General features: G+C 40.3%; 2 protein-coding genes across 4 annotated transcripts in view; both read left to right on the top strand.

Moving 5' to 3' along the window:
• Positions 1-14,467: 14,467 nt before the first annotated feature.
• Positions 14,468-66,826, top strand: ercc6 (excision repair cross-complementation group 6). 3 transcript variants are annotated; one of them, XM_041176180.1, is made up of 21 exons: positions 14,468-14,602; positions 17,603-18,040; positions 19,090-19,210; positions 19,658-19,763; positions 23,018-23,714; positions 39,123-39,257; positions 40,528-40,686; positions 41,456-41,591; positions 43,263-43,433; positions 47,434-47,610; positions 49,602-49,718; positions 52,799-52,894; positions 53,323-53,541; positions 54,245-54,355; positions 54,514-54,633; positions 55,405-55,499; positions 57,056-57,201; positions 58,146-58,961; positions 59,409-59,607; positions 60,822-60,900; positions 62,681-66,826. In XM_041176180.1, the coding sequence occupies exons 2-21, from the start codon at positions 17,613-17,615 to the stop codon at positions 63,098-63,100; spliced, it is 4,548 nt and encodes a 1,515-aa protein (XP_041032114.1). In that variant the 5' UTR covers positions 14,468-14,602; positions 17,603-17,612; the 3' UTR covers positions 63,101-66,826. The 3 variants fall into 3 exon arrangements, with proteins under 3 accessions (XP_041032114.1, XP_041032113.1, XP_041032112.1); XM_041176179.1 differs by lacking the exon at positions 14,468-14,602 and adding an exon at positions 14,617-14,781; XM_041176178.1 differs by lacking the exon at positions 14,468-14,602 and having other exon boundaries at positions 14,617-18,040.
• A 4,583-nt stretch (positions 66,827-71,409) lies between these two features.
• LOC121270738 (bone morphogenetic protein 7-like) overlaps positions 71,410-72,089 on the top strand; it is a 2,950-nt gene continuing 2,270 nt past the window's right edge. The window contains exon 1 of the mRNA XM_041176119.1: positions 71,410-71,707. Coding sequence (XP_041032053.1) covers positions 71,410-71,707 — 298 coding nt within the window. The remainder of the gene's footprint in view (positions 71,708-72,089) is intronic.

Below are 72,089 nucleotides of genomic sequence, written 5' to 3'. Positions count from 1 at the left end.
TTTGACTGATTGGCAATCAGAAGCAATATGGCCTAATGACACCCATAAGGTGAAATGAGATCAATGATCTGATTGCTGCAATGTTATCAGTTACAAATAACACTCAATTACAGGACGATAAAGCAAAGTGTGTGGGTGTTAACCTTTGTTGTCAAGTTTGCAGGCTCTTTTGTAATTCACAAACCTAACTATTTACAAACTGGCAATCTGATTTTGTTTTATGCCAATTTTCTCATCTCCTTGCCCCTAGATTGCAGTAATCCTCTCAGATCAACTTTATTTTATAGCCTCATTTTAATACATTTCACTACCCAGTTTTCATTACTTCTCACAGCTCAGTTTTATTTTATTTTACAGCCTAATTTTACAACATTTCAATGACTGATTTAATTACATTCCATGGCCCGATTTATATATTTCATAACCCAATTTTATTACTTCGCGCACATTCAGTTTCTAGTTGCATCAAATTCATATGAATTATTCCAAGTGCTGGATGACCCAAAATTACTAAAGTAAAAACTCACTCGTCATGAGGTAAAGCACTTTGGTGCACTAACCCTTTTTTTTATTTATTCATTTGTGGCCTGCGGGCATCAATGGCAAGGCTGGCATTTAATGCTTATTCCTTAATGCCCTCAAGAAATAAAAATCTGGAAGTAAAAGTCTGATGACGACCACAAAACCATTGCTGATTGTTGTAAAAACCCAACTGGTTCACTATTGCCCTTTAGGGAAGGAAATCTGCCATCCTTACCTGGTCTGGCCTACATATAACTCCAGTGCCACAACAATGTGGTTGACTCTTAAATGCTCTTCGAACAAGGGCAATTAGGGATGGGCAATAAATGCCCACATCTCAGAAACGAATAAAAAACACACATTGAAGCACATAGGACTCTGAAAGGGCTCGGTAGGGTAGATGCTGAGAGGTTATTTACCCCTGACTGGAGATTCTAAAACTAGGGTTCATAGTCTCAGGATAAGGGGGGCAGCCAATTTGGACTGAGATGAGGAGGAATTTCTTCACCTGGAGGATTGTGAATCTGTGGAGCTCCCAACAATGGAAGGTTGTAGATGAGAATATTCAAAATGGAGGTGGATAAATTTTTGGCCACAGGAATCAAGGAACATTGGGATTGGGCAGGAGAGCAGAATTAAGGCCTGAGGTCATCCATAATTTAATTAAAAGGTGGGGCAGCCTCAAAGGGCCATGTGGCTTACTCCTGATCTGATCCCTGATGCTCTTATGAGCATGCAATGGCAAGCCACCTCCGTGAACCACTGAAGTCTGTGTGGTACAGGGACAACTGTAATGCTGTTAGATGGGGAGTTCCAAGAATCTGACCCAACACCAATGAATGGCAATAAATTTCCAAGTCAGGATGGAGAGTGACTTTGAGGGGAACTTGCAGGTGGTGATGTTCGCATGCGCCTGTTGTCCTTGTCGTCCCAGGTGATAGAGTTTGCGAGATGAGAAGGTGCTGTCGAAGTAGCTATGGCAAGTTGCAAAACTGCATCCTGTAGATGATACACGCTGCAGGCACGTCACACCAGTGGCAGGGAGAATGAATGTTTAAGGTGGTGAATGGGGTGCTTATCAACCTTTTCAGATATTTTTGGAAACTGGCTTATGTGCTGATTACAATTCGACATCAAAACAGTTTAACTGGTCACATCTTATTTGCTTCCTGTGAGTCCTTGCTGTGTACAAATTGCCTGCTGCAGTTGCATACATAACAATAGCAACTACATCACAAAGTAATTTGAAGGCTCTGAGGTGCTTTGTGATGTCCAGAGGAGGAATGGGGTCACTTTTACAATCTTTACAATCTTGCAGAAGGCAAGGGTTCAAGGCTCAATTCAGAGGCTTGAGCACAAATTTAGTCTGCCACTCCAGTGCAGCGCTGAAGGAGTGCTGCACTGTTGGAGCTGCCATCTTTCGAATGAGGTGTAAAACCAAAGCTTCGCTTGCCCTCTCAGGTGGATGTAAAAGATCCCAATAGCACTGTTTTGAAGAAGTATTCCCAATGTCCTGGCCAGTAATTATTGCTTAGCCAGTCTTGCCTTTTACCCTGACATGCTGGCACCCCCATCAAGGAGGTTGGGGAATTTTCTGCAGCCTGCTCCTCCTCCTGTTAGTTGTTTAATTGTCCACCATCATTCACGACTGGATGTGGCAGGGCTGCAGAGCTTAGATCTGATCCGGTGATTGTGGGGTCACTTAGGTCTGTCTAATGCATGCTTCTTCCACTGTTTGCCATGCAAGTAGTCCTGTGTTGTAGCTTCACTAGGTTGACACCTCATTTTTCTGTATGCCTGGTGCTGTTGCTGGCATGTCCTCCTGCACTCTTCATTGAACCAGGATTGATCCCCTAGCTTGATGGTACTGATAGAATGGGGAATATGCTGTTATAATTTACTGCTCATTTGCTGAGCAAAGGAGGAATCTGGAGCCAGTCTTTCCTTAACATAGGTTTATTCACTGAATCCAGAGAACACAGACACAGACACAGACTTCCTTTTCCTTCCCCCAGCACCTCAGCTGCAAACCGGTTCTTATATATACTTAAGAATAATGCCCTAACCTTCCCTCAATTAGTAACAGCTGCTCTCACTTACAGTTAGAGCAAGCACTTCACTGTGACAGGATCACAACATTAACATATACCAGGCCGTGAGGTTACAGATTGTGATTGAACACAATTCTGCTGCTGCTGATGGCCCACAGTGCCTCCTGGAAGCCCAGTTTGAGTTGCTATATCTGTTTGAAATCCATCCCATTTAACATGATGGTAGTGCCACACAACACGATGGAGGGTATCCTCAATGTGAAGTCTCCATAGAACCATAGAAAAGTTACAGCACAGAAGGAGGCCATTTGGCCCATCTTGTCCTGGCCAGCCCAAGGACACCCAGGTGCCCTTTCTAATCCCACCTTCCCGCACCTGGCCCATAGCCCTGCAGCTTACAGCACTTAAGGTGCAGATCCAGGTACTTTTTAAAAGAGTTTAGAGTTTCTGCCTCTACCACCAACTTGGCCAGTGAATTCCAGACACCCACTACCCTCTGCGTAAAAATGTTCTTCCTCATGTCCCCCCTACACCTTCTGCCACTTATCTTGAATCTAAGTCCCCTGGTTCTAGAATTCTCCATCAAGGGAAACAATTTTATCCTGTTCACTCTATCTATTCCCCTCATAATTTTGTACAACTCAATCAAGTCACCTCTCAGCCTTCTTTGTTCTAAGGAAAATAACCCCAACCTATCCAATCTCTCCTCATGGCTACACTTTTCTAACCCTGGCAACATTCTTGTAAACCTCATCTGCACTCTCTACAGAGCTATTACATCCTTCCTGTAATGTGGTGACCAGAATTGCACACAATACTCCAGTTGTGGCCTTACCAATATTTGAAACAATTCCAACATTATATTTTTATACATCCTTACTTTTATATTCTATACCTCTGCCAGTGAAGGAGAACATTCCATATGCCTTCTTTACAACCTTGTCTACTTGAACTGCTGCCTTCAGGGACCTGTGTACCTGTACGCCAAGATCTCTCACTTCATCTACCCCTCTTAGTATATTCCCATTTATTGTGTAATCCCTGTAACTGTTTGACCTCCCTAAAATGAGGACTGTACAGTGGACACTTCTACTAGTGCTGTTGTGGACAGATGCATTTGCTACATTGCAATGGCAATTATACTTTAAAAGTACTTAATTGATAATAAAGTGCTTTGGAACATCCTGCACTTATGAAAGACATTATATAAATGCAAGTCTTTCTTTCCGGAGCACCACTGGTCTACATATCTCAGTATCACACTGTGCTTTACAGTTACCCACTGAGACTTTGTGGAGCTTGTGTTTTGTATCTCTAAGTTGTGAAGAAAAAGAAGAAGAGAACTTGGTAAATGTCAGTAAAAAAAATATAGAATTACACTATAATCGCTCCAATACAGAAATCTATTGTTCGGAAACACCAATTGCCCAGAAAATTTTTAAGCAGACTCAAGCTACTCAGCATCATTTTAGTGCAGTACTTTGGAAGCAGAAACATGGAATATGGTATTTGAATAAGTAAAACAATATTTATTACTGCATTATAATGTTTTACCACTGTTTTGTGCTTCAGGTAATTATTTATATTTCTAGTGTTTTCCAGTTCATACACTTGTGGTTAGGCATCCTTACATCATTCTATAATTGGGAAAATTCTGAACTACAGAAATGACCTGGTCCCAAATATTCCAGACTGGAGAGATTACAGTTATAGAGAAAAAAAATCAGAGTCCTTATCGAGCCTGTACTGCTCTGTAAACTTCCAGGAATCAACTCAGTTCTCCTAGGTACAGCTTCCACTATTAATTTCCTTGCATTTTCATTTAATGGGTTATAAATATATTTCAAAATTGAGATAAAAATTGTTCCTTGATGTTTCTGCATTACAATGTTAATCCTTCTCTTCTAATATACCAGTTGAAGCATTAGTCATCAAGATTACAGACACTTGGTCATTGATTATGGCAATGGGTGACTAGTGGAAGCCAGGTAGTTTCTAAAAAATAGGTAAAATATTCCCTCCCGAATGACCACCTCCAAATTGTCCAAAATGTCTGGTTTGCAATCAACAGAAAGGGGGTCATGCCATATAAAACTTGATCACTGGAAAGGGTGTAAATGTCAACAAGTAACACTAGAGGGAAGCAGAATGCAAACTATTTGCAATTGACACAATTGTGCAAAGATTATTTTCCTGTGATAGCACAATGTGTTCCCGAAACTGAGTAGGCTGAGTAAGTTAGGTGGCAGGTTAAAAAAAATACAACAAATAGAGTTTTCCATTTTCCATTCAGATAGATTAAGAGTAATCGGGACAGATGAAACTGAGGTGAAATAAATTCCTTATATGGCCTTTAGTGTTTGTAGCATATCGCTCGCTTGTGCATTAATGTTTCACAAGAATAGTGGTGAAAACTCCCTTACTGACTTCCTTCAATCAAGAGCTGGACCCGTTTCTGACTGGGTTGGGGATCACCTTCCACAAAAGGCATATTTCCTGCCATGTAAAGCAGGTGCAACATGGTCCCCAGGGCTAGTTTCAATCACATAAAGTGGAGACGGCAATGCGGATGGGGACAGAGGTGGGGACAAGGGCTGGGATGGGGTGGGAGGGGATCAAGATTGATTTTTCCAGTTTTCTCACCCCTCTAATTAGCCTGAACTTTTATAACCTATTCTTTAGTCACTTCTGTTTTCATCGTTGTGGGTCTTAGATGGGGTTGTTCATGATCTTGACCTGTAGACACTGCCGGAGGCAAGGCTGTTGGTAAACTTTACCTCTTACTGAACATACTAACTATGTACAATACTGACTTAGCATGAGCCTCTACATAGAATTCTCTCTCTGTGTGCTCTGTTGTCATGTGATCTTATGTAACTGATGATGTAAGTTATATAATTACATATTTAATATTAACTCTTTATCTCCCCCACAACTCTCTGATTCCCATAAATACATTATTTACGTTATCCTAAATCACCCCCAAAGTCTCTGTCATGGTCACGGGTTCACAGAGATAAACATTGTGGTGGTGTCATCAATCTCCCCTACCTTGTCAGTTCTGTCGGAAGTTGCATAGGATTCAAGTTCTCTATGTTCTCTTTCAAACTCTGTAGAGTAGTGTGTGAATCATCAGAAACTATTGGTTTTCTATTCAGGTTGTCTTCCTGATCGTATGGGTAGTTGGTCCATTCCATTGACAATCTTCGTCTTGTTGTTATATGTGTGCTTCAGTTTCTTCTCACTATCCCATTTTCAGTCTCTACAAGATAAGACCTTGGATTTTGTGTCTTTTCCAGTATTTGGTCTTCTTGGTTCTGGTCTCTAATCTAGTCTCACTCACCTAGCTAGAGTTTTGGTAAATTATGCACTCTATGGTGTTGATATACTTTCTGGTTTGATTTGCACAATACTTATCCTCCTTCCCCCAACTTCTTCTTTATCAGTTGCTTTTAGACATGGCATGAGGGTATGAGGAACTTGAGTCTGTAGTCTTCTTCCCATCAAAAGTTCCGATGGAGCTAAGCCATTCGAAGTGGTGTAGAATGTTAGCTCAACTACAGTTGATATCATCATTCTTTTTCAACAAGGTTTTTAGCCTTCTTATGCCTCTTTGGCCTCTCCATTTTGTTTGTGAACTAGTTGTGTGGACAAATCCATAGTTTTCCTTAAATTTCTTGAACCATTCATTCTCAAACTCTGACAAAACCTGGCATGCCACGTGTGACAAAAATTTCTTTTAGGGAATTAATGACTATCTCTGAGGTAGCACCATGAAGACGTTTAACTACAATCCATCTGGAGTGATAATCAACAACCATGAGGAATGTCCTCACCTTGAGCTTGAAATGAGCCATTTTGAGATGTTCCTACAGTCTGGATGGGAATGAGAAATGGATCTTAGCAATGGACCTCACAGAAGATGCAGCTTAAAATCATTTCCTCTAGTGCTTTTGAGATCCATGCCCAACAAACTGAATTTCATGCTCTAGCAATGACTCTTTGTAATTTCTAGGTGTCCCTGATATATCTTCTGAAGGATCTTAAGTCTGAGGACTCTTGGTAAGACTAAAATCTGATCATGAACCTCTCACTTTCCAAACCTTTGAACTCTACCAACAAGGGCAGCAGACACTTGGAAACACCACCAGCTGGAAGTTCCCCTCCAAGTCACACACCATCCTGACTTAGAACTATATCCCTCTTCCTTCACTGTTGCTGGCTCAAAATCCCGGAACTCCCGCCCTAACAGCACTGCGGGTGTACCTACACCACATGGACCGCAGCAGTTCAAGAAGGCAGCTTACCACCACCTTCTCAAGGGCAATTAGGGATGGGCAATAAATGCTGGCCTAGCCAGTGATGCCCACGAACAAATTTAAATAAATAAATAAATTAGCAAGACATCCACGACACTGAGATGCCTTCCAATGCTCAAAATATTCTTTCATGATGAGATTGTTTGGAACATATTCTGGCCATCCATTTTTGCAGTAATCTCTAATTTTAGCACATCTTTCATCTACTTTTTGTGCTTGTTGGATTTCCTTCAGCCTATGTGCTGTTTCTGGTAGGAATTCTGTACATTCTCAATGAAGTAGATGACCTCCTGTTCAGGCTTCTCAAAGGGAATGTGTGACAGTGTGCCTGCTGTTGTTTGCTGTCTGTCTTGGACATAATTGTCTATCAGTTTCTTGCTTGATCCTAGCTGCTCTTCCCTGTAATGGACTTGTGGTTCCTTCACCTGCTGTTTCAGGGAAATCTTCTGCCTGGCTTGCTCAATGTTTTCCAATTCATCAATTTTATCGATGAGTTGTAGACCTGTGCAAGCTTTTCAACTTAACAGTGAAGATGGTTGTAGATCACATATAATGTTTCTGTGAGTTCTCTACCTTTGTACTGAAGCATAGCAGCTAACTGTTCCCTGACCTTTAGCTGAATACCTCCTGGACTGTGGAGGCTTATTGTCGATGGCTGGAGGAAATCTTGCTTTGGCCATTGTTCTGTGTCTGAAAGAATTGAAACTCCTGCTCCAGTGACTCAATTGGAGCTTGTTTTATGTCCATTGACTATAATACCTAAACTCCAATTGTTCCCATTTGATCCTGTAATTTCTCCCAAGAATGGTGCTTCATAATCCTCTTCATCTTCAACTTCTTGAATGGTAGATGATCTTCGTTGTTCTTCCTTTAATGTTTGTGTTGGGAGCTTTTTGCCATGGTGTACAGATTTAAAATATCCTCTCCTGTTGTAGGAGCGGCGCTCTGTATTTTTGGTGGAGCATTCTTCACACCAATGCAGCCTTTTCCCCACCACAGCGAGAACACTGAAAAATGGTGGCTACTGTACCCTCTACACGTTTTCTTTGTTTTGGATTAGGTGCGCTGCTACTTCTTTGTGCTAAAAACTGCACTGTCTCAGCCATTTTTCACCAGCAGATTTATTTTTCTCACTTCTTCCGTCTTGTTATCAGCTCAGCCTTCGATAGGGTCAAATCTTCCCTCGATTGCAACAATCTGATAAAGTCTCTTCTAAGATTCCTACAACGTGATCCTGAATTAATTCATTTTTCAGGGCTCCATACTCTCAATTCTCTGCTAGTCAATATAAATCATTAATGAAGGAATCTGCATACTCTCCCGGTGTTTGGGTGCACCTATTGAGCTTCGCCCTCTCTATAATGATGTTTTTTCAAAGAATAAAATAAGTATTAAAGGCTTTGATACTTTTTTCATAAGTCGGTATCCCTTCTTCAATGCCTTGTATGACCAGAATGTCGTCTGCACTACTGCCTATGGCATAGAGTAAGGTACTGGCCTTAACATTCTGTGATCTGTTCCTTATTAGTCTTCTCTGCTAGTCCTGAAGCTGTTCTGTGTCTGGTAAACCTACAATGCCAGTTTTACCATTTCTTGGCTTGATCCAGGCCTTCCATGTGATTGAAGCGCTCTGAGAAAGGTAGAATTTTCTCCATGCCTTCCCTTCACTGAAGCTTTTTCTGGAGCACGGTTGAAAATTTACCTGCACTGCCCTCTCCTGCAATCGTTTTTCTTGCTGCTTCTTTCAGCCACTGGTGTCTTCCTTTGTTGCTTCTTTCGATGTGTTTTCTGCTGTCATCATCTGTTACCATTGTTGTGGCTCTTAGATGGGGTTGTTCATGATCTTGACTTATAGATTTTGCTGGAGGCAAGGCTGTTGTTAAACTCTAGCTTCTATTGAATATTAAATGAGCTGTGTACAATATGGATTTCACATGAGGGTCTACAAAGAGCTATCTCGCTACAAGCTCAGTTGTCATGTGATTGCACCACACTGATGATGTAGACTACATATTTACATATCTAACATTAACCCTTTATGCTATATCACTCATGAGAGACTAGACGGCTTTAGGCAGTTGGAAGGTGCACAAGGCATCACAACTGTCTAAGACAGGCTGGACAGACAACTAGATCATCTTTGTCTGCAATATTTGTACATTTATATGTACAAGATGTAATCGACTGTGAAATTATGCCAATTTCAGATTGTGAAGAGCATTATTTTAATGATGGCTGCTTTGGTTACAAACGTGACAGGAATCATAGGGAGACAAGAAAATTAAGGATGAAAAACAATAATATAAAATTACACAGAATTTACAGCACAGAAACAGGCCATTCTGCCCAACTAGCCTGTGCTGGTGTTTACGCCCCATACAATTGTCCTCCCACCCTACTTTGTCTAATCCTATCTCCATATTCTTATATTCCTTTCTCCCTCCTGTGCTTACCTGACTTCCTCTTCGAGGTAACTCTGCTGCGAGTGGTTGAGTGCAGGGCCAACAAATAGCCGCTCCTGAGAAAAGTGGAAATCAGGAATGCACAACACCATGAATAATTAAAAGCCTAGAAAAGTTTATCCTAGGGTAAGCATGTTAACATTTAGATAGACATATTTAGCGAAGTTTAATGTTCCCTCTATGCTGAGTGAGTGCACAGTTGTGGAGCAGTTTGATTGTAGCGCACAGTGCATTGAACAGGCTGTACATATTAAGAAAAATTAGAGGGAATAAATTGAGACTACGTCAGAACATTAGGGGAATTGGAAAAGTGTCAACAAAGAGCGGGCAGATAATACTTAAAATAATATTTAAATTGCCTCAGGGAGATCTGCAGCCAATAATTAAGAGGAGCAGATAGGAGGTCAAAGTGTTAGAGTACAAACAGGAGGTGTTGGTGGAAAGGCAGTAGATACTGACAGTAAAAGAGGATAATCAACTGTGAAAGGGGACCAGTCATCGTTGGCAGCAAGGATAAGTGTTGACGATCACGGTGATTTAGCAACCCAACAACCCCAGAGGAGGGCAATGCTCCTAGGGACTGCTCCTCAGGAAATGGATACTGCATTATTGGTTGCGTGCCTGTGATTTCCTAAGATGCAAGCACTGCTTTCAGCCTACAACATGGGATGCACTGTTAACCCTAACAATAATAACAAACTGGACAAAGACTGCACTGTTTTTAGCTGCATGGAAGCAACACCACAAATATGACAATTTTTTATTCTTTCATGAGATGTGGGTGTTGCTGGCTAGGCCAGCATTTATTGCCTATCCCTAATTGTCCCTGAGGAGGCAGTGGTGAGCTGCCTTCTTGAACTGCTGCAGTCCCTGTAGTGCAGTTACACCCAGAGTGCTGTTAGGGAGGAGTTCCAGGATTTTGACCTAGCGACAGTGAAGGAACGGCGATATATTTCCAAGTCAGGATGGTGAGTAGCTTGGAGGGGAACTTCCAGGTGGTGGTGTTCAAGTGTGTTTGCTGCCCTTCTCCTTCTAGATAGTAGCAGTCATGGGTTTGGAAGGTGCTGTCTAAGGAGCCTTGTTGAGTTCCTGCAGTGCGTCTTGTAGATGGTACACACTGCTGCCAATGTGAGTCAGTGGTTTGTCAGTTTGTGGATGGGGTACCAACCAAGTGAATTGCTTTGTCCTGGACGGTGTCAAGCTTCTTGAGTGTTGTTGGAGCTGACCAGGCAAGTGGAGAGTATTCCATCAAACTCCTGACTTGTGCCTTGTAGATCGTGGACAGGCTTTGGGGAGTCAGGAGGTGAGTTACTCACTGCAGGATTCCCAGTCCCTTGCCTAATCTTGTAGCCTCAGTATTTATATGGCTGGTCCAGCTCAGGTTCTGGTCAATGGTAACCCCCAGGATGTTGATTGTGCCAAGGTCAATAATTTGGTAGAGCTGATATGAGCTGAGCTGATATATCACAGAGATAATAAACATTCTTATTTATTTGAATTTTTGGTGATTTATTTTATTTTCACATTCATCAGGAAGAATCATGTCAGTGCCATGAAAAATCACTCCGTTACATTTTGTATATCGAAAGGCAGGATCCAGCATCGAGTAAGTCAAATCCAAAGTAACCTCACTCACATTTCCTTTTATAATAAGCCTAATGACTCCCCTGCCTATAGCACCAGGTGGAATTTTTCCACTTACCCTGGTAGCCATATTCATCAAATGGAGAATACAGGTTGGTTGACAATTCCAATTGGCTTATGAGCAGTTTTGTGGTGTGAGTTTATGAGCTGCATTTATTTTCCTCACACTCAGCGCACAGGCAAACTTCACAGTGATTGTAGAGGGGGAGGCTTTTCATCCACAGGAAGAGGGGGGGGGGGGGCTAGGAACTTGTAGGTAGGTCATTTGCTGTGTTACGTTCCACACTTCTCTGCCACATGCTTCCAAAAGAAATGGATGCAGCATTGGGAATTGGTTACTTGCTTCCCCAATCCTGAGCACTGGAAGTCTATGACCTAGGGTTGCCAATTCAAGTTGGATACATTCCTGGGGGTTTCATTGCATCACTTCCTGCCTCCAACTGTCTGACTCCCACTTATCCACCCAACATGTCCGCCCTCACGGAACCTTTCCTGCCCCCCCGCCAATTGGAAAGCAAATAAACTCTTTGCTCATCAATTGGATGATTCTTGCCTCTCAGACAGCTTTTTACTCCATCTTCAATATTGTTATATTCAAAGAAAATAAAAATAAAACATTTTTAATGCCCTGATGATTCTACTCATTGCTTACAGCAGTGTCTAGGAAATTAGTCTTCAATTCCCCCCTCCATAATATCTCTCAACTTTGCCCTGTCTCAGCCTATCTGCTGCTGAAGGCCTCAGTCATGCCTTTGTAATTCAAATAATGCTCCTGGTTGATCTCCCACATTCCACCCTTCATAAGCATGAGGTCTTCCAAAACTCAGTTGCCCCTGTATTCACTCACACCAAGTCCCGTTCATCTCTCATCCATGTGCTTGCTGACCTACACATGCTCCCGGTCAAGCAACGTCTTTATTTTAAGATTCTCATCCTCGTTTTCAAATCCCTCCATGGCCTCACCCCTCCATATCTCTGTGATCTCCTCCAACCTTACAACCCACCGAGATATCCGCATTTTTCTAATTCTCGCCGCCTGAGCATCATCGAGTTTAATCACTCCACCATTGGTGACTGTGCCTTCAGCTTCCTAGGACCTAAACTCTTGAATTTCTTCCCCAAATTGCTCTGACTTTCTACCTTGTTTTCCTCCTTTAAGACACTCACTAAAACCTACTACTTTGACCAAGCTTTTGGTTATCTGACCTAATGTCTCCTTATCTGATCTGATGTCATACTTTGTTTTATAATACTCCTGTTAAGCTGCTTGGGATGGTTGGTTATGTGAATGGCGTATATAAACATAAGTCGTTGTTGTTGTGGTGGAGACCCTAGGACAATCTCGAAGTGCTTACAAATCTACTGTGACTTGATGCAGTGTATAAAGGGACAGAGCAAAGGGAAAGGGAAGAAACATTTCAGAGGCTTAGTTTAAAAAAAGTTACCCTTGTCATAAGCTTAGGATGGTCAACATCAGGAGATGTTAGTAGTCAGTTTTTTTTTACTTTCTATTGGGTGACATTCCAGACAGATCGGAATCAACCATAAGGGGAAATCCTTTTCCCAGAACAATGTATGTTTCTTCTTAGGAAGTCCCTCAGGAACAAGGGAGTATTGCTTCCATTCCAGTTCAACGTTTTCTGAGATGGCTGATGAGACCATTGTGTGATCTGCAGACTCTGCCACAAGCGGGGCAGGTGGTGCGCGTAATGGTAGGGCAGCTGAGGTGTCTGGAGGTTTGTACGCTCTCTCTGATGCCTCAACTTCACCTCTGCACGTTCCCAAAAACGTCTCTAGATGTGTTTGATGCCTTCCTGAATAGAACTTCTCCATTTTGGTTGATCGCTAGCCAGGGACTCCCAAGATTTGGCAGGGATGTTTGGTCTCTTAAGGATGCATTGAGGACATCTGTAAAGCTTTTCCGCTGTCTTCCTGTCAATCTCCTGCCATAAGTGATCTCCAAGTAGATCAATTGCTTCAGGAGTCTGGTGTCAGGCATACGGACAACATATCCCACCTAGTTTTGAATGATAAGCGCCTCGATGCTGGGTGTGTTGGCTTGGGTGAGGACACTGGCAATGGACCATCTTTTTTGCCATTGGATTTGGAGGATGTTGCAAAGGCACTGCCATAGTGCTTCTCCAGTGCTTTGAGTTGCCACTGCAGGTTGTCCAAGTCTCTGCAACATATAAGAGCCCAGGGATCACTGCTGCTCACTAAACCATGACCTGAGTCATGGGTTTGAGATCCTGCCTTCAAATACATTTTGCCTCAGTCAGACGAAGGCTGAGCTGAGACATTGGAGGCAATGATGAATTTCATCGTCTACATTTGCTTCTTTGAGAGGAGGCTCCCAAAATATGGAGAATGGTTCACGTTTTGCAGGATCACGCCGTTGATCTTAATCAACTGTGAGAAGGTGTTGTGCTGTAGGAACTGGTTGGAAGAGGATCTTAATTTTCCATTTAGTGAAAGGCCCATTTTCTCATATGCTTCAGAGAAGGAGTCGATGATGACCTGGAGCTCAGTTTGTGAGTGAACACATACACAAGCGTAACCTGCACACTGAAGCTCAATGACTGAGGTTGGAGTGATTTTGGTTTGGGATTGAAGGCAGCATAAGTTGAACAATTTCCTTTCAATTGCATAGTTTATCTCCACACCTGTGGGTCATTTTCTGGAGGTGAATTGCAGCATTGTAGCGAGGAAAATTGAAAAGAGGGTTGATGCAATGACACAGCCTTGTTTGACTCCAGTCTTCACTGAGAGCGGGTCTGTGGTGGTTCCAGTGGTGAGGATCACAGCATGCATGTCATCGTGGAGTAGGCGAAGGATGGTGAAAAACTCCTGAGGTCAGCTAAATTTGAGGAGACACCTCCATTAGACTAAGATAAAGGCAAAATACTGCGGATGCTGGAAATCTGAAACAAAAACAAAAAATGCTGGAAAACCCAGCAGGTCTGATAGCATCTGTGGAGATAAAGACAGAGTTAACGTTTTGAGTCCGAGAAAAGTCACACGGACTCGAAACGTTATCCTCTCCACAGATGCTCTCAGACCTGCTGAGTTTTCCAGCATTTTTTTTTTGTTGCCTCTATTAGACTACATGGTTGACAGTCAAAGGCTTTGGTGAGGTCAAAAAAGGCCATAACAGTGGTTGGTGCTGTTTCTTGCATTTTTCTTGAATTTGCCACGCAATGAAGATCATTATGTATGTTTACTGCAAATTGTCTTCCCCTTTGTCAGTGTGTCACTTTGACTGAGGTTTGCCCTCCCATCCTGTAGGTGTCACTGTGCCCGCAGATTGTCCTCCCCTCCTGTCGGTGCCGCTGTTTCTGCGGACTGGCCTCCACTCCACTAGGTGTCACTAAGTTAGGAGGACTGATCCCCTCCTGTTTCTGGTGCCGTGTTTGCGGAATGTCCTCCCCTTCTGCTGGTGGCGCTCTCCCTTTCCTGTGGGCGGTGCTATGTCTGCGGGTTGTCCTCTCCTCCTGCTGGTGGCACTGTTTTTGAAGGATTCCTCTCCGCCTGGTGATGCGCCGTGTTGGGAAGATGTTTCCCCTTCCTGCGGTTTATCCTCCCCTCCTGCTGGTGGCGCTGTGTTGTGAGTTTTCCTTCTGTTGTTGGACGCTGGGTCCGGCCTGGTGAAGCTGTCGAGTGGGGCCCGCCGGGGAATTTGTGCCTCTCCCGGGGACAGCGGAGAATTGGGCTCGGTTCCGGTGTGTGAGCGAGCAGGTGGAAAAGCTGCTGTCTGGAAGCCCCGGTTTTAAGCCACCAGATCAGGTGCAACTGTTAAACTGGATCAAACGTGGACCAGTCTGGGTTCAGGGTTAAACTGGATCAAACGTGGACCAGTCTGGGTTCAGGGTTAAACTGGATCAGTCTGGGTTCAGGGTTAAACTGGATCAGTCTGGGTTCAGGGTTAAACTGGATCAAACGTGGACCAGTCTGGGTTCAGGGTTAAACTGGATCAAACGTGGACCAGTCTGGGTTCAGGGTTAAACTGGATCAAACGTGGACCAGTCTGGGTTCAGGGTTAAACTGGATCAAACGTGGACCAGTCTGGGTTCAGGGTTAAACTGGATCAAACGTGGACCAGTCTGGGTTCAGGGTTAAACTGGATCAAACGTGGATCAGTCTGGGTTCAGGGTTAAACTGGATCAAACGTGGACCAGTCTGGGTTCAGGGTTAAACTGGATCAAACATGGACCGGTCTGGGTTCAGGGTTAAACTGGATCAGTCTGGGTTCAGGGTTAAACTGGATCAGTCTGGGTTCAGGGTTAAACTGGATCAGTCTGGGTTCAGGGTTAAACTGAATCAAACATGGACCAGTCTGGGTTCAGGGTTAAACTGGATCAAACATGGACCAGTCTGGGTTCAGGGTTAAACTGGATCAGTCTGGGTTCAGGGTTAAACTGGATCAAACATGGACCAGTCTGGGTTCAGGGTTAAACTGGATCAAACATGGACCAGTCTGGGTTCAGGGTTAAACTGGATCAAACATGGGCCAGTCTGGGTTCAGGGTTAAACTGGATCAGTCTGGGTTCAGGGTTAAACTGGATCAGTCTGGGTTCAGGGTTAAACTGGATCAGTCTGGGTTCAGGGTTAAACTGGATCAGTCTGGGTTCAGGGTTAAACTGAATCAAACGTGGACCAGTCTGGGTTCAGGGTTAAACTGGATCAGTCTGGGTTCAGGGTTAAACTGGACCAGTCTGGGTTCAGTGTTAAACTGGATCAGACGTGGACCAGTCTGGGTTCAGGGTTAAACTGGATCAGATGTGGACCAGTCTGGGTTCAGTGTAAAAACTGGATCAAACATGGACCAGTCTGGGTTCAGGGTTAAACTGGATCAAACGTGGAGCAGTCTGGGTTTAGGGTTAAACTGGATCAAACGTGGACCAGTCTGAGTTCAGTATAAAAACTGGATCAAACGTGGACCAGTCTGGGTTCAGTGTTAAACTGGATCAGATGTGGACCAGTCTGGGTTCAGTGTTAAACTGGATCAGACGTGGAGCAGTCTGAGTTCAGTACTAAACTGGATCAAACGTGGACCAGTCTGGGTTCAGTGTTAAACTGGATCAGACGTGGACCAGTCTGGGTTCAGTGTTAAACTGGATCAAACGTGGACCAGCCTGGGTTCAGGGTTAAACTGGATCAAACATGGACTAGTCTGGGTTCAGGGTAAAACTGTATCAATCATGGATTAGTCTGGGTATTGTAATGAAGTAAGTTTAAAGAGGTACTGGGACTGTGTTTTCATTTCAGGTTACCAGCCTTTGCAGAATTCTTCCTCTTTGCTCATCTATTAACTGTTCTGTGTATTGCTGGTGAATGTGGAAATGGTGTTTCCTTTGATTTAAGCTTTACATACTTTATTTATAATGTCCTTGGGACATTCATATAACTCTTTTGGTAAGCATGATTTAATGAATGAATTGGTAAACAATGATTTCAAAACTTCAATTTAAATGGCGATGTATACAGATGTGGACAACAATTATTGCACTGACTTTTGTGCAGATTTCCAAACGATAGGTTTAAGATAATATAAACAGAAAATGCAGGTACAGCCACATCTGTGAAGAGAAAAACAGTGTTGATATTTCAGACCTTTCATTAAAACTGGATGAAATAGATCTAAGACAGTATTTTTCCACTCTGGGTGACTATAAGACTCCAGATGATATTGCAGTTTGCTATAGAATGTCATAAGTGTTCCAGATATTTGTTTTGTGCATAGAAAGAGACTAAATGCAGGGAGTTAAGGAGTTAAATGTTTTCACCTGTTATGTGCAGTCCTCGCTTGTGAGTTGTGAACGGAAGTAGATTTTGGATATGAGTCCACAGGTTTATGTAATAACTCTTTTCTCATTGTTGAAAACTCCTAAATCAGTCATGCTTAGTGTTTTAATCAAAGGGTTAATTCTCTGAAGACTTGAATTGAATGTAAGGATTATAAAATTCAAAATAGCTTAAAAATATATTTTATTTTATAGTTTTGGTTTGTTTGTAGTGATCTCCCCCAAATAAAGACAGAAAATGCTGGGAGTACTCAGCAGGTCAGGCAGCATCTATGGCGAGAAACAGAGTTAATGTTCCAGGTCGATGACTTTTCATCAGAAATTAATAGCTGGGACTAAGCATATGAGATATGGGGAGAGCTTGAAGAGCTGGGAATGTTTACACAGGCAAAGAGAAGGCTTGGGGTAATCTTACAGAAGTATTACTTCTAAAGAGCATGGAGAAAAATAAATGCAAATGTATTTCCCACAACTACAGACTTAAAGCCCAAGGTTAACCTTAAAAACAGCAGTGGAGATTTAATGGCTTTACACAGAGAGTGGTACGGGTTCTCGATGCAGGGAGTGAAGGCCAATTGTTGAATTGTGATTTGTGAGCTGAAGAGGAGATTAGATTAGGATCTGGCAAAAAAAACCTGACAAGGTGTAAGAGAGGCGGGATAAATATTTCCTTGACAGAGGCAGGCCCGATAAACCACAGTCCTATTCCCGCCTTGTACATTCCGATGTTCTTGTATGATGTTTGCCCGTTCTTGTACCTCGTACCCAAGTCATGCAATTCACTCCGTGTTTCCTGTTAATAGATTGCACAAAATGCCTGCCGAAGGAGCTCCTTCTGTTGATATTTCAGCAGATTGCGACAGACCAGGCGGGGTAGATTCTGCAATTCGTGGCATCTCATCGGCTCTGGACACTCTTCAAGAAAATGGATTCCCTGATAATTGTTTGGATGCCTCTGCTGACAGCACGTCTGACAGCAGACCATCCACTTCCACTGCTTTCCAACCTGCCGACACAAAGAGTGCTCACAAAGTCCTCCAGATTGACCGGCAGCAGATTCAGGCTGTGGAACAGAGCGCTCAGGCTTTGGAGCTGCGTGGTCTGGGAGTAGATGTCTATGACCAAGATGTGCTGGAGCAAGGCGTTCTCCAGCAAGTGGACAGAGCCATCAATGAAGCCAGTCAGGCAGTCAAAAGAGCTGAGGCAGAGAAGGAGTACCATTCCGTTTTAGATGATCTGAGGTACTGAAGATTTTAAATGAAACTGGAATAAAGAATTTAAGTTTATGATAAAGACTTACAACAGATACTATCACTTATGCGCATAATTTAAAGTTTTATTAATTTATATGAGATACATTGTACACCAGGCTCGACTATAAACCAGTACACTTCTTGACATTGCATTGGACATAATGGGCCTCAATATTTCTTTGTCTAGAGAACACTGGCTGTGCTTTTTCGGGAGGGGGTGAGCTGAGACTCCTTTCCTGACCATTTTTTCTGCCACAATACTGCTGCTGACTCTGCCCCTCCCCAAAAGCACAACAGGATTGTACCATCGGTCAGATATCCTGCCAGTCCTGCGCCTGCTACTGCTGCCTAATGGAAGTGAGACCTGAAGAAGCTGCAGATCGGCTTCTAATGGGATTTGCCCTGAGATCAGTTGCTTCGAAATTTTGGAGTTTCCTTTGGTTAGAATGGTGCACGCTTCAAATGCAGAGCCAAGGTAGTGCTGGGAAATCTCTACCTCCATAATTGGCACAGAAACCCCAGGGGTGTTAGCAATGGAGAGGGTATCTGCCTCCTCTGGGTAAGGAACCCTTGACACCAGGATTCAGGATTCAAGCCCCCACTTGGAGTGTAAACAGGGATCCCCTAGGGCTTTTGGAGTCAATGATTCCTGTCCAATTGACTGCCATTATAAACAGCCATAGAAGCAGATCCTACCACTAGTGCAATTCAAAAGTAGGCCCTGTAAGCAAAATTATGTGGAACTGAATGAGGTTTGGTTCAGTGTTTTAGAATTCCATGATCGGGTTATGAGTTAGGCTGTGTAAGCCAATTCTACTGCAATTATAAATTGAAGCCCATTGCTCCTCCACTGTTGACAACCCTGAGTTATCAACTCTTCATTAGCTGCACTTTGATTTCCAAGGATTAATTCTTCATTGCAATCCTGATGGGATTCATCTTGCAGTCAATCAAAACAGCTAGATCGTGGGCAGTTTCTGCTGCAAAGCATTTCTGTTTGTCAGCCGGATTATTCATGTGTTTACCTCTTGGTTTAGATCCACTACCGCATGTCTGAAGCATACAAATAAGATAATTGAGCAGTTGGTGCCTCATGCCGAATCAAATAAAGATGTGAACAGGAAGCTGGAGTCTGTGAAAAGACAGAAAGAAAACAAGGTATTGCTCTTTCTCTTGACATCATGATTCTTTGAGGATTTCAATATTTTCTTGAGATTGGAAATTAATATTACTAGGGTGTTCCAGAGGACATTTGAGGGTCAACCACATTGTTGCAGATGTAGAGTCGTGTATAGGACAGACCAGGCAAGGGCAGCAAATTTTCTTCTCTCAAGGGGAATCAGTTGGGCTTTTACAACAATCTGATAGTTATAAAGTCACTATCAATGAAGACGGCAGTCTAAGTAGAGAGAAAACAACGTACCCTGCCTGTGATCAGGACATCTAAACAAGCAATATATTGATACAAGGCTTGCCCGATCACCGTATATTCTTTGTGTATTTAGTATTGTGGTTTCAGCTGACCAAGAAAAGCCTTGTTTTTGTGGGTATTTGTGAATATTATCCTCGCTGGTAGTTTACTTTTCTTTTGTTCCTGTTCGTAAGGAGAAGCAGTTGAAAAAGATAAGGGCCAAACAGAAACGCCTCCAGGCAGTGCTCAGTGGTGCCGACATTCAGAAGCTTGAAGCTGAATTCGAATCTTGCGATGAAGGTAAAGTGAAGGACTAGTCTCGATGCTCAAATTTAATCGCGTTGTTATAGAGTTTTGCATCTGGCAATTTTTGATCGGGCCTGCTGGGTTTTTTTTTTAAATAGATCAATGAGTTGTGAAGCTGATGTTTAAACCCAGTGCAGATATGACATTTAACCTTTTGGAATTGCCTGGGGGCTGCACTGTAGCTGACAACATCTCATTGTGATTTTAGATTTATTTTAATGAGCAGGGTTGATTGCTTACCACTTTGAACTTAATAAGCACCCTGGTTGGCATTTTCTAAAATTCTTGGAACATCCACAATTATATAGACATGGAAATGACGTCTTATGTACAGGGGTGCAGAATCTTTTAGTCCCATTGTGGGCTAAGATGTTTTGAACTTGCTTGTTTATTTTGGAATTTGGCTTTGTCTTCCTAATATCAGCAATTCATCTCAAAAATGCAAAAATTGATTAAGCAGATATTGAAACATTCCAGTAATTATGCTAAAAAAAACTTGTTAAAAATAGCAACATCACAAAACTAACGTCTGAATAGTGAGCTCAGTGCAGTTTTACACAGAATCTACAGGAACAGGCCATTCGACCCAACTGGTCGGGCCTGGTGTTTATACCTCACTCACGTCTCCTCCTATTTTGTTTAATCTGTCTCAACCTTTTAGCAAATCCTTTTTATTCTCGTTATTCTCATATCATCATCTAGTTTCCCTTTGACAGCATCTAAGTTAATTACCTCCACCACTTCCTGTGGCAGGGGGTTCCTCACTCAAACCACTTTCTGAGTAAAGAAATTTCCCATTATTTCCCTATTGGATTTATCGGTCACTATTTGTATTTATGGTCCCGTGTTTTGGATTCTGCTACAAGTGGAGCATTCCACATCTACCCTATCCAACCTGTTCATTATTTTAAAGACTTCTATCAGATTTCCTCCAAGTCTTTTCTTTTCTAAAGAAAAAAATTACAACCTGTTCAATTTGCCATAATCTCTCAGCTCTGGTACAATCCTTGTAAATTTATTCTTGTACTTTCTCCAGTGTTCCAGTATCATTGTTTACGTATGGAGAACCGTGCATTGTACCCTAAGTGTGACCTGATCAAGAAACTAAATGTAGATTATCTTTCTGTTTTCCTACCTATGTGCATCACCTCGCTTTATTATTGTTAAGGTTCATTTGCACAGTTTGCAAGTTTTCAACTACCTTCTTGGATGATGTAATATTATACTCCACCCTGCTCTCATGCCCACATGTCTATCCTTGGCCTGCTGCATTGTTCCAGTGAAGCTCAATGCAAACTGGAGGAACAGCACCTCGTCTTCCGAGCAGGCACTTTACAGCCTTTCGGATTGAATATTGAGTTCAACAATTTTAGATCATGAACTCCCTCCTCCATCCCCACCCCCTTTCTGTTTCTTCCCCTTTCCTTTTGTTTTTTCCAATAATTTATATAGATTTTTCTTTTCCCACCTATTTCCATTATTTTTAAATGTATTTCCACCCATTGTTTATTTCTACCTTTTAGCCTTTTTAGTATTCCTTCCCCCCACCCCACCCCATTAGGTCTATCTGTACCTTGTTTGCCCTGCTTCCTTCTTAATTAGCACATTCTTTTAGATATTATCACCACCTTCAACACCTCTTTGTCCTTTTGTCTGTGATATCTTTTGGTTATCTCCACCTATTACTGGCTTCTTGTCCCAACAACACCCTCCCCACTTAAACCAGCTTATATTTCACCCCTTTCCTATTTTTACTTAGTTCTGTTGAAGGGTCATGAGGACTCGAAACGTCAACTGTGCTCTTCTCCGCCGATGCTGCCAGACCTGAGTTTTTCCAGGTATTTCTGTTTCTGTTTTTGTTTTGGATTTCCAGCATCCGCAGTTCTTTGCTTTTATATATATGTAATATTCGTCCTCAGTGTTAGCTTTAGCTCACTGTTTGGCGAATTTTGATATTGAGTTACTTACTTATTCGTAGGTGCAAATCATTCATGTAAATTATGTATAATTATGGTCTAACCACTGATCTTGTTGGACACCGGTTTCTACCTTCCTCCAGCCTGAACCCTTTACTCCTACTCTCTGTTTTCTGGTGTTTAGCCAATTTGTCATCCATTCAGCTGTTTGTCCTGGGATTCCATATGCCCTAATCTTTGCACTGAGTCTACCATGTAGTATTTTATCGAGAGCCTTTTGAAAATTCAAGAATATGACATCCCCCTCTCTATCCCAACTGTATTAATATTTGTCTTAATATTCTTTTTAAGTACATCCTCAAATGCATTGTCTATTCTGTTATCATCTTTAGTAATATCTGATTTACAGTTGGATTAAAAGATCGGATTACTGTTGCAAATACTGTAGATAATTGTAATAAAATGACCCAAGTATAAGAGTGAATGTTGCAACTTGACTGCAGGCTCTATCTCTAGCTAGTGATAAGCTTTCACGTTCCTGACCTACAGTACCCTTTTTCTAGGGTTCTGGTCTTATACTAACCTTTCAAGCTTCTGGCCTGCCTACTCCCCTTTCTATAATATACAATATGTTTAAAATGCTATCTAACTTTCATTGCTTACTTGCCAAGTATGTTTTAATTCTTGATGAACTAAAACGGCATAATTTCCTGGTCCTCACCCACCCAAGTGCACGGCATAGGCAGGAATAGGTTGGCTAATGTATGTTAGGCAAATATCCATATACCAAGAGCCAACTGACTTTAGAGAGAGTAAGACAGCCTAATTATGTTCTTCTGTTTCTTGTATCTCACTATAGTGGTTAAGTGGTTTAAGATTGCCATTTCTGAAAAAAAAATTGCGTTTTCAATAGCAACAGTTCTTGAACATGGCATCAAACCTTTCACTTAACCCAGGAGTTGCTTTATAAAGCAAGTAACCAAAATTTAATTTCTAAGTAAACATCATATTAGAATAAGACAATGCAAAAATATAATGCATTAACGAGCTGCTAATTGGAACTGGGTGTGATGGATTGAAATGAGGGAATGCACTCTGAAGATTTTGTATTCTATACATCCACATTTATGGATGAAATTCCTACATGAAAGGTGAACAGTTGTACATCTGTAAACAGTTGAGAGTATCCCTAATGCACATTACTTGCTATTGTAGTTGATACTTTTTAATGTTATAAAACCACATTCCTGTGTGCACTATACAGGAATATTTATGACAAAAGCAGGTAAATTGTTGTTAGATTTGATGGCATCCTGTTGGTGTCCTTGCCAGAACCAGGTCCTTCATCATTGGGAAGTATGTTGATGCCAGTCCAGGAAACAGAATGGGAGCATTTAATCCGTACAGGACAGATGACACCTTTTGGGACCAAAATACCTCAGAAAGAAACGAAAAAGGAGCCTCGCAAGATCATGTTGAATGATGCGTCAGACTTTGAGAAGTATCTGGCTGATCAGGCAAAGATGTCTGCAATACGGAGAAAATCTTTCACTAGAGGAACTAAGAAGAGAAAAGCAGCAGGCCAGGCCCAAGCTGAAACCTCAGATAGCAAAACTCAAAATCTAAAAGATAGCCACAAGAAAAATGGCAGTGTATCAAGAACGGACCAGAAACTGAAAAAGCATTTGCAGAAACTGCAACGCAAAACTCTTGAGATTAAATTTAAAGCAAGAGTTCCAGCAGAGAAGATCTCCCTGCAAGAACGAGCGAGAGGGCGAGAAGACAAAGGCTCAGACAGTGAAGAGTCCCTCTTCGTGCCCGATGAGGAGTTGCTTTACCCAGATGAAAACAGTGATAGTGACGTTGAATTTTTGGATAACGGCAGGTTTAAGAAAGCACCAAAAAAACAACGAAAACCGAACTACTCGAATGAAGCTTTCTCACCAAGCTCAGGGGAGGATGAATCAGGATGCAAGATAAAAGCACACAAGGATGATGGAAATGAAGAGCTTTACAGGAAAAGATTAAGGTAAATGAGTTTAATTTTACAATGTGGGGTCTACTCCAGTTAATACATCTCAGAATTAAATATTGATTTAATCGTTGTTGTGTTAGCCGTGGCTTAGTTTGTCACACTCTGGCCTCTGAGTCACAAAGTTCAGGGTTAAGACCCGCCCCAGGACCTGAGCACAAAAATCAAAGCTGCCACTCCAGTGCAGTACCGATGGAGTGCTGTACTGTCAGAAGTGCCACCAAGGTGCTATCTTACTGCTTGGGTGGATGCAAAAAATCCCATGCCACTGTTTCGAAGAAGTGCTGGGGAGTTCTCCCTGATGCATTGGCCAATATTTTTTCAATCAACATCACAAAAACAGATAATCTGATCTTTGTCACATTGCTTTTTCTGGGAGTTTGCTGTTCTTATATTGATTGCTGAATTTCATACATTACAACAGTGACCACACTACAAAAGAAAGCACTTCATTGGCTATAAAGTGCTTTGAGATGTCCAATGATCCTGAAAAACTATATAAATGCAAGTCTTTTATTTAATGGCTAAAGTGATTGAAGACTTGAGAAATGTGTTAATACATTAAAGAGAAGCGAATCAGGGGGAGTGATTTCAATCTAAAAAAACTCCCCTCAATGCCAAATACAGATTGTAACTAAAGCCTATGGTATCTGTTAGCATTTCTGTATTTCTTTGGTCAATTTAAGCTGCTCAGTCATTTATCACTACGTTTTTATGTGACTTCCACTGCCAGTAGGTTTCTCATTTCCTGTTGATGTACAACGCGGTAAAAATTGAATTGACAAACTGTGTGGCACCTCCAATTTCTTCAGGCCAAAATAACTTGAACCCACTCAATTGATAGTATAGCTTGAGCCAAATGGTGCCTGGTAGGCAGAAACATCACAATTCCAAAAACAAAAAAGGTTTATTATTTCTCGCATATTCTATTCTTTGAGTATTGTGGGGCAGGCAGTCTGCCAGCCAGAATGGAATCGTTTTGCGAATGTTATGTGATTGTAGCCATAATTGAGTTGAACATGTATCAGAATATTTCCTGATCCCGGATATTTATCCTGACATTTCCAAAAAGCACTAAATGTTATGTGCCAGCTGTGATTCTGCTCATAATTTGTGAAATTCCTCCTCAAATGTTTGATAGGTTAGATTTTTTTTTGCCCCAGAACAAATATATTTTCTCACGCACCCCACAGTATTTTGTCTCTTTAAAGCATCATTGAGATTATTAGTCTATTATAAAAATAAATTTGCCCTTTTCCATGTTGGCACTGTTATGTTACATGCATTCCAGCATATCTTTCATCATTTAGTACCAATATCTTCTGTCCCACTAGTAATCTGAGACACAGTGTACGCTCCTAGTTAATTCTGCTGTCTAGAGTGTCACCTGTCTTTTGTTGAACAGGATTCCTAGGTAGATTCTGGGTGGCAAAGGATAAAGTTATAAGGAGAGTCTAGAAAAACCTAGGTTTTACAGCGTGCAAAGGAAAGATTTGTGAGGTGATTTTTATAGAGATGTGTAAGCTACTTAAGCGATTTAAGTGTAATGAACCCAAATATCATTTAAATAGTGAGAGGAGGACATGAGACACAGGTTGAAACAAATGAAAGATGAATGTAGGATTGATATGAGTAATTTGTGACATGATATCACTTTCTACCACAGGGCTTTTCCTCATGCCCAGTCTGGGCCTGTTATAAACTCTGTGTGTACAACACAGGAGTTTGATTGGTATCATATGATCAATACCGACAATGGGGAATTGTTAAAACCTTGGGTTTTGATGAAATTCACAAACTTATGCTTTATTCTCATCAGAGTTTTACAAAGCCTTCTCATCACAATGCCAGTTCTTAATTCCCGCTCCAATACAGGGAATGTTACAGTATTACAAACAGTTACTCACCTTTTACAACACAATTGCATTAAGCATGAGCCTATTTTTGAATGTTTTCGACCACTGATCATTTTCTAATCTCATAAAACCTATCTTTGCGCATCAGTAAGTGACAAAAATCTATTAGAAAGAAATTGCGGTTATATGTAACCTCATTATCCAGAAAGCTCTCAGAACTTCACAACCAATGGATTACTCTGGATACAATTGCTGTTAACTAAGCAACTGAAGTGGCTAGTTGCACACAGAAAATTCTACAAAATGCAAATGGGACTAATAATTCAGCAATTTTTTTGTGTTAAAATTGGCATTTTATTTAAGTAATGGCTATCAAAAGAGCCTTAAAATTCATGTTACGTTAAAGCCTGATCCCAATAACATGATTTTATCTGCTGTGTGTTGCCATTATGCAATCAACAATAGACCGGTAGGGATCAGCCACCAACAAGATACATGAATAAATGAAAATAAACATATTTTCCAATAGGATATTTGGTCTGAAAATGAAAGTCAAACCTTTGGTGCTAGCTCAACCTCCTTAGTGGAAGAAATTGCAAGGAGGAGCATTTCAGCAATTTCCGTATAAAGTTTTCATATGAGACGCTGCAGGGAAGTACTTGGGGATTAGAAAGTCAGATCAGATCAATGGCTCCCAAATGTGAGTCAAAATTGTGCCATTTAATCGCTGATGTCAACCTTTTCTATGACTTTAATCGCACCATTATATTATATTGTGTGCCACACCACTAGCTTCTCTCCTTTTGCATAGAACCCATTAAAATTTGTGGGCATTAATAAAACCGAGTCTATGATAAGTGCTTGAATCAAGAATCCATTCCTACAGTTTAAGCAACTTGGTGCATCTATACAAGTATAAGAAGTTTTTCCGTGTTCATTCAATTCAAATGCGAATAACAGAAAACTTCCTTTTGCGTAAACAGGGTATTTCTTTCAGAACGTGAAACCTGAATATTCCCATTTTGGGAAACTCAAAAGTAGCACTCTTTCCCCTCCAGATGAAGAAAGTGTTCATTCAATTTCAGTGCTGTGACTGGTTATCCATTATAGGTTTCCATTACATTCACTCAGAATCTTAACTTTAGAACTTTAATTTCATCCTTTGACTGAACTTCGAGTTTTCCACAGATGTGGCAGGAGTGGCAGCTATAACTAGAAACTGTTTGACGTGCACTTTAATCAGTACATTTTATACAAGTACTTTTAAATAATAATTTGACAACATTGCACTGTGAACTGGCCAAAGAATCGTTGCCGGTTTTGAGACACCCTACCCGTATACGAAATTATATAGTATTATTTCTAGATAACACATGGGGCAGAATTTTTCATCCTGCAGGCGTGTGCACGCCCAGCCTGATTGGGAGTGAAATAGTGTGCAATGACATCGGGTGAGCATTCTGATGCCATTGCGCACTCCCACGATCTTTCAGTTGGTGGGCATGCGCGAGAGGTGGCAGCGTGCTCACCGACGATTAAGAGGCCTATTAAGGCTCTTAAGCAATTAATTAACTTGCATTTTTTTTGCTGCCCGCTCAACCGTTCGGTTGGCGGGTGGGTGACTAGGCCAGGCGGCCTTTGCATTTTTTGTGGTACCTCATCCACAGGCGGAACGAGGATTCCGTAATTAATTAAATTTCCATAATTAATTAAAAAATATAAAAATATTTGGGCAGGATTTTAATAATCGCCATGTAATGGTGTGTGAACCCACTGTGCAGACATTATCCCAGATTTTTAACACTTCTGATTTTGTTTTCAAAAATCTTCAGCTCCCTGAGGCAGCTCTGTGCCTTTAGGAAGCTTTCAGTGGGCCCACCCCCGCACATGCGCAAACTTCAGCGCTTGCGCTCCCCCCGCCCCCACTCTAGCAGCGCTGAGGCTCCCAGCACGCGTTTCAGGCCATCTGGCCGTTAATTGGCCAGCCAGTGTGAAATTGTGGCCGGGGCCAGGTTGCTGGGTGGTCGCGGACCATTTCACGGTTGCTCTGAGACCCGCCCGCCAGACAAGAGGAAAATCCTCCCCGTGATGATTTAGCAAGTAGGATGTATGAGCATAGCTCTGCAGTACGCACTGAGAAGTTGGGAGATGCAACACTGTGCTGCTGCAGCATGACTATTGGTGGGAAGGTATAATTACAGTTTGACAAGTTTACATAGGCAATTTCTATTTTAGGGATTAGGAATTTATAATAAAAGTTAACACAAAAGTGTGGCAAATAAAATGACAATAGGAACTGAGGATGTATAGTGGTGCACTCAAGCATAAGATTTTTAACATATTAGAAGTATAGATTTAGTTGCTTGGTAGTACAGAACTTGAGTATTGCCAAAGAAAAAGAGCTGAAGCTTTTCCGTCTTGCACTCATTAGGACAGACACAAGAATGCCAAATCTCAAAAGGACCAACAATTTATACTGCATGCGAAAAGGGCTGCTGATTGGTTGGCAAGTTGGCTCTGAAGTTCTTGCCATGGACTGCACCAGGGAGCTATTGTTCCTCCATGCTCTTGTTCATTCAAAAAGGATTCAATGTCTGGGCATGTCCCTTTAGCCCACAGAGGACAGCTCCTTGCGTATGAATATATGTAGCTTTGAGCAAGCATAAGTCAGCTAGCCAAGTTGCAAGTTCGACTGATAATAAATTAGTTTTTAGTGTAAATCTTAACATACTTGGGATTGTTCAGCAAGTGCCCAAACGCAGAATCACATCTAACGTTAGCTATTACGATCTGAGTTTTGAAAGTATGGATTGGTTGAGTGAAGTCAGTACTCCGCCTATTGTGAACAGCCAAAGGGACGTGCTGTTTGATACGATCCACTAGTTGTTGGGATGTATGGCCTACGTACTCCAACACTGAAATTCATATGACACATTACTTATTTGTGTGCTAGGCAGAACATCTTGTTGGCTCGTGGCAGCATTCTGTTAATGGAGAACACCACTCACGTTGCCACTGCATAGAAGCAGCGTAAAACGTCCATCTTCCTCTTGCTCAAACTTTTCAGGTGTTTTACAAATTATAGATTTGGATTTTTTTTAATGTTCAGTTAAAAGTCCATCCTGTTTGCAGCAGGCACTAGAGGCTTGAATAGCTACTCATTCTGATTCAAACCTTATGGCAAGGCTGTTGACAACAGGCACAACTACCTGAGATTTTTATAAGCCAATGAGTGCTGCTGCGATACAAGCACTTCAATTTTGCAACACTTGGCAAAAGTATAATGTCCAGTCCCCCTGAAGTTTTTGACAGTGTATTAAAATAAGAGCTGCAAAAGATGGCATATTTTGCTACTGCTGTGAAGTATCACTGTGAAAGGATGAGGCAGGCTTATCGGTGCCCCTAGTATAAAGCAGCTTTCACAGCTCAGCAAATAGACTGAACCAAATTAAATGGAGTCTAATGTAATTTAGAAAGTGGAGCTACATTGGAAGTAAATACTGTCAGTCTGAATAAAATGCATTGTTTTAACTGTCACTTTGCTTTGTCTTTTGTGTACTCTAAGACGCTGTTTATCCTGTTAAAAGCACACAAAAACAGGGAATGTAATAGATAAGAAATGGGTTTCAGTTTTAACTTTTCAAGTAATTTTGCAAAAATACTTTTGATGATGTAGCAATTAGAGTCAGCCGTTGGTAATGCAGAGGTTCTTTTTGCTGAAAAAATTCCAAATTACCCAGTTATTCAAATTAAATAATTTGAATAAAACAGCTCAAGGTGGTTTTTTTGCAGAATTTCAACTAAATTGACAATTTGAATGAAGCAACTTTGAATTAAAACTATTTTCTACTGTATTATAACTATCCTATACATTCTGTATATTTTTACTGATTTTTTTAAAACTTAAGAGCTGTAGACTGAATCCCGATTATTATTTGTAAGACTAAATTTCAAATTTTAAATAAACTTCATGCAAAGAATGAGCATTAAATAAACATTGGCATCTACTTTAAATAAAAGATGCTGCCTTCAGTGGCTGAGAGAGAAAAAAAAAGTTTTTGATCTTCCATGAACCTAATTACATATATATTTTTTTTAAATTACATATAAATTAACTCATGGCTTGTGACTTGGAGTCCGAAATAAATGGCTTGCAAACTTCTCTGTGTGGAAGACGACCTGTGAGTATCAGCACGTTCTAAAGACTCGGTCAGGCACTCAGAGGAAAACAGTGCTGTCGTGGCAATAGTATGTAAGAAACAGAAATGATGTGTTAAATAAACAAGGAGCAATCCAAATCCTTAAGAGACTGTCCTCTCTAAGTTGGAAATCTGACAACTCCCAAGACGCTTTCTCCTAACCTTCTGCAATGTGATTTAGGGTTTCGACCAATTGTTTGAAATAGTCCTTTTTGTGTAATTACAATATGCAGCATCACATTTCTGATCATCGTTGATATGCCATTTGGATTTCTGCCCAGTTCAGCTGCCTCTTTAGATTACAAGTGGCATGACAGCCATAGGGGCTGTATTTTTTTCAAACAAGGAAAAGTCAAATCTGGGTGACATCTGTTGGAGGCAGACTGCAGATTGAGAAAGGAATTCAATCTTTTGCAGCAGTGGCTTCTAGTGGCAGAGCACACACAGCACGTCCAGCAGCCTTCCTGAGTACTGCATACATTAGTTATAAATAAGTGATAGGTCATAGCAGTAGTTCTCATAATGAATGATTATTTGTGTAAAAATAGCTGCAAATGTTTATAAATTATGATTCTGTGCAGTTTTCAACCTTTTCTTTAAATCTGTATTATTGTGGAAGTTGTATTCTCATTTCTACTAAAACTTCTCATTTAAAGCAGGTGTCTCTTCTGCCATATTATTTAACAAGGAGAAACTTTGCCTTTTAAGCAGTAGTTTGTGCCCGTTTTCTCAGAGCACTGTGTACAGCTAGGTATGACCCCATCATATCTTTTATTGCAGCTGGACCTAGATCAGCACAGAAACAGACTCAACTGAATGAACTTAGGGAAGCTCTACCTCCAACTTGTAAACAATTTTTTTTAAGTAATAGTGTTACAATGGATGGTGACGTGTATTGAATTAAAAGTGCAGAAGAAAGTTCATTTTGGCCATGTATTGTTTGTTCCATTTCCATGAATTATTAAATTCAGGGTTATTCTTCTGCAACATTTGATGCAGAGATGAATTTTGTTATCAAATAAATGCGTTTTTTAAAATATTCCTTTCATGGGATGTGGACGTCGCTGGCTAGGCCAGCATTTATTGCCCATCCCTAACTGCCTTTGAGAAGATGGTGGTGCGTCACCTTCTTGATCTGCTGCATTCCATGTGGTGTAGGTACATGCATAGTGCTTTTAGGGAGGGAGTTCCAGGATTTTGACCCAGCGACAGTGAAGGAGCAGCGATATAGTTCAAAGTCAGGATGGTATGTGGCTTGGAGGGGAACTTGCATGTGGTGGTGTTCCCATGCACCTGCTGCCCTTGTCTTTCTAGGTGGTAGAAGGCGCAGGTTTGGAAGGTGCTGTCGAAGGACCTTGGTGAGTTGCTGCAATTGTACTTGGTACACGCTGCTGCCATTATGCTTTGGTGGTGGAGGGAGTGAACGATTAAGGTGGTAGGGCGCCAATCAAGCGGCATGTTTTGTCCGGGGTGGTGTCGAGCTTCTTGAGTGTTGATGGAGCGGCACTCATCCCGCCAAGTGGAAAGTATTCCCGCACACTCCTGACTTGTGCCTTGTAGATGGCAGACAGGCTATGAGGAGTCAGGAGGTAAGTTAATCCCCACAGAATTCCCAGCCTCTTAACTGCTGTTGTAGCCACCGTATTTATATGGCTAATCCAGTTTTTAGTTCAGTGGGGGATTCAGCAATGATAATGCCATTAATGTTGAGAGGAGATTGTACGATTCCCTCTTGTTGGTGATGGTCATTGCCTGGCACTTGTGTGACGTGAATGTTAAATGCCACTTATCAGCCCAAGTCTGAATTTTGTCCAGATCTTGCTGCATATATGGGTATGGACTGCTTCAGTATCTGAGGAGTCACGAATGGTACTGAACATTGTGCAATCATCAGCGAACATCCCAACTTCTGACTTTATGATGGATGGAAGGTCATTAATGAAGCAGCTGAAGATGGGTGGATCTAGGTTGCTGCCCTGAGGAACTCCTGCAATGAAGTCCTGAGACTGAAATGACTGACCTCCAACAACCACAACCATCTTCCTTTGTGCTGGATATGACTCCAACCAGCAGAGAGTTTTCCCCCTGACTCCCATGATTCCGGTTTTGCTAAGGCTCCTTTGTGCCACACTCGGTCAAATGCTGCCTTGATGTCAAGGGCAGTCACTCTCACCTCTTAACCCATCAGTTCTTTTGTCCATGTTTGGACCAAGGCCGGAATGAGGTCAGGAGCTGAGTGACCCTGGCAGAACTCAAGCTAAGCGTCAGTACACAGGTTATTGCTGAGTAAGTGCCACTTTATAGCACTGTCAACGATCCCTTTGCTGATGATCGAGAGTAGACAGATGGGGTGGTAATTGGCTAGCTTGGATTTGTCCTGCTTTTTGTAGACAGGACTCGCAAAAAGCATGAGGGCCAGATTTAGCTTGGTGAATGTGGTATGGTTATACTGATTGACACTCCAAATCACATTTGCTGTTCTTGCCTAATCAATGATTTGTCTGCAAAAAAATGTGATGTCCCCATTTACTAACAAGAGCAAAGAGCAGCACCGTTAATATACATAATATGGTATTGATGTACATGTACTGTACTTATATGGCATATTATAATATTTATATATATATATTCCATTAATGTGCGTCCATATTACAGTGTTCGCCTTTAGAAGTGGCTTAAACTTTTACTACTCAAATGGGGAAGAACTGATTCAAGCAAAAAGCAGATTATTAGTTAGTTGTAAGAACAGTTTGAAACAGCATTCAAAGATTCTCTGCTCCCTTGAAAGTGTTAGAACACAGAGGAATGCTGAGTTTTTATCACAGGAAACTAGTTGCCCCCTTTGTTCTACCAATGAAAAAACCTTTTTAATTATGTAAAATGCCAGGTATGGATTTTGGGTTTCTCAAGCTTCTGCACTTTTCCCGAGTGACTAATTCAATTCATGTTTTCAGCATTCTGATTATTTCTAATAGAGTACATTCCTTTTATTTGAAATTTATTTTTTTTTACCTCAAACTAATTATGCAGCAAGTGTTTGCGAAAGCTTAAAACTGGTGAGGGTGCATGTTTGTTGAAATGGCCGAACTGGGAATTGGACGAGGGAAGCTATCTTAAACTCTCTATGCGCACCTTTAATTTCTTACTCAAATGTATAATTAGCTTTATCAACCTTAATTTGCGAGATGATACCACCACCAATAAATGCATGTATTATGACAGTTAAGACACATCAATTAAACCCACTCAGTTATGCCATAAAAGTAAGATGGCGCACCAATTGCATTGAATAACCTAATATACTGAATTAGATAAGTCAGCTGAGAATGCTGTGTTGTTTTAGATGGATGAGATATTGCTTATACACACTAGCAATATTAAAAACACAGTATGGAACCAGCAAATATAACACTTAAGAAATCAAATTCCAGTTCTTATTATCCTTTTATAGTGGAGCAGTTTCTACTTATGAATGTTAGAATATTATACTCTAAAAGGAACAGAAAATGCAAATGAAACTGCCTTCACTGCTCTGAAGTCTACCCTTATTGGTCTTCCAGGACTGTGAAAGCGTTTGTGTAAAAAGGATACAAGCTCTGTTTGCTTCTTCATTACGATCAGTAACCAAGTATTGTAGAGTGCAATTATATTTAGAAAAAAAATCTGAATGTCAAATTTATTTCCTACGATTTATGTTCAGCTTCTCATTGCTGTGGCTTGCAGCTCTTTTATTTTCTTCAGCTAAGGGTGTACCAGTGACCAATTGTGAACAGCTTCACAGCAGAATGTAGATGTTATACCTTGAGTACAGGATTGCTCCTTGCCAATTTTGCTTCTCCTTCCCAACACAGCAAGCCTACAATCCTGAGGATGGGTGAGGCTTTCACTGTATAAAGACACTTAAGAACTGAAAGACACCATTAGGTTCAACAAATCCGTTGTTTTTGATAGATTGACTCCATTTATTGGCATTTTCACAATACCCTCAATCATCACATGCTCCACGTGCATCTAATTGTCTCTCATTCATGACAATTATGCAAGGTTGGGATTTGTACTTATTGATACGTTCATGTAATGTGGGAAGCAGTTATTAACCATGCTTAATTGCTCTGGAGAAAGTGGTATTGAGCTGCCTTCATGAACCACTGCAGCCCGTGTGCTGTAAGGCCTCCCAGAGTGCTGTGAAGAGGGGAATGCCAGGATTTTGACCCTGTACCAATGAGTGAACAACGATTTATTTCCAAGTCAGGATGGTGTGTGACTTGAAGGGCTACTTGCAGGTGTTCCCATATGCCTGCTGCTATTGTCCTAGGTAGTCGCGGTCATGGGTTTGGGAGGTGCTGCCAAAGAACCTTGGCAACTTGCTGCAGTGCATCTTGTAAGCGTTAGACACTGTAGCCATGGTGTGCCATTGGTGGAGAGAATGAATGTTTGGAATGTTGGGAGGTGTGCCATCACATGGGCTGCTTTGTCCTGGATAGTGTCGAGCTTGTGGATTATTGTTTGAGCTGCACTCATCCAATTAAGTGGAGAGTATTCCAACATGCTCCTGATTTGTGCCTTGTACATGGTGGATGGGCTTTGGTGTAGAATTACCAGCCTCTGACCTGATCTTGTAACTGTGGTAGTTATATGCCTGGTCCCAATTAAGTTACTGGTCAATGATAACTCTCAGAATGTTAACGATGGGGAATTTGGGGATGGTAATTGTTGTTGAAAGTCAAAGGAAGATGGTTAGATTTTCTCGTGTTAGAGATGGTCATTGCCTGGAACTTGATTGGCGCAAATGTTACTTGCCACTTATCAGTCCAAGCCTGAATGTACTTCAGGTCTTGCTACATGCAGGGTCAGACTGTTTTGTTATCTGAGGAGTAATGAATGGAACTGAATGCTGTGCAATCATAAGTGAACATCCTCACTTCGGCCCTTATGATGGAATAAAAGTCCTTAATAAAACAGCTGAAGATGGTTGGCTGAGAATTCTTCCCTGAGGAAAAGCCTACAGTGACCTTTTTGTTTATATTCATTCACGGAATGTGGGTTTTGCAGGCTAGGCCAGCATTTATTGCCTGTCACTAATAGCCCTTGAGAAGGTGGTGGCAAGCTACCTTCCTGAACCACTGCAGCCCATGCAGTGTAGGCACACCCACAGTGCTGTCAGGAAGGGAGTTCCAGGATTTTGACCCAGCAACAGTGAAGGAACATAGCTGTATTTCCAAGTATGGTGAGTGGTTTGGGGGGAGAACTTCCAGGTGGTGGTGTTCCCATGTGCCTGCTGCCCTTGTCCTTCTAGATAGTAGTGGTCATGTATTTGGAAGGTGCGGTCTAAGGAGCCTTGGTGAGTTCCTGCAGTGCATCTTATAGATGTTACACACTGCTGCCACTGTGCATCGATGGTGGAAGGAACGAGTGTTTGTTGATGGGATGCCAATCAAGCGGGCTGCTTTGTCCTGGATGGTGTCAAGCTTCTTGTGTTGTTGGGGCAGCACTCATTCAGGCAAGTGGAGAGTATTCCATCACATTCCTGATTTGTGCCTTGTAGATGTTGGACAGGCTTTGGGGAGTCAGGAGGTGAGTTACTCTCCGCAGAAGTCCAAGCCTCTGACCTGCTGTTGTAGCCACAGCATTTATATGGCTAGTCCAGTTCATTTTCTGGTCAATAGTAACCCCCCAGGATGTTGTTAGTGAGGAATTCAGCGATGGTAATTCCATTGAATGTCATGGGGCGATGGTTAGATTTTGTCTTGTTGGAGATGGTCATTGCCTGGCACTTGTGTGGCAGGAATGTCTTGGAGCTGAGATGATTGGCCTCTAGCGACCACAACCATCTTCCTTTTGTACTGTGTATGACTTCAGACAATGGAGAATTTTCCCCCTTATTCCCATTGACTTCAATTTTGCTAGGGCGCCTTGATGTCAAAGGCATTCACTCTCACATCTCCTCTTTAATCCAGTTCCTCTGTCCATGTTTAAACCAAGGCTTTAATGAGGTCTGGAGCTGAGTGGTCCTGTTGGGATCCAAACCGAGCACCGATGAGCAGGATATTGGTGAGTAAGTGCTGCTTGAGAGCACTGTAAACACCTTCCATCGCCATGGCTGATGATTGAGAGTAGGGCTGATCATACCTAGGCGATTTTTGGCTGTTGTACTGAAACAGCTTGGCTAGAGGTGAGACTAATTCTGGATGTGCTTTTGTCATGTCCAGTGCCTACATTGACATCTGGTGGTCTGCTTAGTTTTATTTATTCTTACGATTTTGTAGTAGATTGATGCAATTAAACTGGCTTTCTGGGACATTTGATCGTCACCAGGAATTAAATCAGGTTAAGAATTAAGCATTCTCCCAAAACACAAGAAGGCCACACTAATTTTATGAAATTATTATGATCCACCCTTGCAAAGTCTTATTCTTGCCAGTGTATTATAAAATCAAGTGTAAAGGTCAACTGTTAGTTGACTAATTGAAGGTTGACAGATTTACTGGTACCCTTTATGACCAAATGAACAATATTACTGGAGCCTGAAATGCCATTTAAAATCCAAAGCAGGTGCCTTTTTCCAATCTTCATCAAGAACATGTCCAGGGACTTTATTTCCATCACTTCCTTTCAACAGTAGTCAGAAAACTCCATTGTTACTTGGTTTTAAACCTGTCCTTACCACCATCTCATGAAAGCGCTCTTTTAAGTATGGCTCCCTTTCTGTCTACGGAGACCCGTTTCAGATCTGTTTTTCTCTCAGGCTGTTCATTTCCAGCATTTTCTTCCATTAGCACCTCTATCATTCTTCTGCTGTTTTCTTCCATTCTCATTTCACTAGGCCCCATCCCATTTTAGGACTGTTCTATTTTCTTTTGTTCTAATGCATCTCATAGCCTGACTGAGGGCCTTTGTCTATCACTCATCATTTTCCATCTCTTTCTTCCTCTTTACGATCTTACTGACTATTAGTATCACTGTGTTTATGACCTTCACCTGCCTTTTCCCCTCGTTACTTCCAACAGTTTGATGAAGGTTTTGTCCATCATTTTCTCAAAACACTAGCGTGTCTTCTGCCTCTAGCTGCTGACAGATTTGCCACCTGTTTTCTATCATATTCTGTGTTAGACACAGGTTTCTGTAATTCATGATTTTTCTTTACTACTTACTTTTGTTTGTAAATTAAACTTACAGCATCAACCATAACTAGTTGATTTACATATTGAGAACGCTGCTGCTGTCCCCTGATGCCCACCTGGCACAAACCAGAGACGGAAAGGTGACAGAAACCCAATCCCTCATTTCCATATTACAAACCTAACTTGACATGAGGGGAATCAAACTCTCTGCAGTTCAGAGCTGTTTAAATGACCTGCAACTAACCATTGTTTAGCCTTTGTACCAAGCCTGTGGTAACTTAAAGCATTCTCTTTGATCGGAACAGCCTAACCTGGCTGATCGAGACTGTAGCTGGAGGCCAGTAAAATTCAGGCAGCTAGTGTTTGGAAATATATTTTTATGGGTAAGAGTAAGCAGAATTGTCATGGTCTAAACAGGAATAAAATTCGCATCAAGTTCAGTAGAACCATGATTAGATAACAAATCTATGTCCATCATTCGTCCAACTATCTATTTTATCTATCCAGGCCTAAACAATTTCAGAACCCTTTGAATTTGATTTTGCAACTTCTCTTGAGGTACCAGCTCTTGGTATCCCTTTATAAATTTATATAGCAGTCATTCCACAGGTTAGGTGGATTGAGATTGCTGTTCTTAGTTTTTCACATTGTCTTACTTTGAACTTTGTGTTGCATCCTATGAATCTGAATCCAGCTGTTTAAGTTGTCTGCCAGCTGTTTATGGTGGGTACCTCTTAAAAAGTCAGTCTATATGGTTGCTGCTATACTTGATTGTTTCTTGCACTTGTGAAAATTTAGTGTGGCTTTGTGTTCAGTGGATTTTATTTTTATTAGCACTGCCGCAGTGAGTTTGAAGATGCCATGAGCTATATGTTTCCCCACTGTAACTTTGTTCCTTTTGTGCTTATTCTTGCCTTTTACCTGTCAATCACTCTGCCTAACTGTCAGTTTTTTTATCCTTGTGTATTTATCTCTACGTTCATTGTGTCCCTATGTTACTGCCACGTAAGTCTTTCCTGTGCCATTTTTCATCCACCATAATTGATTTCTGTACAATTGAATTTTCATAAGTTTTGCTCATAGTGTATTACTTCACTAAAACAATTAGAAAGTGCATTATTTATGATTATTGTACAATGCAAATAAGATCTTGGACTTTCTCCACAATCCATAGTGTCACTCTCAAACAATAACTTTTAACGAAAAGGAGAAAATAAGGCAGGAAGGTGAAGGCTTAATTCAGTGTAAACGTGCTGTTTGCCTTCCATCACAGCCAGCAAAGCACAATGTAGGTGAAGTTAAAATAAATATGCATTTGGTAGGAATGCATCTTTCAGCTCCAACACTGTGAAATCATTTTGGGTCACCAGCCCCAGCAGGGAGCAACAGAATCTGCTCTAGGAAAACCATGCAGATTTTGGGATATCCAGGTACACAACATTTTATTCAGTATTATCTGTAAATTGCCATTCAAGCCTTTGCAAGGCAATAGAAACTCAACTTGTTGATGTGCTGAGGTTTCTTAGATGCCAGCATGTGTAGTACTTTGTCTTTCATCATTTCCTGTTTATAGATGTTTAGAACATTTCCTGATGCATACTCTGAGGGAAGCCCTAAGTCCTTAGTAAATATTACAAGCTTGTTAAAATAGCACTGTTGATTTTTTTATGCAGCCTATTAATGGGGCAGTAACTTTAGAATAGATCATCTTTAATGCTAGGACACTATGAACGTTGAAATAAGGCCTGCAGCTAGCAATGGAAGCGTCTTCTAAACCTCAGTTGAAACTGTGTAGAGCTGCTTAACAATGATCCATTTTTTGATGGTGGACTTAGTTTATAGTTGCGTAAAAGATGTGTGAAAGGATCAAGTTAACACTGATCTGGATGTGAGCCTCTTGCATTCACTGTTTTAGAAACCTGGCAGCCAATTTATGCACAGCAATCTCTCACAAAGAGCAGTGGCCAAACCATTTGTTTGTGATGTTGGTTCAGGGGTATATATTGGTCAGTAAAACAAAGCTGTCCATGGAACATGGTTAACTGGTTTCCCCTAGCCTAATGAGAATGAAGGATGGTATCGTTATTTTTAAGTTGCCTTGCTGCTATTGCTTGGAATGTGACCTTATCAGCAGTGCATGACACGCCGTGAACTGAAAGTGGCATCGCTATACTGTTAAATTCGACCTTATTTCTGTGTGTTAACATAACCTAACTGGTCACCACATAGGAGATGGAAAAGGAACCGGCTTCTGGAAAAGGAAGAACGGCGAGCTAAAGGTGAAGGTGCTGCATCTGATGAAAGTGACGCAGAGTTTGATGAAGGATTCAAGGTGCCAGGCTTCTTTTGGAGAAAGTTATACAAGTATGTAAAGACATAAAAGGATGACTGTCACATTATAAATTGAGTTGCCAGGAGAGGGATGATGGGTGGGTGCAGTTGGTTGATGGTGGCAGGGTGAGGCTTGGGGCTGGTGGTGCATCTTTCCAGAACTGGAAATGTCTCTTCACATGGTGGGTTCTTTCTCTACCTCTGGCTAAGAAGCACCAGCTAGTGTAAAAGTAACCAGTGCCACCAGGCTAACTTGGGAATATATGCCTCCTCCTCTTTTAGGTACCATACCCGAAGAGGGCATTGGCGACCATGGATTGGTCCATGATTATGCTTGGCAAAGTATTGTAATGATTTGCCATTGCGTTCTGCAGCATGGCTGACCAGGAAACTCTCCCACTCTTACCTCCTGCCAACAGGTGTTTTGGAAGGATTTACAAGGGACAAGCAACCTGTTTGGCCAAGCATGAATGCATCTTCCATAGTCATCAAGTCCTGGAGTGGGACTTGAACCTGGTGCTTCTGGTAGAGACCAGAGGTAGGGACGCTACCCAATGTGCCACAAAAGCTCCTTTGGAAAGTTTTAGGTGCAGCAAAACAAATTATTAGAACATGCGGACTACACGTTTGCATAGTAGAAGTTATAGAGCCAGAGCCTGAATTTTATTTGAGTTAATTAGTTTGAATATCCATTTGCTTACTTATTGGCATTTGTCATGCGGCAAGGTAAACTGATGCATAAATTTCAGTTTTCGGTTGGACAGTTTTCAATGCTATCACTTTGTGTCGCTGTGGGAAAGATTATTGCACACTTCTGTATTTTCCATGCCCATTTTATTGACCGCTAAAACAATTAATAACCATTTCTGAGAGGAATAGAAATGGATCATGCAGCATTTAGTAATTTGGTTGAAAAATTCAGTGCTGGCTTTTAAAATCTATTAAGCAATGTATAGTTTGTAGAAATAATTGCTCACAGAACATTATAGGATTCATTGCTTACTTTGAAATATTGGCAAAAAATAAACTATTAAATCGATAGTATACAGAACAAAAAGTGCTGTATAATGTATTTTGGCAAATTAATTGCATTTTCAAGATTTTTTTTTAAAACTATTTGCTTTGACTCACTGCACCAAAATTGCAATATGATTTAAATATTGGTAATGTTTAAGGCTTTGAAGCATGCTTATTGTCTCTGGTTTTGAATTGAATTCAAGATTGTACAACAGTTAATGATTCATTTATGAATGCTTTCCATTATGTTTTGTTAAAAAAACAAATCTCACTTTGCTGCTCCCAGGTATCAGCAGACAGGTGTGAGGTGGCTGTGGGAATTGCACTGCCAGCAAGCAGGGGGAATTTTGGGAGATGAAATGGGACTGGGCAAGACCATCCAGATAATTGCCTTCTTGGCAGGCCTGAGCTACAGCAAGATAAGGACACGAGGCTCAAATTACAGGCAAGTGCCCCTCTGCAGACTGTCAGTCTGTGTAGCTCAATTAATATTTCATCAGTTGTATTGCTGTTGTAGGAGGGACTCGTGAATTTTTAATGACATTTCAATTACAATATTCCTTTAATTCTTTTAGTAGGACCATCAAAGGGAATTTTTACGAGATGTAGGAGCTGAAGGGCAAGAGAAATTAAACATGTAACACATTTAATGAAAGGCAAAACATTTAAACTTCACTTTACAGAGGAGAAACATGTGATGCCATGGGTCGATAAGTTGCATAATGTTACCCTCACAGTAGGGGTTTGTTTGCAAACTCACTTATGCCTCAATATCGATAGTTTTTGTAAACAGAATTTTAAATCGCCTATATAAATTGTTAGCTTAGTTTATTAAATCTTGCATAAAATCTCCTTTGGCAGCACACAGGGTCCACAGCTTTTACACAGTAATGAATATCTTTGGATGCTGTCAGTCAGTGCTTAAAAAAACTGCATTATGCAGATGTACTTCACTGCCCCCGCAGACTTGCACCTCGTTGTTTTTGTTCTGCAATCTGTTGGTTTTGCGTAGCTGTGTCCTGGAGAACCCCAGGGTGTTTTGCTGAGTAGTGACCTTTGCCTGCATCAGAACCTAGTGATATTTACAGTTGCATGTGACCATCAAGAAAACAAGGCCTGTGTCAATTGATTTTTGAAAAGTTGTCATGTTGGATTAGTGAAATATGAACTTATTAAAGCTGGTGACTTGTGTTTTTTTTTCTTTTAAATTTAAGATATGAGGGCTTGGGACCTGTGATTATTGTTTGCCCAGCAACAGTGATGCACCAGTGGGTGAAAGAATTCCACACGTGGTGGCCCCCTTTCCGAGTGGCAGTTCTTCATGAGACAGGTTCCTTTACCAGCAGAAAGGTGGGTACTTTGGGAGGTTAGGATCACGATAGTGTTTACCTCAGGACAACAGAACACTTTGAGGTGTTCCTGAGCACAGGAAAATCATTGCCCAGTTGTGATAAGAATGTTAACAGTAATTGTTTTGTACGAAGTGAAAGAGTTTGATTCATATTGATGCAATGCATAATCTTATCCTGGCTCCAGACATACTGATGTTAGTTGGGTTATGACTGTATTTGCAAAAGCAAAATACTGCGGATTCTGGACATTTGTTGATTAATGGAAAATGCTGGAAATGCTCAGCTGGTCAGGCTACATTTGTGAAGAGAGAAGCAGAGTTAACGTTTCAGGCTGAAGACCTTTTGTCAAAAACCTGCAAATTTTGGACTTCTGATGTGTAGCCCAATGCTCATTATTCAAGATCATTTTTCTTCCACACCACTCATAACTAGTATTCTTTTGAAAACCTGCATCGCATCTTCCAGTTGTCGTCTTTTACTCAGAAGAAAATGCTTGGTCATTTGAGGCTTTCTTCACATCTTTGTCACCTAAGACCTGGAATTGGTCCCGTCACTATTTTCCAAATCTTTTTTAATGCTTCTCTATTCAGATGATGGTTAATATGTCTTCTGAACACATCAATCAGATTATTGCCAGATGTTCATTCCCAGCTATGCATTATTTTACATTAAAGTCATATAGTTAGTGTCAACAATGGCTTAACTATAGATGCCACAATTCAACTAGCTTATAGTCGTATGAGCTTAGCTGAAGAAATATAAGTTCTGTAAATAATGATTCTTAGAAAACAATTGCTTCTGCCATGAAATGTTCACTGGTTTTCTGATCTAACTGTGTCCATGTGTATGTGTACATATGGATCAGCTATCATCTGCCAATGTGATTGATTTTAATGATAAATAACTGGAATGAGATAATGAACTGAAAGTAGTATGCTACTTATTTTTTTTAAGTAATCCTTAAAATAAAACTCCTTTTGCATTTTCCGTTATGATGGAAAACACTGTCTCAGGCTTTAGAGGGTTTACTAGCACAGAAAAAGAAACAAAAGGATTGCTTTATTTGTTGCGTACATTATTAAGAGGTTTGACAAAGACCAGTTTCCTTTTTACTTTGACATGGAGCTTCCTCACTCATGTTTTTTTCCCCTTGTCAGCACAAGACATTGTTTATTTAAAATTTTGCTTGAAGGAAGTTTAAATTAATTACAGGTTCAGCAATTCATGACTGTGAACCTCCTATGCTCTGTTTGCTGTGAATGGGCTTCATGTGCCTGCATTTAAGTCCTGTTTTGTTGGTACCTGACAGTGTGATTTATGGCTGTTGTTTTCTAACAGTCCACTATTTGCCCTCTAGGAGGGATAGGTCTCCAGAGCATCAATAACAACAGCAGCACTTTCACAAAATGTCTTTTAATGATAGCAGAACTGTGTTCATCGAGTTAGGCTAATTGCAGACGTCCCTTATTAATTGCAAAAACTGGGAGAGGTTACATATTTTACAAGCACTTAATTTGAAATCGCGAGAGATGATTTGAGTATTACATTTGCTGATGGAGGTCTTGGTACACTTTATAATGATTTTTGTGATCACTCTGTGCATACAGAACAGAATTATGTGTATGAATCTCTCGATGCAATTACAACACAATGTATTTTGATCTTGCAGGAGAGGCTTATTCGGGAAATTGCAGCATGTGACGGTATTCTGATCACCTCTTATTCCTACGTCCGAATTATGCAAGAGTCCATTGCACACTACAACTGGCATTACGTAATTTTGGATGAAGGGCACAAAATCAGAAACCCAAGTGCTGCAGTTACTGTTGCATGTAAACAGGTATCCCCTAAATCTTTTTATTTGCTCTTAGAGTGTGGACAACACAGATGAGACCATATTTGCTGCCCATCCCTCAGTGATTGTGTTTATAACTAAACTTCTTACTAAGCCACTTCATATGCTATTACGGGTCAAGTGCATCATGTTGATTGACCAAACCAGGTAGACTTTGGCCGCTTCTTTAATAGACATGCCAGGAGGACTTCTAAATGTCATCCCACAGTGGGGGCAAAATTGTGTGGGCTGTTTAGATGTGTATGCCTTCTACTGGCCAGCTGCCGAATGATTATGAAACAAATCTGGCGCTAAATTAGTTGCTTGACTTCATGGTTGTTTGAGGAAGCGCTAGCCTAAAATCTTCAGTCGATAGTAAACCCACAACAAACATAGGTTTGTGTAGTGCTTTTAATGCAAAATGCGTCTCAAGGTGTTTTACAAGGCATGGAAAATATAAACGAATAAATAGAGGGATTGGATACTGATTAGTGGCGGGTGTTTTTGGAGGGCATGACTGAAAGCTTCGTCAAAAAGATGGGTTTTAAAGGAGTTTTTAAATGCAGAGTTAGAGTAGAAATGTTTAGGCAGGAGGTTCCAGAGACTGCAGCTGAGTAATTGAATTTTGGTGAAGGGTGGAGGCGATATACAAAGATCGTGGCACTGAAGGATGCAGCAGGGTATTGTATGTAAAGCTGGAAGAGACTGCACAAAGAGGTTGGATTGAAAGGGCACAGATTTTAAATTTAACACATTGGAGGAATGGGGCACAATTCAGAAGTGGCTTGAGTGTACATTGATAGAGAGTTATTGAAATGTTGCAAAACAAATTCCTTTCCTGCACTATAAATATGTTTCATTTAAAAATTACCCTCAACGTTTAACCAAGTCATTTTTGCCGTCTACACTGAATTTTCCCCCTGTCGGGGGCAAAGTTGAATGGTGGGCATGGCACTGTTTTACATGGACAGGCCAATTAAGTCCCGCCCAGTGTGATGTCCGCACAGGAGCGCTATTCAGGTGGGGGGGAGGGGAGGATCCCAAAATCGAGAGTGCGCACAAAAGAGCGCACTCGTCTCTCTGAGGCTAAGTGCAGCCTCAGGGAGACCAGCTGTAAATGTCAAAAACCTAAAAATAGAAAAATAAAATTTCCCTAACATGTCCCCTCATGTGACATGTCCATAATTTTCACAAAAACTTTATTAAATTTTTTTAAAAGGTACATGAAGCCTCATCCCGCCAGTGGATGAGGTTTCATGCTTTTTCTAATTCGCGCCAGGGCTCCTGGTCTGCCTGCCAACCTTAAGGTTGAACGGGCAGGTCCTTTGATTACGTAATTGCCTCTGTCAATGGCCTCAATTGGCCATTGACAGGTCGGTGGGCGCAGAGCTGATTTTGCTGTGTCCCCACCTTCCTGAAAATTTAAATGGGAGCGCAGTGATGTTGGGAATTCCCCCCGACGCCACCACATGTCATTTTACGCGTTGGCGAGCGGACCCCGCCCCCGCTTGTCGACATATAAAATCCTGCCCATAGTGTATTTGAGCAACATGCAATATTTTGTATTTAAAACTAAGTCTAAACAATTGTCACCAATGGAAACCTTTACTATTTATTTTGTAAGTTTATATACAATGAAAGAATCATTTTGAGATCTATTTGCATTTTAAAAGATTTCACATGCATTTGGCTCACTTTCCAGAATCACACGATGCACACTGTAAAATGTAAAGATTTATATGAATATGTAGTAAAATCCAGTGTTTAGTTCTTAGTAATTGATTTTATCTCTTCCCTATCACGTCGAATGTTTCAAATTGATGATTATCATGTAACAGTTGATGGTAGTTAAGAACTATTTTTGTACTCAAGGAAAATAGTATTTGCCCTTATGAACCTACACTTCTTGGGCCCTGTTCCAGAGAGATTTTAGCTTTTAATCACTGCTGCTGTTACCCACCAATTTCAAGGAGAGGGTTCAAAGGAATCTGCCACTGACACAACAAAACTTAGTTTCAGGAACAAAGTCAGAAAATGCTGGAACTGCTTAGTGGTCAAAATTTTACCTTCAGCTTGTGGGCGCACACCCGACACACCCGAATGTAATATGACGCACGATGAAGTTGGCCGTGCGTCCTGACGTCACCATGCACTCGCGCGATATTTCGTTCAGCGGGCATGGCCGCCATTAATTGAAAGGCCATTAACAAGGTAATTAACTGGAAATTTACAATATCCGTCCGACCTTACGGTTGGCGGGCAGGCGAAAAAGCCAAGCGACCTTTACGTTATTTAGAAAACCTCATCCATGAGTGGGATGAGGTTTCCTAAAACTAATACCATTTAAATAAAAAACTTACTTTGAATTTAAAAATTTGACACAGTCACATGAGGGGACATGTTCCATTAAATTTTTATAGTCTTTATTAATTTTTTTAAAAAGCGCAACGGTCTCCCTGAGGCAGCTCCGTGACTCAGGGACATTGAAGCGCTCTTTCGCGCGCAAGTACGAACTGCGTGCCAGGCCTGCTCTCCCTCCCTCCCCCAATCTGCGCAGGCAGCGCTCAGTACTGCCGCTTGCGATCCACGCAGGGCGAGCCTGTGAAATCGCAATGCGGAGCCAGTCGTGAGCAGTGGTCAGCTTCCCGGCCGAGCCCGCCTGACAAGGGAAAAATTCTGGCCAGCGAAGTCAGGCAGCACCTATAGAGAGAGAAACAGAGTTAGCATTCCAGGTCGATAATCCTTCATCAGGACTGGTTTCGTCAGATTTCCAGGATCCACGGTATTTTGTTTCTGTTTAATTTCAGAAAGATTTATTGACTTTCTAGCCAGTAGCCCCTAGACTCTTCCTGTGTGCTAATTACCTGCATAAAGGAACATTTACAAAGAGACAAATTAAACTGATAGGAAAAAATTAATGCATGCTACAAGTAACCACAACTTTTCATAATAGTTTGATGTTTAAAAGATGTTGAGATCCATTCTAAATCATTGTTTGCAAATGGATAAATCTTCTTACATACCATTATTTGAACGATCGGATATATTTCTTTCTTAAAAGTATCTTTGTGAACTTAATTTTGGCACTGCTTTATTGAATCATAAGAGCTTTTAATGTAGATAAATAATTAAAGAGATTTATTTAATGAGAGTTTTACAATGATCTTGCACTTAGGCAAGTAGTGTGCATTAACAGCACTGTGAGTAGCAAAAATTAAAATGTAGTCACGGTATTTTTATACTGCATTGCTATCAATTTTATTACTTGATGGAGAGTTTTAAGCAGCAAAGCAACCCAACAGCAACAAGTTTCTTTTGAAAAAAAAAAATCACCTGTAATACCAGTGTTGGGTTGGCACACATCTTTAGGAACTTGCCCTTCGAGTGAAACGGAGCAGGAGTAAAGCATACTGCCCCTTGAGCATGCTCTGTCTTTCAGTGTGATAATGGCTGAACTTCCACATTAACTCCACTTTCCCATAGTATCCCCAGATCCCTTAATTCCCTTAGTGCCCAAGAATCTATCAATTTCAGTATTGAATATGCTCAGCGACTAAGTATTCGCAGTGCAGTGGGTTAGAGAATTCCAGAATTCAACCCATAGATCAACCCTCACTCAGTTGGGTACAGAGATGTTGCCCAATATTGAGACCACAACAAAAAACTATTGCTTGGGTTTCAGTATAAAAACTGCCCCATTTGAAACTGTTTGTACAAAATCACTATATTTCCAGTGTTCAGGGAGGAGCTGGGGGTGGTGATGGTGGGGAGAGGAGGCAGTTGTGTTGTGCATTTTGCTCTGTTTAGAAGCTTTTTTTGCCGGTTATTATGGGATTATGGATACTCATTCCAGTCTGCGTAGCAAATCTGGTAAAGTTTATAAATGTAGTGTAATGCAGGAAAGTTTGAATATCTTGGAAAAGAATGTTGGGGTAGTACTTAGAAGGCTTGAGGGCACTTTGAAGAAACGCTGCAATTTCATAATTTTTTTTGATTCGCTTTGCAGTTCCGCACTCCACATCGCATTATCCTGTCTGGCTCACCGATGCAGAATAACCTGAAGGAGCTCTGGTCCTTATTTGACTTTGTCTTTCCAGGAAAGCTAGGAACATTGCAAGTCTTTATGGAACAGTTTTCTGTCCCTATCACAATGGGAGGCTATCAAAATGCCTCACCTGTTCAGGTATGAGACAGAGAAAATGGTGCTTTCTATACAAAATAATGAATAAAAAGAGTACAACTACTTTATGGTTTTTGGTATTTCAGATGCTGGCCATCTTGCAATGTTGTTGCAACCTTTTCTACTTTAGCTTTCCACCATTCACACTTTTAGGGCTGAATTTTACATTCAGTGTGCAGGCACGTGCCCGCCACACTGGAGTGTAATATGACGCTGGGCGTGTGCCCCGACATCATCACGCTGTCTCGCGATATTTCATTTGACAGGCGTGCACTGGAGTCAGCTGCACACCCGCCGATAATTGAAAGGCCTTTTAAAGCCATTAACGAACTAATTAACTTCAAATTTACACTACCCGTCCAACCTAGCGGTTGGCAGGCAAGCGAAAAGGCCCAGCGGCCTTTACATTTTTTAGGAAACCTCATCCATGAGCGGGATGAGGCTTCCTAAAGCTGTTGCAAATTAAATAAAAACTTCCTTTTGACATTTAAAAACATGTCCCATCTCATGTGACACAGTCACATAAGGGGACACGTTTGATTAAATTTTTAGTGTCTTTAATCATTTTTTTTTTAAAGTGCTTCAATCTCCCTGAGGCACGGAGCTACCTCAGGGAGATTGAAGCGCTCTAATGCGTGCTGGACCCAACTCTCCCTCCTCCTCCCCCCCTGCCCGCACAGGTAGTGCACCATTCGCCATCCACGTTGGGCCAGCCTTAATTGGCCCACCCGCGTGAAATCACATTGCGGAGCCGATCACAGGCAGCCCCCACCCATCCTGCCAAGCCCGCCCAACCAATGTAAAATCCTGGCCTTAATCTTTATGATATTAATGGAAAGAAGATGACAGAAAAGTGGAAGTTGAGGCTTGAAAAAGAAAGGGGAAAAGATAGAAACAAAGGTAAAAATATCACTATCAAATTGGAAACAAGGGGAGAAATAGCAAGAATGGTGCCCCACAGCAATATGGTGGTTCATGGCTGCTAAAGAGTCTCTTTTCTGAAATGCTGACTATATGTGTTTTCTTTCCATTACAGGAAATGTTTAAATGCTGTTGTTCAGAATGTGCAGCTTTTTTCTTTTAATCTCGCCAGCATAATAATTAATTTACTTACATTGATGATGTATTTTATTTTGCGATGTTAGATTTTGTTTGAGTAATAGAAGTCTTGTTTATGTTAATTGAGTAGGTGTTTCAATCGTGTATTTTAATACCTACCCTTTTTGTACAACTGATCCATTACTTTGCCATATGTTCTTTAAACTAAAAACAGCCTTCTGTTTGTGTCATGATCTTTTCTCTTCCTTAAGCCTACTTATGTAGTGGCAAATAGGCACTAATCATTTTGTATTGTGTAGCATCTTGCAGGCCTCCTGCAGGTTTCCTTTTGATCCTTAGACCACTCAGATTAGTGATAAATGGCATTTGGGCTAATATAGGATTAGACACAAAGATAACGTACCATGATGAAAGGGCCATTTCCCTGAGGGTAAGGCTTGCACAGCTAATAAAACTTCCATTTCATGTCCTCCTGAGAGCTCTGAACTATATTGTTGAGTCTAAGCCATTATACATAGATCCAAACATTAGTATAACGGAGCACTGGTATCATTAAGAATTAAACATAAAAGCCACATTTGCCACTAGAAGAATCAGTACTGCTGGAAGATTATTATAGTTAATATGAGTTAATATTGCAGTATTAATTACCTGACGTGCGTTATTTCTCGATTTAATTTGGCTAAATAAACATACAAGAGACCGGTTTGACACTAAATTTGTTACTCTTGCTGTGCCCAATAAAATGTCTTCATAATGTGTTTTTAAAATGAACTTACTTATATATTATTTCTAAGGTCTCTGTTAAGTGGTGAGTTAGATTTTCTCAAAGCACATTTTTGCTTTAACTACTCTTCGTAAATGTGTCCCTGCTGGTTTATTATTATTCGACCTACATATGTATCCTTCTAAAATTTATTCTGAAATGTTCTCAGGTGCAAACTGCCTATAAGTGTGCTTGTGTTTTACGGGACACCATAAATCCTTATTTGCTGCGACGAATAAAAGCAGATGTAAAAATGAATCTGGCATTACCAGACAAGAATGAACAGGTGAGTAAAACTTGAGGGTTTTTAATGGCTAGAAATAAATTTCTGCCAGGCCATCCCTAGTTCAGTAATCCGAGTATTGTCATATTGTAGCATAATGAGGGCACTCTGCATTCCTACCCCATTGCAATGCCCTACCCCATTGCCTGGAAATGGAAATTTCCTGCTCTTAGCAGGGGGTGCTGGCCAATTATTGTACCAGTTATTGCATTGGTTCAGATTATTTGACAGCACTGTACAGGGAATGCACCTGGGATCTTGCTGATTTGTTGACATTCTGCCACAATTTATGTATGCAATTACCCACTGAGTTATTGAGATTTCAGAATTAATAAGTTGATTATTTTTGCATCACTTTTGGGAGTATGGTATTAATTGCTGCACCATCTTAATTTTAAAGTTAACAGCTAATCCAATTTGAAAGTACTGTTGTTTCACAGTGCAACAAGAGTCCCAGATGATGGCTGGTTTGCTTAAAAAACAGATGACCAAAATATTTAGGAGGAATGACCTCCAGAACTTCATTGGGTCCTTCTCTCCCTGAGCTTGGTGTGACAGTAGCTACATTAAATATTTAAATGCCATCATAAAGCACAGCAGGGGAAATGAATGCAAAATAACAAAAGATTTCAGTCCTACCACACAAAAAACAAGAGCATTCCACATCTGCGAGCACAGATGCTGATTGTGCTTTTAAAATTGTGCCCTGTGAATTTTTAATTACCTGTATAAGTTATAGTTGAATTAAAGAGGAAGTGCATTGTTTTTAATTTTATTCCAATAACTTTAATGGCCCGTTTTTGTAATTGGGAATTATTCTTTAATTAGCAGCCTATCGTGTATTTCCATGTCAAACACACTGCGCACACAACTAGCAATTGGTAAGATTAGTGTCGTCTTTTTTTTGGATATGTTTTTTAAGAATTGGCAATAATGTATCCCAGCAAAGTTGTTTGTTGCAAAGAGCAACTAGTGATTAGCATAAAAGCAGAAGCTAAAGACTGAACTAATCAGAAAGTAGAGTGTTCATCAATAATGCACGACACTTCATTCAGTAATGCTGTTGCATTATACTGTAGATATAACATTCATCATCACTTCATAAAAAGATATAGATACTTCCTGAAGCCCATTGTGCGTTCCTGCTCGGCTAATAATTCAGGGGCCTAGACTAGTAATCCAGAGAATGAGTTCAAATCCTACCCTGGAAATTTTAGAATATAAATTCAGTCTCAAAAATAATTTGAAAGAGCTGGTTTCAGTAAAAAGTGTTGGATTGTCATAAAAATCCAGCTGGGTCATTGATGTCCTTTGGGCAAGGACCTGCCAACTTGATTGACCCTTAACTCATCTCTGAAGTGGCTTGGCAAGTCACTCTGTCATATCACCACCTTCTCTGGGCAACAAGGGACAGGTAATAAACATTGGCCTTGCCAGTGATGCCCACATCCTAAGAATAAATCAGAAAGTGGTGGTGGAGAAAGTCCAAGTATATTATCAGCTACAGCAGGAATTTTTACCTTGCGATTGGTAATGTTCTTTGAAAACATCAGAAGAATGTATTATTTTGAAAATTTCCAAATCTTTCCAAATTTCCAAACAGAATGCTTTTCATTTGATAGCAGTGCAGCATTTTCTCTCTTTTCTCCCTCTTCTACAGAGACAAAGGAAGGCTCCACCTTTTTGTCAATTTTGCTATCAAGTAAGCCTTAGCCCTGAGAGAGAGCTTGGGGCAGAACTGAAACATTAATATTTCAAAGAATGAATGGGAGGACATCTGTTCTGCTTCATATTGCTAACTGCAGTTTGCTAAAGTTGAAACTCCACCAATTTGCTTTGTGCTTGTAAAGCTTCATGGGTAATATTCTGTGGTACCAGAAGAGTGTTGGCAGGTGCGTAGATAATATAAACTGAGTAAACCAGCCCTTGCGTGTCTTTGTATCGGAAGATAATATACCAGGCGATTGAAAGGATTGCACTTCTTTTGTAGTGGATCCACAGAATTTTCAAGGTCTACAGGTTACTATTCCTGTGAGGTGCCCTTGTGCTTCCTTAATCCTTGCATCATGGAGGGTGGTATACTGACCAGATGAGCCAAAAAAATTTTCTTGGGGTTTGGATCCCACTCCTCCCCATTCCTGGCCATTCGTGGTCTATTGTTAGAACCTATTGCAGGAGCTATTATTATGCCTGTGTGGTTAATATATTCTGAATTTATGGGGGGGGTGGTGATTGATGACCCAGTGGAAATGTAGGGGATCTCATGAATTTGCTCCATGCATTGCTCTTGGGTTTTCCTTCTGCTCTTTGGTTCGTTCTTCATCTAACAGGATACATTCACACATCTCAGTGATCTGGAATTAGGATGACAGTCACCACAGCTAAATTGGAATCATGCTTGTCACCTGCCATTCACAATTTAATGTTAGTATTTTATTCACACCCAGCCAAAAAATAAATAGAAAAGTAAAGTTATGACAATAGAAACCATTGCTGGTACACTGTCTGCCGGCTTTTTCATAAATGCGGACTCGGGGAAAATAAACCTTTTAGGAGTGGGCGAGACCGCAAAACAAAAAGAGAACTAGCGACTGCAAACCTGATCCAAAATCCACATCTTGTATTATGTTAGTTACACACTGATCTGAATTAATTTTGTTTGTGAATCTTGTTGGTTAAACAAGGACAAAGAGGCATTCAGATTGATGAATGTGATCTAAGTGGTTTGGCATTAAGTTGTCTGATCAGCAGGGCATTTCCGTTTGATTTGAAAGTCACCGGTCATACGGATCATTTTTCATTGAGCATAAAGAAGTTTGCAGTGTTGCACTTGGTTCTGAATTTATGTTGCTTGTCTTTAGACTGTTCTTGAATCTGTCAGTTTACTGCTAATGTTAATATTCTATTAAGTTTTGAACTAAACAGCATATTTCCTGTCAACACTTCATTTATTGAATGATGAAATTAAAGTAACCTTTTAGTCATGGAGCCTTTTGTACAAAAGCATTAACCACAAGTTACAGGGTTATCCTAATAAGCACTGTAAAGAAAACTGAAAACTGACTCTGAAACTTTTATTGTAGGTCCTGTTTTGTCGTTTAACAGAAGAACAACGTGAAGTCTACCAAAAGTTTATAGATTCCAAGGAAGTCTATCAGATTCTCAACAGAGAAATGCAGGTCTGATATTGCTGCTATTGTATATTCAATAAGGAAGCTTGTTCTGACTTCAGGGAGGGGAGGGGTGGGGTTAAGGATAGTGAACTTCCTCTTTTGTGTACTGCAGAAGCAATGACAGGCTCATCTTTAACTTTAATATGAATCTGTGAATGCTTACAAAAAATGGAGCTTCAAGTGTTTGATAATAACTAAGGAACCCCATTCAGTGCTGTGATGTAAAAGCTGCTTATTATCAGTACTGGACACATGTGTAGTCCAAACAGACTACATCCACCTACTCACCCGGTCCAATGTTGTGTGCAGAGGCCCCTTGCGCACAAGTTCTTAATGTTCTTACGTAGACACATTAATGTTTGGATAGTAGAACAAACAGTCAAGACATTGATTAGTATCTTTCCCCTTCCAATCCCCCACCCACCTAAATATAGGTATTCTCTGGCCTGATATCCCTCAGAAAGATCTGCAATCACCCTGACCTGTTTTCCGGTGGCCCCAAGATTCTGAAGGGGGTACCTGACGAGCAGCTGACTGAAGAAGAGCACTTTGGGTATTGGAAGCGGTCTGGAAAGATGATCGTGGTCGATGCCTTGCTAAAACTGTGGTACAAACAAGGACATCGTGTACTGCTTTTTTCTCAATCCCGACAGGTTAGCATGTTCAACAGAGATACTAAGATGTTTTGCCAATTATATAATGCAGAACAAACTCACTTATTAAAACCTCTTCACAAAAGCAAGATGTCAGGCGTTTATTGTACTAATTGTTTTGATTCTATTTTAAAATCTAATCCCTCTCTTAACTCTCCAACTCATAACTGAAATTAATCCTTCCCCCCCCCCCCCCCCACTTTTTGGTGCTGAGTTTATGGCAAACTGTATCTTTTATAGATTCTTTAAAATAAAATATATTCACATTTCATATGCCAGGACTTGCATGTATTTTAAATATTAGCCAAAGATCTTGTACATGTAGCAGTGTAAGAGTTGACAGAATGCCAGGTAATGCTGCTTAAAATGAGTTTTGGCACATTTTCAGCTGTGATTTAACTGATCAATATTCAGATACTTGTCATTTCATTTGGGTTTAGAACAAAAGCAGGCCTAAAATTAAAAACCATCTTGCTGCATATTTACATTTCTCTGTCATTATAATGTACTGTCGGGTATGTATCCCTGTTGCAAATAATGCATTTTTATTCTGCTCTCAATGTATGTTGCTTGGAGCAGATACTATATTAAAAATGTGGGTAATGTTAATTTTTCATTTGTTTTCTAGAGATGGATATATACTTGCATAAAGATTATACATCCAGGAACCCAATAAACATACTTCTTTCCCTTTATTTACTAGATGTTGGACATCTTGGAGGTGTTTATACGAAATCTAGGCTATTCTTATTTTAAAATGGATGGAACAACTGCAGTAGGTTCTAGACAGCCGCTCATTTCTAGATACAATGAGGTAAAAACTTGTTTTAAAATTGCTCATGCTTATTCCTGTGCTGCATTAATGCATTTTTGTTAGTGCTTGCCAAGTTTGCATTTGTTTTTCTATGCAAAAAAAGGCCATTTTTTTTAAAAACAATTTTTTAAAAACAAAAATCTGTTCTCATGTTATAGAATTCCTCTATATTTATCTTCCTCCTTACCACTAGAGTTGGTGGTTTGGGAGTTAACTTGACAGGAGCAAACCGAGTTATTATCTACGACCCTGACTGGAACCCGAGCACTGACACACAGGTGGGCCCTTTTTACTTTGTGTCAACGCAAACAGCATTGAATCGTTACAGTGCTTTCATCTCTCATCTGTACTCAACATAACACCACGTACATGCATGTGCATTTAGAGCAGTTATTAAGCAATTATGTATATTCATAAGTGCAAGCTGAGTGTGTTACATTGAGAGCAGCTAAAATCTGCAATCTGTGCATTTTATTACCTCATGTACTCTGGTGGCAATGCTGTTTTAAATTGTTCTGGTTGGGACAGAGAATGTGATAGATTTCATGCCTGAGAAAGAACAGTACATATTGAAATAATCTGAATTGCTTTGAAATGTCTGACCCAATGCTGACACTAAACAGCTCACTTTGTGCTGTCGTTAAGGGTATCCTGAAATAAAATGTTGCCTACAAGTTCGGCCGATTCACATGTGGTTGGGTGTAGCAGTATGGTTGTTCAGCTGTCAGCAATTACAGCGAGTATAAAGCTTGTAGAAAACTTAATTAAAAACTGCTGGAATTCTAGCAATATGACTGCTTTGTGCAGGTGGGGCTGTAACAAATTTTAACTAAACTATAATGTGACTAAACCTTTGCCCTACTTGTAGAATGTTTCCCTGTAATAAATGCTCATCGTTTCAGCAATAAAAAATGTATAACTTGGAACTGTAGCTGTTTAAAGAAATGAATTGCGCTTGCCCTTTCCATGTTTGGCATTTGATTCTGAAGTGCTTTGCTCAGCGGTGGCGAAACTGGTGGATAATAATCACTAAATGCTCATTGTTTTAGGCCCGAGAGCGTGCCTGGAGGATAGGCCAAAAGAAGCAAGTTACTATTTACAGGTTACTGACAGCCGGATCGATTGAAGAAAAGATCTACCACAGGTCTGCCCAAAATGGGGAATGAATGGCTTTGTGACTTGTCCTGTCATGTTAAACTTTGTAAACTGTCAGTTGATGTTGCCAACATTGTGCATTAGCCCAGGAAACATTTTGTTTTATTTTTAATGGTTTAGCAAGCAGGAACATTTTAATTTCACACTGGGCGACCACTAAGACATTGACTCTCAATCCTTTCTCTCCCCCCCACCCCCCATCACTGAGTACTCTTCAGTTATAAATACAATTTCATTTTTCTGCATTCATCCATATAGCGATATAAAAGAGAAACATGAATAGAGAAACACAAATGCAAATGAAATGAGAAAACACTGAAAATGTTCGGCAAGAAAACCTGTTCCGAAAGAGGTGGGCAGATTAATATTTCAGTTGGGATCCCTACAAACAATCCTAAAAGATAAGAGATGTTGTAGCTGGGGACTGGAACTCTTCACCTTTCAGGAACCTTCTATTAGGTTACCAGAGTAGTTGAGTCCAGCCTCAGAAGAACAGCCCCTATTATGAGAGTAATAGTTTCTCATATTCCATATCCACCATGCTATAGTGTTTCTGAACAACATTACCAGTTAACGTTAAGTTAGGAGTGGTTTTGAATTGTAAGTTCATGCTCACGAGCAACCAAATTAAGCCTGGCTTAACACTTTTAACTTATCACCCTTAAAAACAGCAGGAAGAAGAAATTTTACTTGAACTCAGGTCCCAGACATGAACAGCCAATGGATTTGCCCACTCTACCTGCCATTCCCCTTTCACTAAAGGTTTTGATTGAGTATCCCAGTTGAAATATTTACCTGTGTTTCTCTTTCAGGTTCCAGCTGTACATGTTCTATATTTCTGGTTTCCTGCAACCATCCTTCATTATTTACACTCTGCAGTTTGATTCCCTTCTTGTAAAATAAACCAAAATTACAACTAAGTGCAAAAAAGTTTAGTTTGTGAAATTAGTGAAAAGTAAACCATTGAGTAACATTGGACCCTATGTACTGATGGGGCTGTTACAGTGATTTGTTTTCGCATAGCCTGCTATTAACACATTTGTCATATTTAAATGATGTTTCTTAGCAAGAACCCCTTAGTTCTTATGCTAAATAATGGGAAAAATGAACACCTGCTGGAGCACCACCATCTCCCCCTCCCCAACCACAATATGATTTAAAGCGTAATGTTTATAGAAAAGGCCATATTAAATTGATGGTGGACGAATACGTGTCGACTTTTTGTGAAACCATGGGAAAATTGAGACTTCCTGCATGTAATTATTTAGTAATATTCTACATATTTAACCATTTTTATCTGAGATTAATATATCAGCATTGGGAGATGAAAGTTTCAAAATGTAATAAATTCACAATTGTGTAAGAGTTGTGGAAAGGTTATGTGATTACATTTAAAATGCATGTTTGTTCTGGAGCTATGCGGTTCCGAAGCTAACTAAGGAGGCATGTGATTTTAATTTTTTTTTATTGCTAAATTAATTAGAGGAAGTTGTAAATCTTTCCGTATGTGGTTTCTTGAATTATGTAATTCTCACTTCATTATAGGCAAATTTTCAAGCAGTTCCTGACTAATCGAGTATTGAAAGACCCAAAGCAGAGACGGTTTTTCAAATCTAATGATCTCACTGAGCTTTTCACGTTAAGCAGCCTAGATGGCTCTCAGGAAACAGAAACAAGTGCAATTTTTGCAGGTATTGTCCTACTTAAAGTTAATGAGCAGAACGTAATGCATTAAGAAGTGGAGCACCCGGATTGTAATTCACCATACTTGGTGTCCCTCATCTTATTTCTTTAGAGAAGAATGTGCTTGATGAATCCACAGTTAAAGAAAGAGTGAAAGACTTTGCATTTAAATAGTGTCTTTTATAACCTCACGGTGTCCCAAAGCATTTAACAACCAAAGAAGTACCTTTGAAGGGTAGTCACTGTTGTAATGTAGGAAACATGGCAGCCTATTTGCGGACAGGAAGCTCCTACAAATCAAAACGTGGTAATGGCCAAATAAACTTCTTTTAGGTGCTTGTTGAGGGATAAATATTGGCCTGGATACTGGAGGGGAACTCCCCTGCTCTTCTTTAAATAGCGCCATGGGATCTTTTATGTGCACTTGGGAAGGAGGACGGAACTTAGGTTTAATGTGTTATCTGAAAGCCGGCACCTCTGACAGTGCAACTATCCCTCAGTACCGCATTGCAGCATCTGTCCATGTTTTGCGCTCGCTATTTTGTAATGGGACTTGAACCCATAACCTCCTGGCTCAAAGTTGAGAGTGCTACTACTGAGGATTGGCATGGATAGTGTTAACTCTCAAGTTGTGACTTGTTAATTTTCTCCAAGAGCTGGTGGATGATAGGCTGAATCGACATGTTTAATGGGAGGAATGGTGGGTAATTGAAAGGGAACCAAACAACCTGATATTTAAGGAAACAGGGTGACCCCAGCAGCCAATTTTGGATGACAGAAATTGTTAGCAGGATTCTCGGAGTTTGCTGAGGAAAAATGTGCTTGTAATTAAATTTTGTTCTTTTTGGTCTGAGAATGTCCCAAATCATTTTACAGCAAATGATTAATTTTGAAATGTAATCACATAGGCTCGGACTAGTGCAACTCTCAATATATGTTTGTTCTCGGTTAGGCACAGGTTCAGATGTTCATGTGCCTACCACTCACAGAAAGAAAACTGGGAAAATCTCAGGTTCTCCATGGAAGAAAAACGTCTCACCATCAAACCAAGATGCCAGCAAACATATCAAATTACCACCTGATTTGCCTTCCCAGTGCTATTCGGAGAAAAAACAGCCAGGAAGTCTTTCTGTTCACTCACAAAATGAAGTGAAAGAGAGCAATGTTTTTGGCAGTGGTGAAACTGTTACTCAGGTAAACCAAAGAATGAAAGATGAGGAATTTCCAAAGAGTTCAGAGACAGAATATCATGGCTTGAATATTAACTTGGGCAGTGGTCGGCCTGCCAGTTCTGTGCATAAGGAAGCTGATAGCAATTCTAATAGTGCAGAATTTAAAACATCAATAACCTCTATATCCATCAGTAAAGCTGGACTATCTGATCATGAGCACGGACTAGGACAAAATGTATTGGATGAGGACAGCAGACACTGTACTCTGAATTCAGAAACATCGCAAAATACAGCTGGCACTGCCTTGGTTGAAACTGACAAGAGTCATAAACTTTGTCATAAACACCAGTCTAAAACAAAACATCAAACAACTGAGGTTGTGCAGAGTGATGCTCTTTCAGTCAACAGACATAAAGATAAGCACAAACACAGAAAACACAAACGCAACAGAGATGCAAAATTTGAAGGCGAGCGTATTCCTCACTTGGTAAAGAGGCAGAAAATGCAAAGGAAGGACAGTGAGGAGGAACAAAAGGAAAAGGAAGTCTGCAGGCAGAGTGACGATTATGTGTTGGAAAAGCTCTTCAAAAAATCTGGTAAATCTGTTCGTACGTTTACATGCTTATAAGATGATTTTTGGTGTTATAATAAAACAAATTCCAGTTTCTTAAGGTTTCCATCACATGATAACATTGAATCAGATGTTCCAAGTAGCTTTAGTAGGCTCACTGTTAGATAAGTAAATAGGCTACTTAGCACTGTGGTTAAATTTTACAAATATAATTGAGCGGGAGAGCAAATTATTAGTGCATTATTATGAATCTGATGTTGGTTGATTTGTATTATAATACACCTTAATTCCATCTTTACTTCTATCATTTACAGCATTTAATTCATGTATTAGAAGTTAATAATAGTGGGAGGATAAAAAGTCATAATTAGCAGGGGACAGTCCAGCTTAATTCACAGCATAAATGCCGTAATGTTGGTAGCCATTCTGCAACTGACACAGTTGATTTGGTTCTATTTTCTGATTCATAAAGGAATCCACAGTGTGATGAAGCATGATGTCATTATGGAGTCATCCAATCCTGATTATGTATTAGTTGAAGCAGAAGCTAATCGAGTTGCTCAGGAGGCTTTGAAAGCACTGAAGGCCTCAAGACAGCATTGGCTAGGTGCCTCTGGTGCGCCATCCAGGATCAGCGGCACTCAGCTGCCAGGAACATCAGCTGGTATAAAGTACGATATTAGCAGGAGCATTATTTTTACAAAAGAAGTTTGTTTAGTTTTTGTTTTAGTCTAGCTTGTTTTTTAATGTAGAATGATTTGTTCTCAGAAGGTGGGTGTCACTGGCAAGGCCAGCATTTATTGTCTACCCCTAGTTATCTTGGGAAGGCGATGTTGGGTCTTCTTGAAAGTTGTTTAATACAACTCAGTGACTTCTTAGGCAACTTCAGAGGGCATTTAAAGAGTTAACCGTGTTTGTTTGGAACTGGAGTCCCAAGCAGGCCTGATCGGATAAGAATGGCACGTTTCCTTAACTAAAAGACACTAGTGAACAGTTTGCATTTTTCTGACGATTCAAAACCTTCATGGCCACTTTTACTGATAGTTGCTTAACTTGTAAACTACATTTTCTTTATTTTTTTAATTTTGTTCTGTGTAGTAAAATGGCAGAAACAATATATTAAACCTCTAATTAATGCACATGAACAGCACTTTCAAGATTTTGCTTATCCACCAGCTCTTCCATCTTTGTTGCAGAGAAATATTTTAAAACACAATAACTAAAGTAACGAATGTTACCACAGTACAAAATAACAATTCATGGATTTAGCCTCAAAGTACAACTGAGGTGTGTCTACAGGAAAAACTCCACAAATCAAATTCTTGTCTCCAGTTTAGTATTGTACCAAACCATTTTTAATGCCATGCAGGATGCAAGACAAGTGCTTCACATGTTACAGAATGATCTCTAGCCTAAATTGTGATGTATTAAACGTGCAAGGCTGAGAGAGATTGGATCAGAATTTGGTTCCATTGACATTGGAGGCATTTTTGATGCTGATTTTGAGAGGCAGCATTGAAATCTACTTTAATAGACAGTCTTGATTAATTGTGATGTTTATATATTTATATTCCTTTATGTCAGTTTGGACATCAAATGGAAAAAAACCTGTAACCATCTGACCCTTTCAGTTACCTATTTCCTCCTTTTATGTTAATTACTTTTTAATGTAACTTCAGTACCAATTTGATTAAGTTGAGTGGACTTATGGAATTTAAAGCAGAGTGTAACATCCCTGTGTAAACAGTGTTTATATGAACAGGAAAAGTAATGTGATGGATTCAAAGGGAAACTAGTAACATACTGTGTGAGCATTATACAAGTTACCATTTTAAAAAATGTATGTTGGAAGTTCAAAATCTTACACCATTTTCTCATGTCTTAGGCTGAGATTTGGTCAGAAGAAAAACCCACTGCTTCCAACTAGCAGCCCTTCTTCCAAATCCACTCCAGAAAAATGCAAGGTATAGTTGACATGATTTTGACTAATTGCTTAATAATATAGAATAATAGAATGCTTGCAAGATATTACTGGGCTGTTAATTAATTGAAGATTGAGGTAATGTGAAATTCAAGTAATTTATAACAGTCGCTTTAACCAGTGTTCATTGTCCCACTGTGCAATTGATAGTTGTTGTTAGGATTTGAGTAGCTACCCTACCTAACTATTGATGGCAGTAGCTTAGTATATTCAGGGTTTTTATTGACTTTGGTTCGTAGTAACGCATGAAATTAAATTTGTAATGTCATAATACTGTAAAATTAGTTAATGTAGAAAAATCACTGTCCTGGTTAAAAAAGATCACAAATAAAACACTGTTAAGGTAGCATAATAAAAAGTAAAAGAAGCATTTTAAGTATCTTCTACAAGCATTTCTTTGCTTTGCACTGTTCTACTTTGTCCTAAAGATTCTGCTAAAGATCAGAGGAAGGGGCAAAAGTTATTCCTTTACCCTCTTATTAGTAGACTAGCCTCTATCCTTTCCTGGACCAACAATCTTGGCAACCAGCCTCAGTCGGACTATGGTTGTCAACTATGCAATGAAAGAAAGCAAATTAACCTCCAAGACACTGACAACTAAGACCATTTGTTCCGTTCAGTTGTGAAGTTGAATTTGACACCTTGCATCCTGTCCATCATCAGAGTCACTTGCGCCTCAAAAACATTATTCTGTCCCTCCTTCCCCACCCTTTATTTCTTGATTTGGCCTCTATTCCTTAAACCTTTATGTGGCACGCCTTGGCACCTTACATTGATACAGCCACCTTTGATAGGATAAAGCGTTACTGATATTGGACCAAACAAGCTTTAAATTCATATTTGAAAAGCATAGGTAATTTAGCCATAGGTTAAATTTAAATGATTTCTATACTGAGAGGAACAGAAGCATCTCACTTTAGGTCTACTAAAGATGTAGAAATTTGATGCCCATGCCTAATCTGTATTGAAGTGTTAAGAAAGAATGTTGCTTCCATTAAGTGCCTGATAAAATAGGTGGATAATTAGTTAGTGTAACTTATGCTGCAACTTTTGTTTTCTTTGGCCCATAACTTTCAGGGTCTTTTTGGACAGCTGATTATCAGTAGGTTAAGTGGTCACCGTATTCAGCAATGATGCTAAGTGGTATGTGGCTATTGAATAAACATACTTGAGCTTGTAATTCAACCTAAAGAGCTTATATAATAAAAGATACTTGAGCTGACCTTAGTTCAAGCAAGTAGTGTGCTGAGATATCTGTAAATTAGCAGTTTGAAGTAGCTAGCATACCTTCACCAAGCAGTATTGGTACAATTTAAATGCTGATTTCGCTATTAGAAACAGAATATTTATTTAAAGTGACCATTTTGTATTTTGCTGTGTTATACAGCAGAGTGTAACATTTCAACGGCATTAAATGTTGGGCAGCTGGATGTTGCTGATACACTTACCATGCTAGAGGCCTTGTAATCAGAGTAATGTGAGCTGCACCTTTTACTACTACAGTTACAATATTTTTTGGATAAGTTTTGAATTAAGTCTTGTAGTGAGTCACTAGAAGTAAATGGTTATGCATCAACTTCATGTTTTATATCAGAAATGTGACTCACCCCCTTATCTTCTGTGATAGGTTTGAGGAAGATTTCACTTTTTTGGCTTTCTTAGCTTGCATGTTTTGCACGTCATAATGTCTTTCTTTAATGACCCAAGTGGGCCATGGATTATTTGAACGAGATCTACTATTTTGATTTACTTTTTCCACTTAGGATGCTGCTGTCATTGAAAAGGACAAAGTTGCCAGGTCTCATTTCAGTGGTGTTGCAACAGAAGAGGAGGCGAGTCGTATGCTTCCATCCTCTTCCTCGCTGCTGGCCAAAATGCGAGCGAGGAATCACTTAACTTTGTTCCAAAGGCTTGAAAGTGACGAGAGCTCCGAGCCGGCGGCGGCGGCGCCCCCTCCTGTTCCAACTGAGCATGACGACCTGTTAGTGGAAATGCGGAACTTCATTGCATTCCAGGCTAACAGCGACGGGCAAGCCACGACTGCTGAGATATTACAGGAGTTCCAGCCCAAGTTATCCACTGCACAGACAGCTGTTTTCCGAGAACTGCTCAGGAACTTGTGCACTTTCCACAGAAATGCATCCGGGGACGGAATTTGGAGACTGAAATCAGAATTTCGGTGAACATTCCTGGTGCTGCTGCTATTCATGCCAGCAGTGTGACTGAGTGCTGGATTTAATTGCTGCTATGTAATGCAATAATTTTAATAGAAAAGGTTGAATTATCTGTGACAACAAAAAGAAAACTTGAAATTGCAGAACTGATTTCAATTTTCTCCCCTGCAGGGATAAAATTTCTTACTGAAACTGCTAGAAATGTGTACTTTTTAGTCAGTGACATAGAAGAAAGATTTTTAACTAGCGTTTTTGTTGGAGGTTTAATGTTGAAAAGTTGCTACTGACCTCACAAATGGAAATGGACTTTTAAGACTACAGTGTGTCAAGTTAAATCTGTGATTTCATTGCACTTAACTTCCATTCCCTGAAAATTACTGTACTTTTAATCCTAAGATATTTGAAATGTTTCACTTTTTGATCACCTGATTTATTTGGAACCAAACATGTTTGGTAGCCTGGGAAATGTTTAATTAGCATTACCCAATTAATAACTAATAATTAGTAAACAGTTAAGAACTAGATTCATACAAATATCATAAACCAAAAGCATTCTTTTTATTTTTGTAAAAATGTCTTTTCATTACATTGAGTTGGTTTTAGGGGAATGGGTGAATGTAGTCAGAACATGTGTTCAAGTTACAGACTGTAAAATGGGGCACTGGATTATCCAGTAAGATAAAATAATGCTATGGAAGAATCCACTTTAAGTTAATGAGATTTAATGTGATGCCAGTAGGCATTTTTTGTTAATTTATCATTGCCCCATTGCCTCTACTTCACACAGGTCTTATATTGCTAAATGTGCTCTCCAGTTGAACTGCTTGTGCTTTTTTCCACAGTTGAAGTAGGCATAGTATGAAAATTCCATGCCCCCAATACTAGCCTATTCTGAGATCCCAGCAGTAACACAGGGAAAAGGAAGAACTTGCATTTATGTAGCACCTTATCACTTCTTCAGTGTTTTGCAACTAGTGAATTACTTTTTGAAGTCCAGTCATTCTTATGTGGACAGTAACCAATCTAAGCATAAAGAAAAGTCCACCAGCATCAAATGAATCAGTGACCAGATCATTTGTTTTTTATAGTGTTGGACAAAACATTGGGAGAACCTCCTGCACTTCTTTGAATGTTGTTTTCACACCAACTTGAATGGCGGAGCGTAGGTCTAATGTCTCAACTCCTTTGATAGTATAGCACTTCCTCAGTACTGTACCCTGAGCTAAAAGCCTGTAGGGAGGCTTGACCCACAATCTGCTGATTCAGGCAAGAGCATTAGTAACTAAGCTAGTTCAGAATATACTATATTTAGTTTGTGTAAGAAAAGTTTTATTTAAAATGCTAAGCCTGGTTTACACTAAGAATGAAAGTTGACATTAAATGTCCAGAACTCATTCAATTCCTTCAGACAGTGTTATCAAAAATGATCTCTTCAGTTTTTTTTTCACTTTTTGAATGGGTTTAATAATATTTGTCCTTATAAATTGCTGTTTCAATGTTGAATAGAACTTAATACTTCACTTATTAAATTAGGATTTGAACAAGTGTTTGATTCCTTATATTGATTGACAACGATGAAACCTCAAATCCTATACTTGTGATTCAGTACTCCAATCTCTTCTAAGTTGCTTTATGAATGTAGTTTTTCCTCCCTGCTCAGGGTATTTTAAACCAGAATCTGGAAACAATTAAGATGCAACTTGTACAGAATATTGAGGATTAAATTCCACTTTGTATTTGTCTAAATTTTCATTGTGGATTTAAATTCTTTCAAACTTTTTGCTTTCCCCTTTCACTGTAAGCTGTTTTACCATTTCGTCCACAATTCTGTACTAAGAATCCTTGATTTTTTTTTTTAGTATTCTTTGACTCAAAATGAAAAGTTAGATAACACAAATTACGATATATGTTGAACAATGTCTGTGGACCTATTTTGGAGGAGGGAGAGAGAGGGTGAAATTTCTCCTGTCGGTAATTTTGATGAAAAAGTAGAGTACAAGATTAAAACTCCCATTTTGAGATTCCAGAACTTTTTCATTAAATTTTCAACAGGAGGAGTTTTTGCCCAGGTTGCCTCCAGCAATGCACAATCACGCTCAGCGTCCCAGTGAGTGTTGACTGGAGATCCAAAAGTTATTTATGACTGTATAAAAGTACAGTCACCATTGTTCAATTTCCACAATATTTCTTCAAATTGCAACAAAGTTTCCGGAAAATAAGCAAACAATTTCAGTATGAATTTCTGTTGTGCATTTTTGACGGGTGAATACAATTTTGTGCTCAGTTACAGAATGCGCCAGAATCAAAAAGAAGTTGTAATTTGATCGTTGTTCCGTAATGAGATTGTTGGCTGCTTACTTGTGATATCTTTTAAGATTCAGGGTATCTTCCAACTGACTGTACGTAGTCTGCTGTTTAACACATTCCCACCTACGTTCCTTCACCTCGTCAGTTGTCACTATTACCATTCTGTCGCGCTCTTTTTTTTTGTTTTATTCCAAAATGACCTGGATTTGTCTATTTGATCTAAATTGAAACCTTTCAACAAGTGAAGGGTAACTGAGACAATGATTTTGCTGCTTTTTGGATTAAGGATGTGGATTATTTTCGTCTAAACGAAAATAATTTCCTGATGTGATAGGTAAGCTGTGCTGCCAGTAGATCACAGGTAAATCAGAAAGCTGATGTCTTAAATTTGTTGTGGTAGGTATTAATGTGGTAAAATTCAATGAAAGTGTCTTTTGCACATTTTAATTGCATTTTCAACACATCAAAATGCTGGAATAAAAAGCTGATTTTCTATCAGTTTTGGCAAGGGAAGTTTCACTTGACACCAACCTTCAAACGTTTTTGGGGGAAATCATTTCAGCAGCTTGAGTTGATAAAAGATGTCTCTATGATGTTAGTATGTCAGATGACGTGTTTATATTATGCATTAATGTAGAAAATACTTTCAGGTGTTTTATGGTTGTTGGAGTTGGGTACATGAATGGTGGTGGAAGGAAAAAAACAAATAGATAAGGAAAGGGCTATGGAACTATGGGGGCTGAGGGGTGACCAAAAGCTTGGTTAGAAGGATCAATTTGGAGATGGCGACAAACAAGGCTGATTCGGGAAATGCTAAAGCAGTTTAATTTTTTTAGTTTTAAAACTATGGTTTATTTTCCGATTATTCTGTTATACTGCCAAGAAATTCTAAGAATACAGTATAGGAATATATTTTTGTAAACTTAGAATACTAGAGGGACAGAATTTCATCTCACCCTCCTGCCAATGAAATTCCATGATATCACTGCACTCCTTAATGTGCGAGTTGAATTACATTTCATTTTTGTACTTAATATAATTGAAGGGAAATATGTTTACCACTGTTACATACATTTAAATATTTTCATATTGCTTTCTAAACACATTAATGCTAATGGAAATTATAATTATTAAATGTACAGGACAGCACCAGTTAATTGCTTAAATATTGAAAAGCACAGCATGTGTCTGAATAGAGTGTAGTAGGCTTAAACAAACTTCATGTCAAATACAAAAGGAGCTATCTTCAGAAGAAATCATTTTTTTAAAAATACCTTTGCTTTCCTGTACAGTTTAATCAATAGGATGTGGCCCTGACATTTGAATGCTGCATGTTAGGTTGAAGATGCCTACTTTAAAACACTTGTTGAATAGATTAACTGCTAATTAGCCTCAAAGGGTGGACATTAAAATGTTTGTTGAACGAAACCATTTGAAGCGTGGAGTTTTTTTTTCTTGAGAATCCTAAACAAATCAGAAGAAACAAATTATATTTATCTAATGCCTTCAGCATAGAAAATACCCCAATCCACTTTAAGGGGGTGGAAATGGGGTGAGTAAAAGGTAAATAGGAATAGACAAGGGAATAATTGGTGGGAGAGATGGACAGGATGACCAAAATATTAGTTGGAATTATTAGTTCTGAGATGATCTTTAATGGTGAAGTGCAGAGGCAATGGGGCTTTGGAGAATGGGAGAAGGATGGCAGAGGTTGGTATAAAGACAGCTTTTTCAGAATGAAGTAGAGAGGAGAGGGGGTAAAAGCAAGATACTGTGTGGGTGCTGGAAATCTGAAACAAAAACAGAAAATGCTGGAAAATCTCAGCAAGTCTAACAGCATCTGTGGAAATGCTGTTAGACCTGCTGATTTTTCCAGCATTTTCTGTTTTTGTTTCAGGGAGGAGAGGGAGTTTGGCGAGGAAGTAGGACCAAGTTCTGCCGGCCGTGGTGCAGGAGAGAGGATTCAAAAAAGGTCAAATCAGAGGACGTGGCAGGAGATGCTAGGCTAATGGAGGATGAGGTGAGAATACAATGAGTATTTTAAATGTACATCTTTTGATGATCTGCTTCTATCACTGCTTATTTGTCCCTACAACCACACCAACCCCCTCCACTTCTCTCTCTCTCCCACCCACCCCCACCTTAAACCAGCTTATATTTCACCTCTTTCTTGGACTCACTCAAGTTCTGTCGAAGGGTCATGAGGACTCGAAACGTCAACTCTTTTCTTCTCCGCCGATGCTGCCAGACCTGCTGAGTTTTTCCAGGTAATTCTGTTTTTATTTTAAATATAATGCTTGAAGTAGCAGGGAGCCAGTCTTGGTCAGGGCGAATGGGCTCATTGAGAGGAGCTCATTACAAGGCAGGATGGCCTGGAGTTCTGTACAAGCTGCAGTTTCAGGAAAGGAGGAAAGAGGCTGCATTTTGGGAGAGAGACTAGGAGGAGCGCGTTGGAGAAGCCTACCAGGTAGGTAAGGGACATGGATAAGGCTTTCAGTGGAGGCAGGCCTGAATTAGAGCTGGAGGGAGGCGATGATGTTTGGGGTGGCGGTGGGCCGCTTCAGCCGAGTCCAACTGGGCACCGAGGCTGTGAATAGCCGGGCAGAGCCTTGATGAGCAGTCATAGGCCTTTGGTGAGCTCTGGCCAAAACACGATTTCACCTCCTGTGGAACAGGAGCAAGATGGCCCTTTCATATTCAATGTTTAATATCCTTACAACGTTACCAACACACTTTAATTGGCAGGGTTCCGAGTGTTGGCTGGTCACAGGACCTCAAGCTTATTTGCATGAATACCAGAATGCATTCATTCATTTCTTGCACTCACTTCACACGCAACTGATTGATTTCGGGAAGAAGTACTGAACAGGATCAGAGGGGCGAATCGAATTGGACGTTCGCAAAGTGCACATCGTGGCTCCCCAGTCTGCAGCGTGTAAAAGCCGAACGACGTCAATACAGAAATAGAAATCGACCTTGATTTCGAGAGACTCTCTTGAGTCATTTTACAATCCAAATCTAGGCTGGGTCCTGCAACAGAATGGATGCATTAATATCAATCCGAGTAATTACCTTTTGCTGAACTACGTTCTACTTATCAATTACATTTTATTTATTACACCGCCACGATCCAATCTTTAAATGCTTCGGGAAACCGAGGAGATAGGCGAGGAATTGGATTAGATAACTTGTCAGCAGAATTGTTATGTACTAATGAAAAACAACAACAACACGCCCATGAGGCTCTCCTAGGCTCGTCTCCTGAGAGCGCACTAATGAAAATATGGGTCTTTATTATTCTCCCCTCACCACACACACATTAAATAATGCTTTATAATCATATAATGGGTCCTTTAGTTAATGAATCTGTTCTGAAAGAAAAGTTGAACACAAAATTAAATTTGCCTTCCTTTGGCTTTTGAATTTGCACATCAAATGCTTTTAACGCCGGAAAAGGTACCAACTGAGATCTGTCTGGCTTAAATTGTTCTAAAGAGTTGCAAAGGTAAACACTTAGTCTCAAAGCAAACCTTAAACAACAAGAGAATGAGTGAAAATAACCTTTAAAGGAAATTGGATGCAAGTAAAAAAAAGTGTAATCCCTACTGTATTTCAATAATTTCCATTTTTGCATCGCCCTTGTTTTTAAACTATTTTTATTTGAGGGCGTTCAAATAAATGCAAGGTCAGGAGTATTTTAAGGATAGTTTGGATCACTCCCCAATCACTAATTGTCCAACTGATTCGCTCAGAGTTCCCCAGTACCTTCAGAACCATCAACAAAATACTCTTCTCCCTCGAAATAAGACCCGGCTTCATCATATACTTAGATTAATGCATCATGGTTGGTCTGGATAATCTTTTGTTTGCTAATCGTTAAGGTGAACCATTTTTTTTCTTCATATCTGATTGTGTTTTTAAAATGTGGTTCTTCAAGTAAAATGCCCTCAAATTTACTATCAGAACTGTATTTATTTTCTCTGTTCTGTGGCATTTTTAACTTTGTTCGAGGTCTCCCTGATCATTTTGCCTGGAATGTGAGATTCTTTTTTTTTAAAAAAGCACAACGATATTGGCCGATATATGTTTTTGAAGAAACACAAAATTGGCCTTTTCACATTAATGCGTATCTCCACATGCTGTTACACAGACTGGTGGGACGTTGATGCCACTCTAGAGAAGTAACTAAATGAAACTCCGAATGCCTCGCGGAAGAGTTAATATAATTTGTCACAGGTCGCTCACTTTAACCCCTCGTTATCCTTTCAGCTATTTCTTGGTCTCCCCAGTTACCACTATAAAGATACTGATCCACAATGCTGTGCAAGTACAAGTATTTTTTTTTTTTGGATTGATTTGTCTAAAGGTAGGGTAAAATGTACAACTCTTTCCCCTGCTTAAGGGTAAACATATTCGCCTTCCAAACTCCTGGTGACTCCTTTACTTCCCTCAATCCTGTTTAAATAATGATTTCACGAATTAGTCAGCATGTAATCCAGGACTTTAATACCCGCTGACCCTTTAAATCTGATCACCGGGAAATATTAAGAGGAGCTCGCGTAGTTTCATCCTGTAAATTACTTCCTGATCAATGCAATTACTAGAAATGGAAACATATTGGCAGACTGAATTAAAATTAGATTCACCCCCTCCCCCCACCCCGCCACCAAAAGCCGGATTGAAAAAAAGACAACAAACACCAGATTTTCATTTGCGTCAATGATCAGCCCATTTCGTTTGCTTTCTCTTACAAGACTGGGCTGGCAGCTCACAGATAACACCACCAGGTTCCCTGGGAAACGAGATGAACAGAAATTAACCAGGGCATGTGTATCCCAACAGGAAAAGTATCTGGAACAGCCTCTGACAATTAAACCAACCATTTACATTCATCATTTTTCTTGTGTACAATTCATGACAAGTCCTTGGTGTAATAGTCTGCAGTAACTCTGCAATAGATTGTTCCATCTATCTGGCCTGGGTACAGTAAGGCCTCTACAGCTTGAAGGCTGGTGCAAACACAATATTGAGCAAGTATCAGCATCAAGCCTGAAGCCTCGGTAACATCTCGTGCATGATTTTATTGGAAAGTAATACCTCAACACAAACGGCATGTGAAAAACACACTGCGCCGAAGCTAGGATCAAATACATTATTTTTCATCAACAGAAATGGAAATTGTAAGCATTTGCAAAAATTAATTTAATGGCCAATTAATATTCATACGACGAAGGCACCTTGCATTTCATTTCTGGAGTGCAATGATTCCATAAACACTGCACATGCGTTTCGAAACTGGGGTAAGTTCATATGCAGGGAAGCTAACGCAATTAATGAAGCAGGTAACAATCTGGGACGTGGCTTCAAATAGTTTATTTAATCCACATCTGTTCCACTGAGGGAATTTCCCACAAATTCGGCCAGAGAAACAGCCTTTGCATTGATAATTTGCTGATATATCTTCTGATCAGAGCGAATGATTAATTCACAAACAGGTGAATGTGCCTTGTTGGCGTTAATCAACGCCTCAGACTGACGAAACGCGAGGTTAAATCGTACAGGTAAAACATCCGAAGTAAGGACCACTATTCAAGGTGCATAAGGTAGCTGCTAAGGTTTTGAGAAATGGACCGTGCTCGGTTTGACAAAGCTTAATATTAAGACTAAAAATGAAATTCCAGTATGGGCGAATTCCGAGTGGCGCAGTAACATTGTAAAAAGGTCTCCGAAGTGCCTTAATCAATAATAACGTAATCCATTAATAGTGTTTATTCAAAGCTGCCGGAGTCCTTTCATGTTTTGTTCATTTCTCCCCTGTCGGAAAAATACTGAACATTTGATTTACAACGCCTGGCTGTAGCACATTTTCAGCTTTATAGGGAGCTAGCTGCTGTCGCTCCTCTCCTGTCTGGGTGGAGGGGGACGAAGGCATTAAATAACCGCTCACAAACTGATGTGCCTGGTGGCATGTGTCTGATTTCCCCCTGACACTGGCCTCGCCGAACCCGACGATGCCGGCTCGCTTCATTTGCCAATGGGTTGCGCTGCTCTCGCCGCTCTCCATGCTCTCGCTCCGAGTCCCCGTGGGGGAGGAGAGAACAGAAGCGACCCAGGACCGGGTGGTTTCGGAGGCGACCCAGAGGCTTCGGGAAGTGTTTGGGATGGGAGAGTTCCCACGGAAAACTGCTCCGCGCCGGGGACCACCTCAGTACATGCTGGATCTCTTTAACGCTGTGGCAGATGCCAATGGCACCACCAACACCCCCCGCTTGTTGGAAGGGAATGTTGTCCGAAGTTTTGAGAATAAAGGTTTGCAAAACACCCCTGTTTTTTTTTAAAAGAAAAGGAAATCACAATAATAACTGGTGACTATTTCCCAGCAGCAAATTCGGGTCAGTTTCATGGCTATGGAATAAAATTCCCGGCGATTATGAAAAGAACTTTAAATTAATTTGGGAATGTTCGAAAAATTCACTACAGATTGAATTCCGAGATCTATTTCCAAATTGCGTAATAAAGTATCCTCTGTGAGATGTAAGAGCATTCAGCTGAAACATAGTGAGCGTTAATGCAGGTCAAGCTGAGTGGCCAGTGCACGTTTTTGGCGATGTCACGCCGGGTGAGGTGCTGATGGACTGTATGTTTGCGGCTGCAGCCCTTGAATTGTAAACAAGTGCTCTCTGTAAACTTC

This window comes from Carcharodon carcharias, chromosome 28, assembly GCF_017639515.1.
Source record: "Carcharodon carcharias isolate sCarCar2 chromosome 28, sCarCar2.pri, whole genome shotgun sequence".
Taxonomy (NCBI): Eukaryota; Metazoa; Chordata; class Chondrichthyes; order Lamniformes; family Lamnidae; genus Carcharodon; species Carcharodon carcharias.
Note: the sequence above shows the minus strand (reverse complement) of the source record. Positions and strands in the feature narration are given on the sequence as shown.

Coding starts and splice junctions, on each gene's coding strand:
- ercc6 (XM_041176178.1), top strand. CDS start 17,535: ATGATGTTTGCCCGTTCTTGTACCTCGTACCCAAGTCATGCAATTCAC. Junction 41,592..43,262: donor GTTCCTTTACCAGCAGAAAG/GTGGGTACTTTG, acceptor TTGATCTTGCAG/GAGAGGCTTATTCGGGAAAT. Junction 43,434..47,433: donor TTACTGTTGCATGTAAACAG/GTATCCCCTAAA, acceptor TTCGCTTTGCAG/TTCCGCACTCCACATCGCAT.